Here is a 56,187-nt window from a genome sequence, read left to right as displayed (position 1 = left end):
ACTCTGATGGAAACTCCCCAAGACTTTACAGAAATGTATTGTTCTCCAACAATCCCCATGTTCCGCACTCCCCAGGGGTGGGAAGTCCAATGATCTGTGCAACAGAATTCTGCTTCCTCTGTATGTGGAAACCCCCGCAATAGGGCTGGGTGGTGCCTGGTGGAGCTGGCCAGGATTCTTGCAGGGGAGAAGGACCACGACCGCTAAAGTGGTTTCTGAGTGCTTCAAACGTATGGCATGGATATGACCATTGTGTCAGAGCAAGTGTTTCCCCACTTTCTGGTGCATTGTTCCCATCACTTTCTTTTTGGGAAACACAAGAATGTAAGAGCCTGCTGGATTAGACCAAAGATGGCCCCAGTGGCGGAGGAAACCTCTCCGGCATCCGGGGAGGGGTGGGGCAAACCGCTCGGTGACACACACGCAACATGCATACAAAGTGCGCATGGGCAGCAGCCCACCATGCGTGCACACTCCGTACAGGATGCCGCTTGCACAGCAACCATATGGACTGCCATGCAAGTGGCATCCCATATGGAGTGTGCACACGCAGCATCCCATATGGATCCCTCGGCCGCTCTACAGCTGGGGGGGAGGCAGGGGCAATCTTATCACACACACCCCCAGAGTGGCACCCGAGTCAGCCCACTCCCTCCGCCCCCCCACTTTGTACGCCCCTGGATGGCCCCTCTAGTCCAGCATCCTATTCTCACAGTAGCCAACCAGGAGTTCCTTGTGAGAAACCCCCAAGCAGGATTTGAGCCCAAGATTCCTCTCCTCTCCTGTGGTTTCCAGCAGCAGGTAACCAGAAGCATTGCTACCTCGAACTGTTGGGAAAGGGCATAGCCGTGAGGATAGTAGTCATCGATAGCCCTCTGCTCCATGAAAGTGGGTTTGTTGCGCAAGACCTCCCCATCAGCTACAATGGCGAAACCTTAATTTGTGAAAAGGTGACTTGAAAGCACCCACAGACAGCTAAGAAGCAACACTTTTTCTCCACTTGATTTTGACAAAGCTTTATTTATATATAAAAAAATACATTACTTTTGCTACAATGCAGCTGCAAAGCAAAATACAAATAGTAATGTTAATATGTTAATAACTCCTACTACTTTAAAGTGCATGGGTGGGGAGAAAATTCATTGCAATTAAGAGGAATGGAGCTTAAAAGCATTTTTTAAAATTGTAGTGCAATGGAGTGTTGTCTCCTTGGCCTGAAAGCAAAGTTACGGAACCATCCCTTGCTAAGCCAAAAAGGAACACTCTTAAATTTCACAGTTTACGCTTGAGGGGACTCATTCTGGTGACTCAACAGTGGCGCAAAGCAAAGGCAAGCAGGCAGAGGGCACAGATTAGACCTCATCCAGAAACTGGCCTCCTTGCTCCAGGTGACAAGGGAGTCACCAAAAGCCATTTGCTATGCAGAGGGGGCTTTTGGGGGCTTTTGCATTTCTCAGTTTCATTTTTTCCTGCATTCCTAAGTTTTTCAGTCTTAAAGTTCAGTTTGCTACATTTCTACATCACTTTGCAATTATTATTTTTAAGTCTGCATGAAAATTTATCAACCTTTTAGCCTGCATTTCATAGAACTTTCACTGGAAGTGACCCAAATGCTCATCTACGGCAGTCCGGAACATTGCAAACATCTACATTCCTCCACAGATTGACATTTTTTGCAAGCTAATTTCCCTAGCATAACAGAGTTTTTGGGTATGCCATCTTCACCAATCCATGCATTTTTGGCCACACTTTCCCCCCAAAGAGACACTTTCTTTGGTTGGAGAACTTTGCTGCAAAATTTGGAGAAGTGCAAACTTCCAAGGACAGATGTTTGGGGAAGTGTGAATGAGGTAGGTTTGCGTTTAAAGGCAAAGCGAATCAAACGTCCCCCGCTAACGCTCCCCCGGCAAAGTTGCTGCTCTCAAAACTAATCTGGTGGGGAAGGTTTTCCCAACCTGTCAGGATGCTGCCTGCCTGCACCTGTGGCAGAGGCGGCCAGCAGCCTCGCTTGGCAACTGCTGCCCATGCAATAACCTTCCTTGTTTAGCTACAACCCAACTTCAAAACCCTTCAGTAGGTAGCTTTCAAGTCTCATTGGTTATGACATCAAGGAAAGCATACTTGGAATATATATGAAAGGTGTTAGATACAGATTAAATATTTTGGTTTTTTTGCTGATGTAACTGAAGGCACAAAACAGGAATAAGGAATTTGTGCCCCCACATTTTTTGTTTATTCCTTTTATCATTTACACCCCACCTTTCATTTAAGGGGCCGTACACAGTTCCCCTCCAACCTGTTTTATCCTCACAGCAACCCTGTGGGGTAGGTTAGCGACAGAGATACTGTGACTGTCTCAAGATCACACCCAGCGAGAGCTTCATGGCAGAGCAGGGAATTCAAACCCTGGTCTCTCCCAGGTCCTAGTTTGACAGTATAACCACAACACCACACTGGTTCTGGTTTGGAAGAGAGAGAGAATATATGAAGTAGTTTGTATTTAGATACACACATAAATGTGGATTCCCCCTCCCCAAAACTGGCTAGAACAGAGATAAGGGGGACTCACGTGGGGGTTGAAATGAAATAGACTCATTTGCCCATCTCTTGGAGGTGTTGCTGGCAGCTAACCAGCCAGCCAGCCAGCAGAGAAGACCAAGACAGGAAAGAGACGTCTGCCTTACTCTAATCAGCCACCAAACCACGTTGCTCAGCATCATCTCAGCCACCGGCTGCAGCTCTCTAAGGTTTCAGAAGGCAGGAGCCTCTTTTGTTTTTCATGCCAGCAATTGCAGCTTTTGCATGCAGAGCCTCAGCTCCCCCAGCCATGACACTGCTTCCTCACAAGGAAGAAGAAAAACAGACCCACATCCAGATTGCTGGTCTACTCAGAAGCACATGTACACAATATAAGAGGTAGAACTCAGCCTTGTGAACACCCTGGGATCTCCCTCTTTCTTCTCTACATGAACCGACTTCCAGAAATTAAGACACACACAAAAATCACCTTCAAAGGCTTTCCAACATCTTTGCCTACAAGTGGCCCTGAGGCTTGTTAATTTTGTTCCCCACAAAAAGAGGATCTGATTTTTTAGAAAAATATAATAAATAAAAATAAATATCCTTCATCCAGTGAAATCACACAAAGGATTTCCAAACATCTGTGAGTTAACCGGCCAGGAAGCAGGATCAGAAAGGCAGGAAACTGCATCCCACAGTTTGAGGCAGGAAACTGCGTCCCTGACACCCCACAGCCCAGGCAATTGCACCAACCCATTCTCCACCCTTGCCAGATGGACAAGCATAGAAGCAGGCAAATCTGGGACTAGGCAGGACAGACCAGGTGGTGGCCTCTTGACAGGCCAGTGGTCAATTGCCAGTTGACCACCTACTGCTAATGGAGAATCTTCCAAATGCTAGACTAGGTGGCTCTTCATCTGAACCTACAGGATGTTTCTTTGATCTTGGTGCATATTGGGGATGCCTTGATATACATTAATTATGCCTTATAACTGTTCAGAGATCCTGAGCATGTATCGTTGCTTGGAAAATGTCAGAAACATCAAAAGAACATTCAGAACGCCAGTTATTTAAAAAAGATGCAGAAGACCGTCAAGTCTTATAAACCTTGGGCCTGAAAGTTTGCTCTCCAATCTGAGGAAACTTTTATTTAGCACGTGAGCTCTGTGTTGGGTCCTGATGCCTGCCTTTGAAGAAGCCTGACGTGGACCTTCACAAGCCCCCCTGGGCCACCTCAGCCATACCCTCTGCCCCATTAGCTGCCCCATGCATTGTTGTTTGCACTGGTTCTACTTCATCACCCAGATGTTCATATCATCATGTTCATTTTGGCAGGACCCATCCTGCTCAAGATTTCAGGATCTTGGTGCTTCTGCAGACAGAATAGCCACCAACCTCTCCTTCATTCTGCTATCAACTAAGCACCACCAGGTTGCCACTTCTCTAGGCAAGTGGAGAATAGGTGGCTTCTAAGCCCAAGGGAAGAATTATATCTATTGAGGGACCCACTTCTGAGATGGAACAAGACAGACTAGAAAGAGGTACAGTTTGGTCACTTGTGCTGGTAGGCAGTCAGGAGGTCAAGTCCTCAATGGGTGAGCAAGACAACTGCCGCCATATGCAACAGTCCTAGCCAGAGGGACAAAGATGTTTGGGTGGCCCAGTCCTTTGCCATCTTATTCCTGGGCTCCTCAAGCAGCATCTTCACATTGGAGGGCTTTGTCAGGCATTCTGTCACAAGGGTCTGGTTAAACCAATCCTCCTGGGAAACGCAGGAATAAGTGCCATAGAGCTCGTCCGTCATATTGTCTATGAAGTGGATGCAGTGGCGATGGCCAGATCCACAGTGCGCAACCGTTTGGTTGTCACGGAGCCAAGTGTAAGTGGCATGGTGGGATTTGATAGAGCAGTTGAGGTAATAGCGGGTGCCGGGTGCCACGGTCACAATCTGACAGTGATGGTTGTCATCACCTGGACAGGAAGGAAGAGAAGATGGTAAGAGAGTGAGTGAGAGAGAGAGAGGTCACCCTTTGCACACCTCGGTGTGGAACAGCAACCGTCAGGAAGCCTTTGTGGTGCTTGTGGTATCATGATGGGACCAAGTTTGACTGAAAATCCCTAGCTCCTGAATCACAGTGCATTATTCCTGCTCAAGAAATCCATCTCCTTGCTCGCCAGCTGTTGGTGAACGTAAGAGCGCTGCTAGATGTTGTGCTGATGGCCTTTGGGTCCCTAAATCAGCCTCCTGCAACCTGATGGACTACAAATCCCACCAGGCTCAGCCAGCACGCTCAATGGTCAAGATCAGGGACCACCGCTAGCCCAATGGGCAGGTTGCTATTCTTTAGCAAGGCCAATGCTGATCAACAGGGGCATCATCCATACTTGGACTAGCTGGCCAACTGGTTTCCCTCCAAATCTAAAGCAGGACTGGGAGAACCTGTGGCCTTCCAAAAGCTGCTGGACTCCAGCTCCTATCTGCCCCAGCCAGAACGGCCAATGGTCGGGGTGACGGGAGCGGAGGTCCAGCAGCATCTGGAGGGCTGCATGGCGCCACGTTCCTGGTCTTCAGGAAGGGCAAGAAAATGGTTTATTTGCAAACATTACCTTTAGTGTGGCTTGGAGATGAACAAATATCCGTAACAGGATTGTGTGTTAGAGCTTGTAGCAGTGTGCTAGAAGAGAAAGAGAGAGAGAATTAGAATGTAAGGAGAGCCCAAGAACTCACAAGGTGTCAGTGTTGACACTTTATTCAAAGCAACAAAGAGAGTTCAGGTTTAGTGAACACAGCAACTTTTCCCCGTAGGTTTTGATCCATGCAGGCGCTTGCATAAAGTGGGGAGGAAGAGAGTCATGGACACCACCTTGAGCTTTTTGGAGGAAAAGGTGGTACATAAATGTATTTAAGTAACAAATACATTTTTAATGCTTCGCCAAGGGTTCCCTGCAAGCAGAAAGCTAGCTCAGCAGCAACAAGGTGGGGCTAGAACGTCTCATCCTGAGATGATCACTTTCTGCATGCAGGAAGGTGTCACCCAGAAGTGCACTCAAATGGGATGGCGCAAGTCTGCTTTGTCACCTTGCTCTGCCGCATGTCTGTATGCGCCGGAGAACATGCAGATATAGAACGTGCAACTGTCAACAATAGAAATGAAGGGGGAGGAGGGTTGAAAATCAGAGGGACCTACCCATTTCCATGCTGGTCACGGTCATAAACAGAAGTGCATCTCCCGTTGATCCATCCGCAGTCAGGATCCCTTGCCAGGACGCAGCTCTCACAGCTGCCCTTATACGCCCCACACATAGCCATGGGCAGCTGAACCACCTCACTCTCAGAGGCTACAAACAGCTCCTTCTGCAAGATAAAATAAAGCAACAGCTGCACTGAGCTCCTTCCAAACAGCAGGACTATGAGTCGTGCATATTCTTGAAGGGCATCATGGACTAGCCTATCTGTACCCAGTGAATGAGTAACATCAGTCTAACAGGAAAAGCAACAGCCACTGAGTGACGCACAGGAATTGCTCCTACTTTTGCAGAGGAACAGGGGACTGAAGGGGATCCCTTTTGCATGCCAGTGTATTCAAGGAGCAGAGGGTTGTCAATGGATGGCTCTGCTCTGCCACCACAGTTGGGAGGGGCTCTAGGGCTCAAGTTCTACTTGTCAAGGGCTTGCCATAATGGGCACCTGCTTGGCCACTGCAAGAAGAGAAGGCTGGACTAGGTGGGCCATTGGCCTGATCCAGCAGGACTCCTATTATGTCACCCCTAGAACAGATACTCCCCGTGTTCAGAAAAAAAGAGCACAAGGCAGTCTCAAGGTTGTGGGTTTGAGCCCCACACAGGGCAAAAAGATTCCTGCATTGCAGAGGGTTGGACTAGACCAGCTTTCTTAACCTACAGGTCCCCAGATGTTGTTGAACTACAACTCCCATCACCCCTAGCTAGCAAGGTCAGAGCTCAGGGATGATGGGAGTTGTAGTCCAACATCTGGGGACCCACAGGTTGAGAACTGCTGGACTAGACAATCCCTTCCAACACTAGCAATATATGATATCTGCATGTTCGTTCTGAGATGAGGCCCTTCCAGCCCATACAGAAAAGGCGAGGTGGCACTTTTCAGATCCTTTGCACATTTTTTGATCCAGCCACTGCTGTTCTGCCATGGCCTGGTGGGTCAGCATCATTCCAGCGACCCAGTATGGAACAAGTCAGGGGAGGCCTGCAGTTTACAATCAAACAGTCTAGAACTTTGATGAAATAAAGCATGGAGCAGGCAAAGGGAAAAGAAGGGAGGTTCTTCCTTACTCTCTCACTGTCCAGAGTCATGGTCCGAATGCCAGCAGGAGAGAGGAAAGGCTGGATCTCCAGGACGTTGTTGGCCCCCGTGGGCAAGACAGCAACTTTGTGGACGGTTCCTTTGTCTGCGTAAAAGGGCAGAAGAAAAGGTTGGGAAGCTGGAAGGAGGTAACGGGAATGTGGGAAATGATGCTGGTTGGACAGAGCAGGGATGAAGGCTGTAAGGTAAGACCTGTAGTCCTCCGGATGTGACCCAAGGAGACCTAGGTTCAAATCCTGACCCAGTACTGCTTTGGGCTGGTTGCTCCTCAGCCTGAGCAGAGGGAGACCTGTGGTCCCCAGATGTCACTGGGCCCTAATTCTCATCCGCCGACAGCCAACATGGCCCATACAGCCAGGAGTGATGGGTGTTGTAGTCAACATCTGGAGGGCCGCAGGTTCCCTCCCCCGGCTTCAGAGAAAGGGGCAGTAAGTTGCTCAGCAACGCCAAAGGGCAGCGATGCCAAGCGAGGAGCAGCTATGACCGTACCTGTGGCCAAGTACAGGGTGCTGTAGGTGCCGCCATCAGCTGCTGGGGCTCTGTGGACACCAATCTGCTGGTAGCGGTGCTTGCTGTAAAACAAGATGTCTTCCTGCTTCACCCTGCGTGCCACCTCAGGATGGCTGTCGGCCACTTTGAAGGTCTCGTGGGGGGTCTGCTGTTCTCCTTCTAGACACTGTTGGGAGGGACAGATAAGGCCACCAGATTAGGGGTGACAAGAAGGATCTGCAGCCTGCTTGCACCAGCCCTGGATCCTACCAGGAAGAGATGGAGAACCAGTGGCCTCCTCTGGACCACCAGCCATGGCCAGCACGGGTCCCAGTCAGGGATGGTGAGAGCTGGAGCACCACAGATGGCCCACTCCTGGCTCTAAGGACCTTTCTGGCTTCTGCCCTGGCAACAGGCACTTCTGCAAGCTTCTCTGAGCCTTGAGCACTAGAAACTTGCTTTCCTTAAAAAACAAAAAAGCTTGCACTGTGTGAGATGCCAGTGATATGGAATTTTTGCCCCAGAAAGCTTGCAAGTTTCTCTTCCCAACCTCCCAACCTTTGCTACATAATGCATAACAGGATTGTACAGTTCTTTTCAAAACTCCCCACCTCCAGATTTAAAGGTCATCACTACCCATTGTCAGTTACGGGCAAAACTGCAGCAAAAACGGCACAGTCACCAGCTCTCAGTCTCCTTTCAGTTCTGCACGTCTAGTCACTCTTTGACTAGAGCAGGACTCCCCAAAGTGGCAGGCAGTGATCCCTGCAGGGGAGGGGGGATTCCCTCGTAGGGCACTAAGAGGCAAGGGGGCGGCAGGAGCTGGGGATTCAAGACTCCTGCTAAGTGACTTTAAACCAGACATTGGGAAACCGCATCACATTAAGAACAGTGAAGTTGTGACTAAATGTGGTATCAAAGACTCAATGACTCAATGCTCAATGACTATCAGACTTTGAAAAGTTGGTATACCTGGACCAACGTCATTCATTTCGTTCAATTAATTGTTTTTGTTGGATTTTGAATAAATGTGCAATTAACTGTGACTGTTCTTAACTGGGTTATTATCTTCTTTAGTGGCCCATGCAAACTGCTATGCTGAATAATGCTTTTTAGAGGGGAGAGGGGGAAATGGGGAGGAGTTCGTGGAACCAAGGGGGCAGTGGCCCAAAAAACTTTGAGAACCACTTGGCTAGAGGATAAATCCAACAAGAGAAGCAAATTTGCATCCCTTACCTGCCCAGGCCTCACAGGGGGGAGTTTCTCGTGGTAGTCTTTGAGAGGCGATGTTCGGAAGACCTTACTGATGTCACCAACGGAATAGACACAGACTGCGGAATATTCCCTGGGGATAAGAATGAGAAGCAAGGGATCCGATTTATTTTTTTTATTGCTCTGCTTTTCTGTCAGCACAACTACCAAAGCAGCTTATGGGAAGAAAAATGACAATGTTAAAAACACACTGGTAAAAACACAAGCGTTTCACCAGTGACTATGATAATCTCTTAACACATCAGATCAATTCTTAGAAGCTGGTTGAAATGTTCGCAAGTTTTCAGAAGCAACTTTTTAGAAGGAGGGACGTGGTGCTGTGGTCTAAACCACAGAGCCTAGGGCTTGCCGATCGGAAGGTTGGAGGTTCAAATCCCCGTGATGGGGTGAGCTCCCGTTGCTCGGTCCCTGCTCCTGCCCACCTAGCAGTCTGAAAGCATGAAGTGCAAGTAGATCAATAGGTACCGCTCCGGCTGGAAGGTAAATGGCATTTCCGTGCGCTGCTCTAGTTTGCCAGAAGCGGCTTAGTCATGCTGGCCACATGACCCAGAAAAAGCTCACCCCGTCGCAGGGATTCGAACCGCCGACCTTTTGATCGGCAAGTCCTAGGCTCTGTGGTTTAACCCACAGTGCCACGTGCGTCCCCTGGGCTAAGAGAAACAAACAAACAAAAAACCCTCCACCAAGTGTAGATGTGACCTTAGCGTTCATTTGCCCCTCACCACGGAGCAAGGCACTCACCACTCATTCCAGAAGAGCCCGTAGATTCTCGTTTCCGACCAGTTGGCAGACTCCAGGATGAAGACGTCCTGCAGCTGGTTAAAGTGCCGGTCGTTGTCAGAGTCAACGCAGAGCAAGGTGGCTTTCAGGAAGGTGGTCCACTTGGCAGCCGAGAGGGAGCCGGTGCCTCCTCTGTCTCCCTGTAGAGACAGGAATGGTGGTCAGGGATTGGCAGCTGGCCAAATGCATGGCAGCACAGTTTCACAGAATCATAGAATAGTGGAGTCGGAAGGGACCTCAAGGGTCATCTAGCCCAACCCCCTGCTCTGCAGGAATGTCAACTAAAGCAGCCAGGACAGCTGACTGTCCAACCTCTGCTTAAAATCCTCCTAGGAAGGAGAGCCCACCACCTCCCGAGGGAGACCGTTCTACTGTCAAATGGCCCTTGCTATCAGATAGTTCTTCCTGATGTTTCATCGGAATTTCCTTTCCTATACAGTGGTACCTCTGGTTAAGAACTTAATTTGTTCCGGAGCTCCGTTCTTAACCTGAAATCTGTCTTAACCTGAGGTACCACTTTAGCTAATGGGGCCTCCTGCTGCTGCCAAGCCGCCGCTGCCGCACGATTTCTGTTCTTATCCTGAAGTAAAGTTCTTAACCCGAAGTGCTACTTCCGGGTTAACGGAGTCTGTAACCTGAAGCATTTGTAACCTGAGGTACCACTGTAATTTGAAGCCACTGGTTTCCCCTCCAGAGCGGGGAAAAACCATCTTTCATGTGAAAACCCTTCAGATATTTGAAGATAGCTCTCAGGTCTTCTGTTCTCCAACCCCCTCAACTGTTCCTCATAGGGCTTGGCTTCCACATCACATTTGTGTGTGTAGACACGTACTTGCACATTTTGCCTCATATCTTAGGTTCTACAAATGCTAGAAACACTTTTTGAAAAAGATGGAAGCTGGGAATCTGGGGGTTATGGTTCAAGGGGAAGAAAATATTCCCTTTGCCACCCACCATGGGCAACTGTGTGTGTGTGATCTCAGCTGGATGTGTGCGAATGGCTGAATATAGCCTACCATGAAAAGGTAAGCATTGCATTCCCCCCTCCAGTTGCTGCTCACCCCCACCCCTGCCTCTGGCACACAGAAACACAGAATGTTGCCCATGAGAGGATTGGGCCCTCAGGCTAAAAACGGCCCTAAAGTAACCGCAGCTACTTCTTCCCAAACCACTAGTATTTAGTGTGAGAGCCAATGACATGACTTAGCCCAAGGGAGTCCTGCTCATTAACACCAATGAGTCTACTCTGAGTAAGTGGCCCCTGGGGCTGATCTTCAGCTGATCCCGCGGCTTCTCCTGCAGCACCCAGAGACCCCGGCACAGCCTCCCAGACACCCCCCCCCCCACACACACACACCTTACACAGCTGAGCCACCCTGGAGACATTCCTTGGGGCGGCTGCGTTCTTCGGCCAGTCGGGGTTTTCTTCTCGGAAGAAGTAGTAGATCTTTTCATTGTAAGCCTCCTCTTGTTTTATGATGGCAGCCTTCACAAACTTTGGATCTGCAGGCGGAAAAGACAGAGACCGTGAGGCAGGAAGGAACTAAGGAGGACATTCAGCTAGGGCAGTCTGGGCAGAGGAGACATCTTAAGAGCATAGGAGTCGCCTGCTGGATCAGGCCCATGGCTCATTCAATTTCCGTACATTTCCGAGCACAATTCAAAGTGTTGGTGCTGACCTTTAAAGCCCTAAGCGGCCTCGGTCCAGTATACCTGAAGGAGCGTCTCCACCTCCATCGTTCTGCCTGGACACTGAGGTCCAGCACCGAGGGGCTTCTGGCGGTTCCCTCATTGTGAGAAGCCAAGCTACAGGGAACCAGGCAGAGGGCCTTCTTGGTAGTGGCACCCGCCCTGTGGAACGCCCTCCCACCAGATGTCAAAGAGAAGAACAATTACCAGACTTTTAGAAGACATCTGAAGGCAGCTTTTAATGTTTAATAGACTACTGGATTTTAATACTTTGTTGGAAGCTGCCCAGAATGGCTGGGGAAACCCAGCCCGATGGGCGGGGTATAAATAAATTAATAATAATAATACTATTATAGCATCGCTGCCTCCAATTGTGGAAGCAGGGAAGAGCCATTGTGGATGGTAGCCATGGACAGCCTTCTCCTCCTGCTCCATAAAGCTGTCCAGTCCTCTTTCAAAGCCATCCAAGCTGGTGGTCATTGCTGCCTCCTGTGTAAGGGAGTTCCATAGTTTAACTCTGTGCTGTGGGAAGAAGCCCTTTCTGAATCTCTAAACATCCGGCTTCACTGGATGCCCGTGAGTTCTAGTGTTACGAAGAGAGGGATGAAAGCTTTTCTGTGCCCACTTTCACCATGACAGACATAACGTTACAAACTTCTATCGCGTCGCCTCTCCCTCTCCTTTTCTCCAACCTAAAAAGTCCTAAACGCTGCAACTTTTCTTCATGGGGAGTCGCTCCACCATTTTGGCTGCCCTTTTCTGAACGTTTCGTTTCATGGCTCCCCCCGAAGAGTCCTGGGAGCTGTAGTTTGCTAAAGGTGCTGAGAGGGTTGTTAGGAGACCCCTCACAGAGCTCAGCACCGATGAACACATGCAGTTCTCAGATAAGCAAGGGCACCCACCTTAACAATGAACAGAGTATGTGGGGAAACGGCAATTTCTCACTACAGTGAGACTGAGGCGACTATTTCTCACAAGTTAATGATCAAAGCCAGTGTGGCCTAGTGGTTAGAGTGTCTGGGAGACTGGGACCTAGGAGACCAGGGTTCAAATCCCTACTTGGCCATGAAGCTCAATGGGTGTCACCTTCGGCCAGTCACTCACTCTCAGCCTAACCTACCTCACAGGGCTGTTGTGAGGATAAAATGGGAAGGAGGAAAACAGTGTAAGCCACCTGGAGCTCCTTAGAGGAGAGGTGAAATACAAATGTGAGAGAGGAGGCGAAGGAGGCGGCATACACAACCCAAACAGGTGGAGCCAGTGGAAGCTGCAACAAAATGTTGCCGCATGGAGTGTCTATGGGGTGCCGTTCCATGCTGTCTCCCACACATGCAGGGCTGTCTTAAGCATATCCGGCGCCGTGGTACAAAGATCCCTCCGGCGCGCCCCCCCCGGCAACTCCAAAACAAGGGAGGGGACTGTGGAAAATGTCCTTCCTCTGCCTCCCCCACTGCCCTGATCCCTGGCATGGTGGTGGCGATTAAGCAGGAAAATGTGCTGGTGGGCATGCTCTCTGGCGTTGGGGCGCCCGAGAAGGCAGACCAGGAAGGCTGCACGCCGCCTTTCGCTAGGAAGCAGGAGAACAAAGACCCTGTCGTTAGCAGATGCAGAAACTTGGGAAGAAAGCTGCACGCCCGCCAGCCATATAGTTGGTGGGGCGCAGCTGGCGGGCAGGCAGGGAAAGGGGAGCCTGCCGGCAAAGCCGCGCAGCTCCCCGACTCGCTAGGGCGCCCCTGAGAGGCCAGCGCCCTGGCGCAACGAACCACTAAGACCAATGCTCTGCTCCTACCCAACCTAGCTAGCCAATCAGCACTCTTTGCCTCTGAGCATGCTCAGTCCTCATCAGGCTCGTTTTGGGGGAGAAGGGTGTTTCCCTCTCCCTCAGATTTGCCCCCCTCCCAATATATGTTGTGCTTCTTCAACTCCCAGAATTCCCCAGGCCTGCAAACTTCTCCCTGTCATGGGCGGATGTGGCTACATAACAACCCACCTGGGAGAACTGAGATCACTCTTCTTGCTGCCATGACACAGGTGTCCCCGCAGAGGAGAAAGCCTCACCTGTGTTGTGTACTGGAAATGCCCCTGGCAACCCCCTCGCTCCCTACGTGATCTCAGAGGGGAAAGGTCCTCCACAGGGATCCGCTGAGCGGAACACTAACGTCACCAGAGGCTCACTGTGGCGGATCCTCCTGGCACTGGGGGAACACTGCCTCCGTGACGCTCCTGGCACAAGAGGCACCCACTGTGCTGTTACCACCTGCTCTGAGCCGCTCCCTCTGGGGCAAGGGTTGTGTTGGTTTTAACGCGGCAACTTCCTCCTCTCCCTTGGCCGTGATGCTCAGTTTCCAAGTGGGGAAGTCCTGAAAATCTCCAGGTTCTCCTCCTCCCTCCCATGAGCAAGTTTGTTGTGTTAATACCTCGTAAGGCTTGTTCATTACGCCCCACGCAGGTGTAACTTCAAGGTGTCTCTACACGGGTGCAAATGCTTGTGTAAAAGAGCACGCACTGTTGATTTGCACAGCTGACTCTTGCATATGCAGACTTGCTGCAGGGTACCTGCAAATCACCGTACAGCTCAACTATTGGGGTACACAGAAGGGCACAGGAAGTACCCTTGTTGGATCAGTGTAATGTGTGAATGCCCCCTATGGGAAGGGACTCCAGTTCTAGACCTCCTGGCAGCCGGTTCATAGACTCACAGGACTCAGAGTCAGAAGGGATCCCAAGGGCCATCTAGCCCAACCCCGTTATGCTGAAATCACAGCTAAGAACTAAAACCAGCTCCAGGTTTGAGGAGGATTCTCAATGAAATCTCCTCGCAGGGGACCCCGTCAGAGTTCCTCTGGCCCAAATGGCAGGCAGTGGCAACACTCCGAATGAGTCTGGGTGGCTGGGAGCTGTCATTTTAACACCCTACAATGCCCCTGGGGTGGCGTCACTGGGAAAGGTTTCAGGGGCAGCCACCAGGCACTTTCGGAAAAGTTAAGGGGCAGCAGTTGGCCAAGAATACGGCATGCCCGTGCCAACCCTGACCCGCTCTTTACCAACTGGGCTGAACCCAGAGGGCTGAACTCCCACCATCCCCAATGAATTCGGCCAATGGTCAAAGGGGGGAGTGGCAACTGGAGTCCAGCCACACCTGGAAGGCCAAAAGACGCACATCCTGAATTTCAACTAGAGAAGGCAGGTTAAATGCTCTGAAGCCTTGACAGCACCATGCTATTGCTGAGTGGCCGTATTAAGTCAAGTGTCCCTCAACTATCTCGTGGGTGTGCTGCTGGAAGACAAGGGAGAGGCTAAGCAATCTGGGGAGCCCCCTCTGTCGGGGAGACTGGGGACCCCCCCCCCATTCCTTCAAGACCTGCCACACTCACTATTCATGACGGTGTCGCTGGTATAGAGTTCCGTAGATCCTCGAATCCGACGGAAGCGAGGTGTCCGCCCATTGTACTGGTGCTTTCTGATGGTAGAGTAGATGTCCTTGCCTGCGAGAAAAGGAAGAGAGACCAGTGGTGAAGAGGAACGCAGGTGCTAAGCCACCTCAGAAAGAAATGAGAATGTCAGGCCATTGGCCTGAGATGCAGTGAACTGGAGCAGAAAACCTCAAGTCACCGCTTTTCAAATGTGGAAAACTGCGCTTCCCACGATTTATGCAACAAGACTGATAGGGGGGAATAATATATATAAATATGAATGTATTTATTTTAAATTAATAAAGATATATATTTTTAAAAATGACTGATGGGGGGGGGGGACAAACAAACAAGAGATGTGGACCCACAGCTGCCAATTTCTTGAAATTCTCCAAGTTTGCTTGTGATCAAGTGTGAAATGGGATGCAATCCAGCAGATCTTGTTTAACCTTTGAAAGGGCTGTGGGAAGTATACCTGTATGTGTATCCACACACACAAAACACAAATTCATTCTTATGCAGCCTTAAACTGCTTGTAAATCACTTTTTATACATTTTCATTGCTTTTGAGAGTTCCTGAAAAAACCGCACGTGCCCCCTAATTGGCTGTGGCTGCCCATAATGTAAATTTAATTTGTGGTTTATTTTATTGTTACAGTGGTACCTCGGGTTAAGTACTTAATTCGTTCCGGAGGTCCGTACTTAACCTGAAACTGTTCTTAACCTGAAGCACCACTTTAGCTAATGGGGCCTCCCGCTGCTGCTGCGCTGCTGGAGCACGATTTCTGTTCTCATCCTGAAGCAAAGTTCTTAACCTGAAGCACTATTTCTGGGTTAGCGGAGTCTGTAACCTGAAGCGTATGTAACCTGAAGCGTATGTAACCCGAGGTACCACTGTATTATTATTGGAGAGGCCTGCCAGCTGGGGAGGGCACTTCAAGACCCCTTGCAATGCTATAGAGAATGTAGGGCCCGAACTCTGGGTTTGCACAGCACAGCAGCTCGGAAGGAGGAGAATGGTGCTCCAGCGAGAGGCCTGGCTGCGTGTCCCTGCTGGGCCAGAAATTCATTCCGCATTAATGCAGGAAAGCTTACCATCGATGAGGACAAGAGCGTTTTGATCAGGGGCAAAAGGAGCCAGACCCTGGGCACTGATCCCTGGCTCTACGTTCCCATCTACCTGCAGGAGGAGGGAAAAGAGAAGTTGAGCAGATATTTCCCACCTTTCCAGGGTCTCACCAATACAGGGAGAGTGAGAGAGACACGACTTTCAAACTCCCCTTTTCTCACACCCATGACTTTGGTGGCAGTGGTGAAAGTGTCACCTGTATACCCTGGGGGTGGACAAAGGGCGGATCCTGGCCCCCAAGGGATATGCAATCCAGAAGAACAGCACAAGGGAGCAAACATAGCAAGGGAAGAGGAAAGCAGGAGGAAGAAGATGCAATCATTGCCAACATCGCCCAGCTAGAGCAAAGGAGCCTTCCCACAGACACATCTCCCATCAGCCCCAGCCGAGCCAGTGGTCAAGGATCAGGACATAAGAAGAGGCTTGCTGGATCAGGCCCACAGGGAAGGCTCAGGTAGGGTGACCGGCAGCGATGTCTCAGGATTAAAGAGCAGAGGGGCAAGGAGAAGCTGCGTACCAAATTCCAGCAGGTGGGGCTGCAGGCGTTTGTGCCACAGATCAGCAATTGGTCCTCATATTTTTCCAGGAGTGTGAGATAGTTCTTGGCATTTTCCTGGAAGAGAAGTGAAGGCGGTTAAGGTGAAGAATCATAGAATTGTAGAGTTGGAAGGGACCCCAAAGGGTCATTTGGTCCACCCACCCCACCCCCACCCCACCCCCCCGCTATGACGAAGAGGACCAGAAAACGACCCCCAACCACCCACTCCCATCCTGGAGATCCCACCAACAAGACAGACTCTGTCTCCCCAAGGCCTGCACAGAAGGACCTCCTAATTTGAAGGTAGGGATGGGGAACCGAGGGCCCGAGGGCCAAATGTGACTCTTGAAACTCTCCCCCAGGCCGCCCCCTCACAGGGCCTGCTTCACACTCTCCTTGTGTGGTTTTGCCCACCCGGACTCTGTCCTTGAACTCTTCTCTTTTTTGCCACTTGCTTGTCAGGTTAGAGGTCAGAGTTAGAGTTTGTGTGTACAAACTAGCTTACTACACAAGGGCAAAATCTGCACTCTGCTCACTTTAGCCTGCCACTGGCATCTGGCCCCTGGAACATCATCCAGAAGGGAATGTGGCCCTTGGGCTGAGAAAGACCTAGAATCATAGAATCATAGAATCATAGAGTTGGAAGAGACCACAAGGGCCATCGAGTCCAACCCCCTGCCAAGCAGGAAACACCATCAGAGCACTCCTGACATATGGTTGTCAAGCCTCTGCTTAAAGACCTCCAAAGAAGGAGACTCCACCACACTCCTTGGCAGCAAATTCCACTGTCGAACAGCTCTTACTGTCCGGAAGTTCTTCCTCATGTTTAGGTGGAATCTTCTTTCTTGTAGTTTGGATCCATTGCTCCGTGTCCGCTTCTCTGGAGCAGCAGAAAACAACCTTTCTCCCTCCTCTATGTGACATCCTTTTATATATTTGAACATGGCTATCATATCACCTCTCTCTTATGACTGCCAAATCCACATTTAGTCCAAGCATCCGCAGATCTAGCAGAGTCACAGAAACTCTTTGCGAGTTTCTGAGCTGCAAAGTATCAGGCCAAGGAGAAGAGAGGAAGGGGAACCTCCCATGGTGGGGGAATGAAGAACGTCACAGCAACTGGCGCCTTCTGCATGCAAAGCACCGGCTCCATCACTGAGCTCTGGGCCCAATCCACCTGCTGAATCATTCAGCGCAGGAGAACACCTTTCTACAGATGGTGGGAGATTAGCTGCAGCAATTCCTCCAAACATCTATATTTTATACTGTTGTAAACCTCTTCGATATATTTCTATGATACTGTGGGGGGAAATACTATAATAAACAAACAAGCAAACTTACCTGTTTCCTGCAGTTGGACAGCGTCCTGTTGGTTTCAATAAGCACCTGAATGAAAGGGGAGACAAGATGCCCACGTCATTTTTAGGTCAGCTTGTCTAGGTGCCTTAAAGCTCATGGCCTCCGACAACAGAGAAACGGCGGGAGGAAATGCAGAGTGGATTTTAGGCAGCACCTGTAACAGGTGCCACAGTTCCACAGATCAAAGTGACGGAGGGGGCACAAACAAACTTCTTCTAATAATAATAACACCCAAAACCTGGCCCAGTAACAAATCGGCAACCCGTACAGATCTCTGAGCAGAGGAGCAATATGCTGGCGGGGTCTCACCTGTGTCAGCACCCAGGCTGAAGCATTCTGAACTCACTATAGCTTCCGGATCAAACGTGAGGGAAGTCCCACAAAGACTGCACTGCCATCATCCAGTTTTGAAAAACATGACATTAGGAAGTATTTTCTGAGGGTAAGAGACGTTCGAACTTCCTCAAAAGGTGGTGGAGATCTTTAAGCAGAGGTCAGATGGCCATCTGCCAGAGATTCTTCGACAAGATTATTAATGTGTTCCCTTCCAACTCTACAATTCTATGATTGCTGCTGGGACTGGGGTTGGGTTCAAGGTCCAGGCTGTTCCCCTGGATAGGGAACCTGACAGTCTAGGGGAGGAGAACAGAACAGTGTATCCCCAAAGAGGGCCTGGCTGGCAGCCTGAACTCTGCACTGCCACAGTAGTCCCACTTGTCCTGATGTTTACCATGAGAGCTGGGAAATTATGAGTGCTGGAAAGTTAACAGCTTCTCCATTCCCTGAGGCTACACCAAAGCAATTAATTTGTCATTGAGACTTTGACATTTTTCCAGACCAGCTAGCTCCCTGAGGGAACTGATTCTTCCAAGTCTGCAAGAAGAACATTCGTTTGACATGAAACTGACAGGAGAGACCCTTTTCCAAATTTAGGCAGACTTCCAAACGGCTGGATTATTCTGAATTAAAATGGAAACTACAACTCCAAGATCTAATCTGTGCTTAGATGGTGAAGGAGTCTTCTCTGAATAAAATGTAACTGGAAACAGAGCAGGATTTGAAAAGCTGTTGCCATCTGTCTTCTCTGGAGGTGAAGTCAAACCACTGTGTGAGCAACACCAAAGTGACCTCCTCGGGGCACAGGCCTGGTCAGTGTGCTTGGAGGTCCTGGGCTGCCCAGACAAGACCCCCTCTTGGCCTCACTGATGGGGCCCAAAGGAAAGCAGAGCAAGACCTTTGGCACCAGCTTGGCTGCAGGTATTGCCGGAAGGAGGCGTACAAGGTGCCACCCAACTGTTTTAGGGACTCTGGATTTGTGTAGGCTTTACTCCTTAGCCTTTTCTTCTCCCAAAGATATCCCACAAGGCAGTAGAAGCTTAGGATCAAAATTTCTTTCTCCTAGATGGGCTACCTTCTCAGGTTGATGAGCCCCATCTGATCCTCACTTCCCTCTACAGCACATGCAGAAACTGCCTTCTTGACCGCTTGACCCACAATTGGTCTCATCTGCTCAGTCTGCCGGAGTCTGTCTTCGCATGCAGCGCAGCTCCCTAGCTCACTGAAGGTTTGAGGCTCACTGGCTGCCCTCACCTGGTTTAGCTGGCCAGTCAAAGCCATTTCCTGGGAATGTGGCCGCTGTCGCCTGCTGACAGCTTCTAGGAACCACAGGGGAGAGCTGAGTGCAGGGTGGGGACCAAAGGTGGACAATTACCCTAGAAGGAGCACAATGTGTCCCCCACCAGAAGTACTACCCCTCCCCTAACACTCCATTTGAAAAGTAAGCAACCTTTTTCTCATCTCTCAACAGCACCCCAGGCTGCGTTTCCTGGGAAACCAGTTGGATGGCTGGTATTCAAGGTTTGGCAAATTGCCCTTCTTGAAAAGGTATCTCATAAACTAAAAGGGCAGAGCTCAAATGACTGGTTTTTTTATATATGACATGATTTTATTCCGTATACAAATATTGAGGCATGTAGTGACTCAGTGCTACCAGTTTACGTGAATATCTGGGAAACCGAAGCCTTTACAGAACCTTTATTGTCAATGATGATGGAACTCACTGGTGGAAGATGCTTCTGTTTTTATACTTATTATTTGTAAAGTGAATCTTTGTAGGAGTTAATACTTTTCCTTTGGAGCTGTATCTTTGTACTTTGTATATTTCATGGCTTAAATTTCGGATTCTTTCTTTTCCCTTCCCTTTTGTTACATTTGCACTTTTTGTGAATTAAATAAATGAAAAGTTAAAAACAAAAAAGAAATTTGTGAAGTGTTGTCCTCCATCTCCCTACCGTAAAGCTGGTGGAGTTCTCAAAGTTGTAGTAATGAAGCGTGCCGACTGTCCCCACAAAGACCGAGGGGGCCCCTTGTTCATGGTAGAGCACAATGTGGCCCTCCCTGGGATCAAACCGGAATCTCTTCTCACCTACAAAAATACAAAAAGGAAACAGGATTCGACACCGCATTGCCAATTCCGGAGAGGCAGGTTCTGCAGACATTCCACAGAGGAATTGTGCAGCAGGGAGGCATACCTAACCGACTGGTTTTTCCCACCCTTAAGAATATAGGAAGCTGAGAACAGAGGAAGCTGGCTCATCCTGAGTCAGACCATTAGCCTAGGGTTACCAGATGTCCCGGGTTCCCGGGGACAGTCCCCGGATTTGCCAATCTGTCCCCAGGAAATATGGCAGCGGCAGCCTCAGCTCTGGCAAGCTGGCTTCAGGAGCTGCTCGCTGCCCGCTGACGTGGCGCCCGCCATTTTTCCTTACCGGAACTTCCAGCGAGGAAAAATGGCAGGTGCCACGGCAGCGGGCAGCTCCTGAAGCCAGCCAGAGCCAACTGCGCTACCAGGCTGGCTCCGGGCTGCTGACTGCCACTGCTGCCGCAACTGCCGAAGGAGAACCAGGGACGTCCGGTGGTACAGATCTCCTTCCCCCTTTGTTTTGACTGATCTGGGGACGCTCGGGAGTTGCAGGCGGCTGGCCGTTGCCCAGTTTTTTTAAAATTCTGTGCATTTATGTTTCACAGGGTGTGAAAGAAGGGCTTTGCACCTTTATACAATATGCATGTGTGCCTGGGCCCAGGGTCTTTTGCCTCACCATCCTCACTACTGACTCCCTGTTGCTACTCAGCTTCATTGAAAAAAAATCTGCTAAGCATACATTAGCCACCTAAGTTCACAGCTGTCTGCACTGACTGCCAACAATGGCACTCCCGGGTTTCAGGCAGGGGTCTCCTCCAGCCAGGGAGGAGAGACCCATGGCCCTCCCTGCGTGGAGCTCCCTTCAGTCCCCATTGACACAGCCAGCAGTCAGGGATGGTGACAGATTGAATCCTCCAACACTGGAAGATCATGGGTTTTTTACACCTTTGGCTGTAACCACTGGTCCTACACTCCCCAAACCGCTCCACCCCCCAAGCAGCTATATTCCTTGGAAATAGTTTTATTTCCAAGGAGCAGGGGCATTCCAAGGGAGCTCGCTTACTTATTAAACTTGCTCTTATTTATTTATTTATTTATTTATTTGTGGGGATGCGGGTGGCGCTGTGGTCTAAACCACAGAGCCTAGGGCCTGCCGATCAGAAGGCCACGGTTTGAATCCCCGCGACGGGGTGAGCTCCCGTTGCTCGGTCCCTGCTCCTGCCAACCTAGCAGTTCGAAAGCACATCAAAGTGCAAGTAGATAAATAGGTACCACTCCGGCGGGAAGGTAAACAACGTTTCGGTGCGCTGCTCTGGTTTCGCCAGAAGCGGCTTAGTTCTGCTGGTCACATGACCCGGAAGCTGTACGCTGGCTCCCTCGGCCAGTAAAGCGAGATGAGAGACGCAACCCCAGAGTCGGCCACGACTGGACCTAATGGTCAGGGGTCCCTTTACCTTTTATTTATTTGAAGCATGGTAGTAAGAGCTGTTTGACAGTGGAACAGCCTCCCTTGGAAGGTGAGGGGCTCCTCCTCTTTTGAGATTTTGAGAGAGAGGTCGAATGCCCACCTGCAGGGGATTCTTGTGCTGCAATTCCTGCTTTGCAGAGTGCTGGACTAGATGAAACTCTGAAGTTCAATGATTCTAGGACTCAAACACTCCCCACACCTGTTCCACTCCAAAATCACTGGCCCAAAAAAAATTAAAAATAAAATAAAAGCCAAATGCAGGAGGGGACGTGATTTTGAGATGTTATTATATAGAAACATAGAATCATAGAATCAAAGAGTTGGAAGGGAACCCCAGGAGTCATCTAGTCCAACCCCCTGGAATGCATGAATCCTTTTATTTATTTAGAGGTATGTGTGTGCGTCTTTGCTTTGGCCTGCGGAGAAATTCAATACGTTCGATTTTATTAGTCTGCAGACAGAGTCAATACATTAGACTTTGCTCTACAGCATCCATTTCTCATGAATCCATTCAGAAGGCATTCTGTCCTGTGACAGCATCCCGTTTCCAATTTACTGAGGTTGAAAACAGCACAAACATCTACAATTATTTTGGCATGTACTTTTTTAAAAAATCCTAAATATGCAGTTAGATACTTTGAGCCAAGAGCCAAATTGCAAAATTCAGAAAAGTGACCCCACCCAAAAAGATGCCCTGCTCCATCTGATTGTCCAAGAAGAGAGAACCTGGTTGGTTCACTTAAAACAACAACATGGGATGGGTCGAAAATCCCAGGAACCCTATTAGGCTTGCACATCACATTTCCTTAGGTTCTTATTCTGCTGAGATGATCAGATACTACTCTTTATCCTCTAGGTTCTAGAAACCAGCGCCTCCTTTGAAGGCAGCTTTCCCATCAGCACCCATAGAATCATAGAATAGAATCATAGAATCATAGAGTTGGAAGAGACCACAAGGGCCATCGAGTCCAACCCCCTGCCAAGCAGGAAACACCATCAGAGCACTCCTGACATATGGCTGTCAAGCCTCTGCTTAAAGACCTCCAAAGAAGAAGACTCCACCACACTCCTTGGCAGCAAATTCCACTGTCGAACAGCTCTTACTGTCAGGAAGTTCTTCCTAATGTTTAGGTGGAATCTTCTTTCTTGTAGTTTGGATCCAATGCCATTTCCAAAGTCTGGAAGGAATGTTCTGCACTGGGCTGTTTGCAGGCACACACCCAACTGGAACTTGTGATGCATCTAAGTTATCAGGCCACCCACATGCCCTGCTTGTCTCTCGTTCAGCCTCATGGGGAGGGACCTGCAGGATGGCACCTTCTCAGTGGTGGCTCCCAGTTTGTGGAATGGTCTCCCCCCCCCCCAGCAAACTGCACCTGTCTCCTCCATTAACTTATTTGAAGAAGATTCAAACAACATTCCCATTTCCCCAGGCCTCTGTTAGTGGAAAAATCTGTTCCTGCCAAACCATAAATTATTAGTTGTGAGGTGACTGGCTTGGGGTTTATTTAAAGCATTTAAACTTTTTTTTAGAAGGTTGTTTTTAAGCTATTGGTTAGAAGTTTCCATTGCATTCCGGTTTTGACGTATTTGCCACCCTGCACTCCTTCAGGAGGAGGGGTGGAGCTACACACCTAGTATTTGATTACTTAATTCACAATCTGGCAATGTCCTTTGTGAGGCACACAGTCCTGTATGCAGCTTTCAGCTGCAATCTATACCTATACTGAGGACTTGGCTACAACGGACGTCTGTTTGTGTACAGCGATTTTCCTCTTTGAAACACAACCAGTTCCCTCCAGAATGTTCCCGCCGGGCACTCCCAGCCTCCTCTGATCCTGGGAAGTAGGTCAGAACAATTAGCCACAAAAGACAGAGAGCAGAGGCATAACAGCAGCTTGCCCCGGGGCAAAACAAAACAATGCCAATATCAAAAAGCCCACTTGCCAACTCTTCCTCCTCCTACTTGACCCAGCTCCTAGATGGGTGGGTGGAGAAATAATAACACCACGCAGTTCTACTCTGGAAGCTGCAACTCTGGAAGCTGGAAGCAGAGCTCACAGGACACGGCCACAATGGGTGCGTTCTAACTCCACTGTACGACCAGTGCAACCACACTGGGCGCTGTGATGGAGGGGGCGGCACAATAATGTTGTATAACAGAGCGGGGAGGACACCACTGAAAGTTGAGCGCCCACAGTCTGTCACTGCCCTGGGAGGCAGTATGCCCTCGAGTACCAGCTTGGGGGGACGACGGACAGAAGTGGGCAGAGTGCCCTTGAGCTCAGGCAGTAGCATAGCATGGGTTGCCAGTGCCCGGGGAGCAGCAAGTATTGCAAATTCATTGAGGGTCCTTCTCCTTGATGCAGTTGTGCCGCCTTTGCATACAGAAGTCTTTGGGATGAGAACAGTGACAGAGAATGAGTGAACTTCTGCTACCAGATGAGCTGAAACGGTTTATGCTGTATCTTTATAAGTGTTTTGCATTGCCTGATGGGTTATTAAAGTGTTGTTTCTTATCTGTGTCTGTCGTCTGATTGCACCCCAGTTCTCAACAGCTCCAGCCAGCATGGCCAGTGGATCAGGGTGACCATAACTGGGAGCCCAGCAACATTTGGTGGGCCCACAGGATCCCGTCTCCTGTGCTAGAAGTGTGACAACTACCGCTGGAACCAGGCACGATCTTCTGGGAGACGGAGGGAGTTTCCCAAATTGCATCAAGCTGCAGTTGCACTTTCTGGAACTTGTCTGCCGCACCACTAGGGCTCGGGGATCCTTGCATATCCAGCAGAAGGGGGGTCATCACTACTGGAGGCCCCATCCCTGCCCATCAGGACCTGTTAAATCCTGACCTCTGGGCCTGCTGCTCCCCAGCGTGGACAAAGTTTCACAGAATCATACAACTGTTAGAATTCCTGCTCCATGATTGCAGTCATGGGATTTTTGTACATGACGGTGTATGTTTTGACTCCACAGAGTGGGAAGTGACGGAGACAGGAATTCTTTGTTATTGTGTTCTGTGAAGTGGGACTATTGTCCTTCGTTTTTTTCTCTTTGCTGTCTGATGCTAGAGAGAAGGGGAGCCATGTTGCAGTGCTCTGTGTGTGTTTATATGTAAATAAAGTAGATTAGCCAAAATGCTGAGTTGCTGAGGTCTGTCACACGAACTGCACAGACTCTGCAGATCCCTAAGTGTGCCGGTGTCTGCTGGCATCAGTCACTGTGATGTTCGGGCAGAAGAAAGCTTTGGAAGCTCCCGAACGATCGACCAGGAGGGAGAGAACATGTCAGTTGGGCATGTGTCTCTGCCAGGGTCCTACTCGAGTGTAGGACGAGCTCCTGACAAGAACTGCATGGCTGAAAGGGATCCCCAGTGGTCATCGAGTCCAACCCGCTGCAGTGTGTGAGGACAGCACAGACCGCGCAACTGATCTCACCGCTCGCCTGATTTTGATCACACTGGGAACAGAAGCAGGGTCACATTTCAAGCACTGCACCATGAAAAGCTTCATGGGCCAATTTCCACTATTCACCTTTGTTTTTTAAATAGTACGCCAGGGATCTTCCTTCTCTCCCTCGCCCCCTCCTGTCGGCAAACCTTTTGGCTAATGACTTGTCTTCCAAAACAAGGCTCACCCCATCCTGCCCACTGCCTAGGGACTGAGAAAGGCCAAACAGCTCTATGGAAACCAAAGTTTGATTCGAACACACACCCTTCGGAATCAGAGGAGCCTCGCGTCAGGCTCCTGTCTACCCAGGGAATATTACCTCATTCTGGCAAGAGGCAGCAAAGCTTTCTTCTCTTGAGGTCTCTGAGTCACTGCTTATAATTGGAGGGGAAGGAAACCCTCATTATCATAGCAGATATGACAGCCTGCAAAGGATGCGCCTTATTGCCAATCCCTTGAGAGGTGGGAGAAATTCGATTCTGTTCCCCATAGAACTGCAGAGTCTTTCTTTCTTTCTTTCTTTCTCTCTCTCTCTCTCTCTCTCTCTCTCTCTCTCTCTTTCTTTCTCCTGTCCTCTCCTCCTCCCAAACACAACCATCCTTAGAAATTCTCTGGAATTTGTAATGTGGTTTCTCCAGCCAAATACTAAGATAAAGAGTGCATATGTATTAGTGAAAATAATCTATTACAGTGGTACCTTGGTTCCCAAACAGCTTGCCTCCCGAACAAATCGGCTCCCAAACGCCACAAACCCAGAAGTAAGTGTTCCGGTTTGCGCACATTTTTTGGAAGCCAAATGTCCGTTTTGGCTGTTGGCATTGTTTCCAGTGCCAATCAGAAGCCACGCCTTGGTTTGCAAACGTTTTGGAGGTCAAATGGACTTCCAGAACGGACTGAGTTTGAGAACCAAGGTACCACTGTATATTGCTATTTATGGATTTTTATTTTCATTTTTTGCATTTTGATCTCACCTTTTTTGCAAGGACCTCAAGATGGTGTATGTGGTTCTCTCCCCATCATTACTCCCCATCATGGCAAACCAGTAGCAAGGCTGGCAGAGTGCAAACCCATGGGCAGGAGCACCAGATTGGCTCTGCCGGTGTGTCTGCACTGGGCTGACCATGCCACTGCCTTGCCCCTCTCAGGAGGTGAACTAAGCCTCCCCCGCCCCACCAGCTGCTACCCATCTGGAGGGGCCCATCGCCAAGGTTCATGGTCTTTTCTGTTCCACCAGCTATAAGCCTCGAACAAGGCGCTTAGTGGTGCCTCACTAAGTGTGTGTCTGCAAAAATAAAATGATGGCCTTTGTTCTCCTGGCATTTTGGCAATTCAGTCAGGAGCGCCGAACAAGTGACACTGGTGGCTGGGGGAGGGAATGTGGCTGCTCACACACAGCAGAACACAGAAAAGCCGCCACGTGCCCCTGATGGATGTCATAGCTGCACAAAGGCTAGGGGGCAGGCAGCACACGACGACATGGCTCAGAACAGCCTGATTCAGTGGGGGAAAGAGCAACCAGCGTCTCCCACAAAGCAGGCAAAGTGCTTGCAATTTTCTCTCTCTGTCACTGCAGAGCGCAGACGTTTTTATTGCTTCCTTCCTTAAAGCTGCCAAGTCCTGCCAAGCCAGCTGAACAACACTTCCCCATACAAACCACCCTGCAGTCATTGCTTCTTAAAATGTCATTGCCAGCCTGGTGGTTGACGTTGCCAGCTGGGATCTAAGAGCCCCTTGTCGGATACTCGTGGCCCTCTGACCTGTGTAAATCTAGTAAAAGCTGCGGGTTGTTTCTTTTTTTTTTAAGGAGTGCATTCCTAGAAGCAAACAAGTTAAATGCTTGGCAAGTGAAGAGGGTCTAAATCTACAGGCAGAAAAGTTGCAAAGGCAAATTTTAATCCTAACAGAGGGCCAAAGGCAGCTGCACTGCATAGACAGCTTGTGGCGACTTCAGAAGGAGACCCCTGTTCCCCCTCACAGAGATACAATTCCCGGGGGAGGTTGACCATCAATCTCCCTCCCCAGTGATTTCTGAAAACTCTGCATAAAAACCTCCAGCAAAGGGAGAGTCACCACCTTTCAAATGAGTCCTTTCCACTGCCAGCTTTCTGACCATCAGAAAGTTCTTCCTGAAGTTTAGTTGGAATCTACTTTCTTCTCCTTTGAATCTGTTGCATTAGATCAGGGGTCGGCAACCTAAGGCCCATGGGTCACAAGCGGCCCACAGGGGTCGTTTAACTGGCCCACGAGCCACTCCCGAACGGAGCTGCCCACTCGGCGAGTCCCTGTGTGCTGTGCTAAACCAGCGAAGAAGAAGAAGAAGAAGAAGAAGAAGAAGAAGAAGAAGAAGAAGAAGAAGAAGAGTTTGGATTTGATATCCCGCTTTATCACTACCCAAAGGAGTCTCAAAGCGGCTAACCAGATTACGAGTCTACCGCTCTTAACCACCACACCACACTGGCGCAGCACGGGGACTCGCTTCCGCAGCGCTAGAAATTGCCTCTGCGCAGATGCAGACACCGGAAATCGCGTCTGCACAGATGCCAGAAATCATGGGCACGCGCACTCACACGCACACACAATCCAGTCCACAGGGGGATCTCCACTGGAGTGAACCAGCCCAGGCAAGGTAAACCTTTCTGTCCCCCGCTTTAGATCCTGACCTCCACGCCAGCAGAAAACAAGCTCCGAACCACACCAGGTGGGTGCAGATGCCGAGAGACCCCAGAGGGCAGCTCTGGCCATTTCCTCCCTGGGAATGGGTGTTAAGTTGTGGGTGAACATATCAGACGACACAGAAATTCTTCAGAAAGCTCTTGTTTATTCACAGGCCAGAACAGAACTGAACTGATGGGTTCAGCCAGCCTGCTTATATAGAGCTCCACTACAACGCAACAGTAACAACTTTCTGTAACTATCCAATCACTGAACGTCACTTTCAATTCCTTATTTGCATATGTGGACCTGAGTGAAAACTATCTACAGTATCCCCCTGCTGGCCCAGGGTGAGAACTTCAGCACATAACAGTGGGAAACCAGCAGCGCCTGTGGAACATCTGCCTGTCCAGTGCGTTTCCTCTGCGCAAAAACTCTGCACGTTTTGTCTGCGCAAGCCTCTGTGGAAAACGTCTGCAAGCAGTAACAGAGGAGCAGCAGCAGCTGCCTCCATGTGAGAAGAAGGAAAGGAAAGTCCAGACACTGTTCTTCTCTCTTTAACAGCGTTTATTTACAAATAAGTCCATCTGAACTTGGACACATGCTGTGCCATGTACTCGCTCTCTCTCGCTTTCGGCGAAAAGTGAAACTAACTTCACACAGACACTGCCTCTGTGGATCCTGCCGCCCAAGGCAGTCATCTCACCCAGCCTCATGGGTGGGCTGGCTGTGATCCATGCTGTAGGGCTCAGAAGGTGAGCACCACAGAGCAGCCTGTTTGGGTGGCCCTCCCAGGAAGAAGGCGACCCAGGAGGTGGGGAGTCAAACGAAGAGGCCTGGCTCCTTCCCTCAAAAGCAGAGTCTTGTGATCCCTCTCTCTGCTGCAAGAGCAGAGGAAACAAGAAGTGTGAGCTGGGGGTTCAGAGCCTCTCCACCTTCCCTGCCCCAGGGGATGTCAGAGGACAGAAGCCTGCAGGATTATGCGCAGAGAGAGCCAGCTGTTTCCTGCCTCAGCAGCCAAAAGCAGCCAAGGTCTGTCTGTAGCAGGAAGAGCATGGCTAAATATGACTGGATCTCCCAGGGTCTTTCCCCTCTGCTTAAAAGCAGCTCAGGAACAGGGCACGGGGTTCAATTTGGCACAGGGCTGTGGCACCAGGGAGAGACAGTGAAAACCTCCCCTTGTAATGGGAAAAAAGGCTTTGTAAAAATGTGGATATTTATGCACTGCTTGATTGTAAACAAAAACAAAAGCCAAAACCTCAAAGCTCTTTCGAAAAAGAGATAAACAATAAGAAATAGACACTCATTGAATTTGAAATATGGAATAGATGGGAAGTTGGGTCTTTAGTGTTAAGACCAATAGATGTTTTATTGTTTGCCAAGAAAATTATGTGTCTATGGTTATTTTTGTAATTTGTGTGTAATTTGGTATTTGTGTTTTTTTGTGTGTGTTTTTTCCTTGTTGAATAAATAAATAAATAAATAAATAGACACTCATTTAAGACTTTCAAAAATTAAAATAACAATAATAATTAAAACTCACACCAGCTTTCTAAATGCCTGCATAGGCTTACCTGGGGAAAGATGCCTTTAGCTGAAAAGAGTGCAGTGAAGGGGCCAGACTGATGTCAACAGGCAGGGAGTTCCAGAGTGGTATCTTACAAATGTGGAATGGGTCATATGTGGCACCTGCAACAGGGCCAGTTCCACAGGCTGAAGTGGCCAGGTGGGAGCATGTGGGGTTAGGCAATCTCGCAGGTAAACTGGTCCCAACTTACTGACGCTCTATTGTGATTTGGGGGCTGGCTATCCCCCAACTGTGAGCCTCACGTAATAGAGACTGATAAAGTGGGTCAAACCAGGTGGGCAAGCTTCGCCTGGCGCACAGTCCCTTTTGCCAGGAGGATGGGCTTGCATGGTCAACCTCGGCCAGAGGTTCCTTCCGGGAAGGGTGCATCTCCTCCCTGCAGGAAATGATCTCATCCAGTTGCTTAAGCAGGAACCAATTGATGCCTGCTAAGATGTTATTTATTTAGGCAAGGCTACCTAAGAAGAGAGATGCTGTGGGTTGAACCACAGAGCCTAGGACTTGCCGATCAGAAGGTCGGCGGTTCGAATCCCCGCGACGGGGTGAGCTCCCGTTGCTTGGTCCCTGCTCCTGCCAACCTAGCAGTTTGAAAGCACATCAAAGTGCAAGTAGATAAATAGGTACTGATCCAGCGGGAAGGTAAACGGCGTTTCCGTGCGCTGCTCTGGTTCGCCAGAAGCGGCTTAGTCATGCTGGACACATGACCCGGAAGCTGTACGCCGGCTCCCTCAGCCAATAAAGCGAGATGAGCGCCACAACCCCAGAGTCGTCTGCGACTGGACCTAACGGTCAGGGGTCCCTTTACCTTTACCTAAGAAGAGCCTGCTGGATCAGGGCCCATCTAGTCCAGCCCCCTCTTCTCACAGGGGCTGATCAGGTGCCCCAACGGGAAACCAGCAAGGAGGGTTCAAGCACAAGAGTCCTGCAGCAACTGGTATTCAGAAGCATCCCTGCCTCTGGCTGTGGAGGCAGAGTATGGACACATGGCCAGTAGCCATCAACAGGCCTCTCTTCCTCCATGAATGTGTCTAATCCTCTTTCAAAACCATCTAGCCTCCTGTGAGAGTGATTTTATTGTGCATATCTGTTCTTAAAACGGTTAACTTTTGTCCGTTTTTTAAAATAATTTCATGGTCTGCTGTTTTTCAACTTTGACCTCTAGTTACACCGTGCGCCCCCAGAGCTGGAACTCTCCACACTGGGGGTGTTCATCATCACATCACATCGCACACTGAGGCACAGGGGCTCTTCTCATCAAAAACAGCAAAGCCACTTGCCCGTCAACCCACTGTCTTCTTCCCAGTTGCGTCTCCTCAAATGCCTGGTCTATCATTACAGTGGCTGCATTCAGGGCAAAGCAAATTAAAATCACATGGTCAGCTCAAGGCCGAACCTGCTCACCCTCCCTTGCATCACATGTAATAACAGCTTGGTCTGTGGCTCCATTTTAAGTAGAGGCTACCATCTGACACACCCTGAGCCGTTTCATCCGGAACATCAGAAGAGCCGGCAGAAGAACATCGAGTCCAGAATCCTCTCCTCGCAGTTGCCTGTGGGAAACCTGCAAGCAGGATCAAAGCCATCCTGCTCAGAAGCTGCTGCTCGCCCTCGCCTCCTCCATGAATTTGTCTAATCCTCTTTTAAAGCCAACTGGGGAGTTAATGGCACATTGGCAAGCAGAGAACCAAGACGCTTCTAACCCACATGTCCAAACAGCCACCTCCTCCTCTTCCCAGTTGATCCCTCAAGTTCAAAACCTCCATGGGAGAGCTGAGCAGGCCAAGCCTGACAGCAGGAAGTCCAGGGTTCAGCCCAATCCCCATCCCAGCAGCGTCTCCAGGCAGCACGGGGAATGTTCCCTGCCTGAAACCCGGGAGAGCTACTTGCAGTCAACATAGATTGATTCATGAACTGGCCAGTATAAGATCAAACTATCCCTGCTATTATGGAAATCACACGTTCAGTGGGAATTTCAAGCGGGCTGACTGCCAAGAAAGTGTGCATAGGATTAAAATGTAAGTCTGTCCGAGTCACAACCCAGATTGCTCCTGTTTTAGAGCCAGCCATGCCCTTTCCAAAGTTACTCCATTTCGACTCTGGGTAAAAATTAGTTGCACAGCCCCCATTGTTTTATTTTTAGCACACCACTTTGATGTTTCATTATAATCAAGTAGTATTAGAATGTCCGTTATCTCATTTGAACTTGAAGTACCAAACAGGTTAGATATTGACTTTCTATTATTCATTACTAATTTTATGGCTGCATTTACAGCCCACACCCTTCTTTCATCTGCTCATCAGCAAGCTTGCTGCATCCAGCGCCTCCAGGACCAGGTGCTGAGGGCTAACAAGTGTGCAAAAGGCCCCAGCAATTATCTTCAGCAAAATGTTGGAGGACATGCAACTCTTCTCCACCATTGTTATGCATCTCAAAAAACCAAAGACGCTGCACAAATGCCCTTTTAGCAGATAATGCACCAGTTTCTTTCCAATCAGGCAGGCAGCCAGGGGTTACTGACCGGGGAAGCTTTCACAGAGCTGGAAGCCTTGTGGTCAATTTGGTATTTAGAGTCATCTTGGGCAGGGGAAAGCATTTTTCCTGACTTGGGAGTGAGTGTATGGAAATTGGACTGCTGTGGGACATGGAACCATTTCAACTGTGAGTTCTCATTTGTAAAAAATGAAACAGCTTTGGAAGCTGCCTTATACTGACTCAGACCTTTGGCCCAGCCAGCTCCATAGGGCCTTCAACCTGGGGTCTCTCAGGTGTGGTTGGACTACTACTCTCACCTTCCCTGACCATTGGTTAAGCTGGCCAAGGATGATGGGAATTGTAGTCCAACCACTTCTGAGGACCCAAGGTTGACCGACACAGGTCCACGCTGACTAGCAATAGTGCCGCTCCCCAAAAAGGCAAAAATGAAAATCCCCAAAAAGGTGGTATTGCTTTAGGACAGTTGGTGCTTATGGAGGAACCTTCTGATATTACTTATTACCCCTCCTTCACCCTAAGGTCCCAAGGCAGGTTACAGAATTAAAAATAACATTAAATACAAATGAAAACAACTTAACAGCCATTAAAAAATATGGTGATTGTGTCAATTCAGCTGTTTAGTTTTTCTCAGAGCTGGGAGGCCTCTGCGCCCACTCCCAGCACCGTAAATAAATATTTATGCCCAAAACCACGTCTAGAAAGTATATTATTCATCTTTCTAGGGTTCACCACATTATTCCTATTTAGATGAAATATGCTGTGGTCTGAGATGTGTCACCACCTCAGGGGAGAACAGCTGGACAGCTCTTGCAGAGGCCTTGGCTGCGCTGAAAAACAGCTCCTGCTTTTACATTAATTGCTAAGTTTTGGATCAGTACTCTGTTTGGAAAGGGGAGGAAATCCATCCTTGAACAATATTTTGGCTTTAAAAATGTATGCAGAATCTCTCTTCCCAAGAAAGGAAGAGGTGCAGCTCAAAAGGCCCCAGGTTTTATTTATTTACTGAATTTATATACCACCCTATACCCAGGGGGGTCTCAGGGCAGTTCAGGGGTCTCCCCGGTATCTCCAAGTAGGGTTGGGCGAGACTCCTGGTCTGAAATCTTGGGGGACACTGCTGAGCTAAGAAGACCGCTGGTCTGGCTGGGATTAAGGTAACTTCCTACGCTCCTGGACTATTCCAGACTGGCTTCAAGGACAGAGGTGTCCCAAAGGCAAGGAGATGATCAGTGGGATTTCCTGCCCTCACCCTCCAGTCTTCCTTGGAGGCAACTTTATGCCTCCTCTACCTACTAGGCACTTATGACCCCCATGGCGGAGGAGCGAGGCTGAGCAGCTGAATCTCATTCAGCCCATGATGGGGAACCTGCAGCCGCCCAGATGTTGCTGCCCTGCAACAGCCATTGGGCCCCAGCCAGCATGTCCAGCACTCAGGCAAACAAACTATGGCCAGCAACATCTGGAAGGACATCTCTGACTGGTTCCACAGAATCCGCACCAGCAGGTCCAACAACACCAGACAGGGTAGGAATTTATTACCAGAAACTAGGCACCAGAAAATAGAACCTTTTAAGATTCAACCTTTTTTTGAGTCAAGACTTTGAACACTGCCTCTAATCCTACCCAAGATTGGCCTCCCTATGACCTGCGTACCCAGGATGGGGGGAGGGAACAAACCTTTAAAATCAAAAGTAAATAAATGTTTTCCAAAAAGGTGTTTCTACACAAGTTTTCAGGTGCCCAAGCAACACTCACTTCACTTGTCTACAAGTCTTGGAATGTGGCTTTGTTTCAGTATGAGCTGAACGAGGGCCAACTCCCAAATTCTAGTCTGCAGGAATGTGGAGCCGAGATAAGAGGAAATGAGCAATAGCAGAAAAAAGCAGAGCCTAGGAAAGAGGAAAATGAGCAGAAGGAAAAAATAATGAGGACAGGAGAAAATGCTCCCTCTTATCTGAAAGTCAAACCGCTTTAAGCCAGTTGTAAGACGCGGGTGGCGCTGTGGTCTAAACCACAGAGCCTAGGGCTTGCCGATCAGAAGGTCGGCGGTTCGAATCCCCACGACGGGGTGAGCTCCCGTTGCTTGGTCCCTGTTCCTACCAACCTAGCAGTTCGAAAGCACACCAGTGCAAGTAGATAAATAGGTACCGCTCCGGCGGGAAGGTAAATGGCGTTTCCGTGCGCTGCTCTGGTTCGCCAGAAGCGGCTTAGTCATGCTGGCCACATGACCCGGAAGCTGTACACCGGCTTCCTCGGCCAGTAAAGTGAGATGAGTGTCGCAACCCCAAAGTCGTCCGCCACTGGTCAGAGGTCCCTTTGCCTTTAAGAACATAAGAAGAGCCTACTGGATCAGGCCAATGGCCCAACTAGTCAAGCACCCTGTTATCACAGTGGCTGAACAGTTGCCTGTGGGAAACCTGCAAACAGGATCGAAACACAACAGCCCCCTCTGCCCTCCTGTAGTTTCCAGCAACTGGCCTTCCAAAGATTTCTGCCTCCAGCTGTGGCGGCAGAGCAGAGCCATAGTGACTAGGAGTCCTCCGCAGCCCAGGAATTTATCTAATCCTCTTCTAAAGCCCTCCAAGTTGGTGCCCATCGCTGGCTGCTGTGGAAGTGAGCTCCATAGTTTAGCCGTGTGCTGTGTGAAGAAGCACTTTTTTCTTCTGTCCTGAATCTTCTAACATTCAGCTTCACTGGATGAGTTCAAATTTTTACTTGTCTCGGAGCACCACTGGGCAGTCAGCCGGGCGCTCTCACTCCCAGCTTGATTTTGGTCATGGAGGGGTCAGCGGTTCCCCCAGTTGACGCGCCAGGTGTCCCCAGTTCCCCCTCAGCAGTAGCAGCGGCAGTCTCAGCAGCCCGGAGCCAGCCTGGTAGCGCAGTTGGCTCTGGCTGGCTTCAGGAGCTGCTTGCTGCCCTGGCGCCCGCCATTTTTCCTCACCGGAAGTCCCCATATGATGTGTCCTGTTGAACCAATCACGCAACATTCATTCCCTATGACTACTACTACTACTACTAATAATAATAATAATAATAATTTATTATTTATACCCCGCCCATCTGGCTGAGTTTCCCCAGCCATTCCGGGCGGCTCCCAATCAACTGTTAAAAACAATACAGCATTAAATATTAAAAACTTCCCTAAACAGGGCTGCCTTCAGATGTCTTTTAAAGATAGCTGCTTATTTCCTTCACATCTGAAGGGAGGGCGTAATAAATCGACAACACTTAAAATATAAATCAGGGGACATTAAATGAAATTCGGGGACGGATTTTGTCCGGGGACATATTTGTAAATCCGGGACTTGCCCCGGACTTGCCCCAGGAAATGGGGGCATCTGGTAACCATACCCCAAAGTCTCTGTTCATTGGTCACCTTGTGTCAAACCTATCACTGTCCGCCAAAGGTCTCCATTCATTGGTAAGAACATGAAAAGAGCCTTCTGGATCAGGTCAATGGCCCATCTGCTCCAGCATCCTCATCTCACAGGCACCGACCAGATGCCCAAATTGGAAACCTGCAAGCAGGACCCGCGCACAGGACCCCTCTCCCCTCCTGGGGTTCCATCAACTGGTTTTCAGAAGCATGCGGACAGAGCAGAGCCACTGTGACTAGCAGCCATTGATCCCCTTGCCCTCCATCCTTCCGCCCAATCCACGTAGGTGGCCATCATCGCCTCCAGTGGAAGCAAGTTCCCCACACGTATGGCATGAGGAAGCGCACCCTGGATAAAGCCTATCAGGGTCCACTGAGGTTCTGCATTCACTGGTCACCTTGGGTCAAACCTATCAGCGAGCCCTGCACCCCCTCTGAACTTTCCCCTGGCCTTTGCACAAAGCCAGCGATAGCCCAGAAGGGTTTGCAGCAGGGGTAAGAATGAACACTTTGTGCTGTGCAAAGGGAGTCATAGGATCCATTTGCTGGGGAACAAAATGCATTCAGAGGGGGAGGGAGGGGGAGGAAGGAAGGGCACAGACTGTGAGCAGAAAGCACTGTGTGGACCAAGAGGAAGCAAAGTATTAAGTAGTGGGTTGACAAAGGAACAGCAATCTCTTGCAAAGCCAAAGTCAGGCTTCTTGTTACATTGGTTGCGATAATTGGTTCTTCCGGACATTTTTGCTCATTGGGATTTTAAATAAACAATTAGGAAGGACTGACCCATTTCGTCCACACAGAAGCCTCTTAAGACCCATTTGTGCTACTGTAGCTTTTAGTCAAGGATACAGAATGCATATCATCCTACACAGGGTATTCTGCTGATACTTTTCTCCCAGTTATGGCCCTTCCATCGTTGCCAGTCAGGCAGGATGTAAAGCAAAGTCTTTTGGCCACTGAAATATGTCTGCATTAAAAGCAAAGACATGAATGCAAAGCACTGCTATTTCCATCTGGACACAGATTTTGTGCTTCATGCTTTGGACACCTCAGAACATCAGAAGAGCCAGCAGGATCAGGCCAAAGGGGTCCAGCATCCTGCTCTCACAGCGGCCAACCTGCAAGCCGGACCAGTACAATTGGCACTGGAAAAAGCAAACAGGCGCCAGGGTCTTGCCACTCTTTAAGAGGGCTTTGAAACTCATATGTACTCCGACATAGTTAAGCCCCTCTGTCTCTACCACAGGTGCCTCCGTCTACCACAGAGAGGGTGACTGCTCACACCACCCACAGCAAAAAGCTGTTTGCCCAGGTAGGCATGCAGAAGTATTCTGAAGCAGCTGCCAAAGGAGATACAGCTGCAAAGTAAGACAGAGAGGTGACACAATAACCATCTTCAAATATCTAAAGGGCTGGAAGATGAAGCCAGCTTATTGTCGGCTGCTCCAGAACGCGAGTGGCGCTGTGGTGTAAACCACTGAGGTTGGTGGTTCAAATCCCCGTGACGGGGTGAGCTCCCGTTGCTCGGTCCCTGCTCCTGCCAACCTAGCAGTTCGAAAGCACATCAAAGTGCAAGTAGATAAATAGGTACCGCTCCAGCGGGAAGGTAAACGGCATTTCCGTGCGCTGCTCCGGTTCGCCAGAAGTGGCTTAGTCATGCTGGCCACATGACTGTACGCCGGCTCCCTCGGCCAATAAAGCGAGATGAGCGCCACAACCCCAGAGTCAGCCATGACTGGACCTAATGGTCAGGGGTCCCTTTACCTTTACCTTTACCAGAAGGGAGGACCCAAACCAAAGGACAAGAAAGGAGACTGCAGCTGAATGTTTAAGGGTCCCTTCCAACTCTAAAGTTCTGTGATTCATTGCAGGTATTCAAACAGAAGTTGGATGGCCATTTGCCAGGTATTCTGAAGCTGTGATTTCTGACTTGCAGGGGGCTGGACTACGTGATTCCTGGGGGGTCCCTCCCAATTCGGCAACTTATGATGCTGTGTTAAAGCATTGTCTTTTTAAAAATACTCCCTTTGCACACAAAAAAGCTCCAAAAAAACAAAAGGATCTCTCAGAAAAGGTTCCCTGGCCTGCCGATCTAAATCTGGGGTGGGAAGTCAGATAGCATCATGTCCGCAGCAGGAGCTAACCTGCGGGGGAGCAAACATCCCAAGGTCAGAGGACCAGAAGCAGACTGCAGACAAAGACTGGCACGGCTTCTGTGGGAACATGGGACACGGAGGATGTAGGTCGGTCCTTTTGTTTCTCACAGCCGCATGTTCTTAGCCCATGGAGAGCTGTGTCCAAACAGCTAATTATTCACAGGGCTCAAGTCACCGCCCTCCATTAGCCAAGAACTCCATTGCTCTTCCAACAGGCAAAAGCAGACAGTAAAAAGAAATTAAGGGTGGAAGACTCTAAATGCAGACCTACTGGGGTATTAAAAGGTAAAGGTAAAGGACCTCTGGGGTTGTGGTGCTCATCTCGCTTTACTGGCTGAGGGAGCCGGCGTTTGTCCGCAGACAGTTTTTCCGGGTCATGTGGCCAGCATGGCTAAGCCGCTTCTGGCGAACCAGAGCAGCGCACGGAAACGCTGTTTACCTTCCCACCGGAGCGGTACCTATTTATCTACTTGCACTTTGACGTGCTTTCGAACTGTTAGGTTGGCAGGAGCTGGGACCGAACAATGGGAGTTCACCCCATTGCAGGGATTCAAACTGTCAACCTTCCGATTGGCAAGCCCAAGAGGCTCAGTGGTTTAGACCACAGCGGAGTATTAATGGGCAAACTGACAACCGGCATCCGAGAGAGTCAAACGGACAAAAAAAACCCACTCCTTTTCAATCCACCTGACATGGCTTTATAACATAGGCAACATCAAGAAAACAGAGCTAGAGGCCTCTGAGGACATGTGGCAACTTGTGGAGTGATACCTTTGTTTAAAAACTGAAATGGCTTACAATTACATGTAATTAAGCTGTTATTTAGTACTTCTGTATGGGTGGTACTGTTGAACCTTAATTGTTGCTTTTGCATATTTCAGAGAAAACAATTTAGGAATACTTTTAGGAATAAGCCTAGGGTCTTGTAGGCAGGCTGAGGTTCCTGGAAATGGGCTGCTGTTTCCTTGGCTGGGGACAGCAATTAGGCCACTATGGTGTGAACCAGCAATCTCTTGGGTCTGTGGCCTGCAGGCCACATCCATGACATGGGATTTTGTGTCTAGCAAGGCTGGAATTGAGCTGGCCGGACCTCAGAGCCCTAGGGAGCAAAAGTGGAAAGAAATGGAAGAGAACTTGGGCAAATTCTCCCAGTTCAGATGTACTGACTTCTAGCCTCCTGTTTGGAGCTGCTTGCTTGCCTTTCCCCCCTGAATGGACAAGACTGTGGCTGCTAGTCCCATCAGAGCTATGAGAGAGTCTCCCCGCTGCTCTGACAACTGTGCAACCATCCCCACCAAAATGGCCCCAATTTCATGGTCTGTGAAGGGGGCTGCAAAACACGTTTGGTATCTATAACTATACATTTAAACAAGGAGTGTGCAACCAAAAAAATGTCACAATGAGAGGATGCTATGAGCTGAACATGCAATATTCATCTTGCTGGCTCAGGGCCTGATGGGAGTTGGAGTCCTTTCACCATGGCTGTAGAGCAGGCATGGCCCTCCAGATGTTTTGGGACTACAACTCCCATTATCCCTAGCTAACAGGACCAGTGGTCAGCGATGCTGGGAATTGTAGTCCCGAAACATCTGGCGGGTCAAGTTTGGCCATGCCTGCGTAGAACAATATTAGTGAGGTGCCATGTTTGCAGTTTAGTTAAGGAGCACACAGCTAAGACATCTTCTGAAACACAGGACTGCAGCTTTAATGGGTAGAAAAGGGACTTTCAACCTAACAAGTAACACCTGATGAAATTCCACCTCCCATACTATTGCCAGAGGTGAGGAAGGCCTCTCTGGCTAGCCTATTTCAGAAGCTGCCTCAAGGATTAGTGTACAAAGGGCACTTCTAGATGGTTACTAATTCCGATGTGGGTTTTAATCACATCCTGACAAAGCCTGGTTGCACAACTAAAGTTGATTGAGTGCTCTGGAACAGCAAACCTTTTGCCACTGCCACTGCCCTACCCCAAATAATTTTTGTGATAAAGTGAGTTGCAAGAGGATCCACTGGAAAGCATGGGGTAATGTGTACTCAGTGGCAATAAATCATTGGCCAAGGCTAAACTCCCCACACAAACAAATCAGGGTGAGTGATCAGTAAGCAAGGTTTCCCTAGGGGAGGAGTTACAGGGCAGAACTCAGAGGCTCTAGGGTCATCTAGTCTAACCAATCTAGTCCAATGCAGGGTGCCAAGAGCTGCGCATGCCTCAATAGGCTATATTATGGCAGGGCCACAGCTCAGTAAGAGAGCCTCTGGCCTCGTGTAGAAAGTCTCAAGCTCAATCCCTGGTGTCTCCGCATCAGGCTGGGAGAGACACCCTACTTGCCACTGCCTGAAACCCTGGAGCCTAAAAACAGTTATAGTCCCTATTACAACAGGGCTTTTAAAACTGTGGCATAATGATAAAAGGACAAAGTCATTACAAAAGTAAGCAGCACGGGACGCAAGAGGAAGTTCAGTCCGTCTGCTGGGAGGCCAAAATAGATAGATCTGCACACATATTTACAGCGGATGAGTCAGCGACTGTCTGTGGGCACATTTATTTTGAATCTCAAAGCCATGATGGAAACAAGAAGGCTGTAAGCAGATCAGCTCACAGCTTTCCTGAACTTTGGGCTACTGGCCCAATCCACAGCTAACCAAACATGCTAGCTACCTCCTCACCCTACGGAGGAGAGAACAGGGAGAAAGAGGGTTGGCCTTCCAGAGGCTACTAGTGTGTTTGGCACCTCCACTGTCAGAGGCAGTCTACCCCTGAACACTGGTTGCTGGGAATCACAAGTGGGGAGAGCTGCTGTCGCACTCAAGTCCTGCTTTTGAGAACAAGATGCTGGGTTGGAGAGACCTTTGGTCTGGTCCAGAAGGGCTCATTTATGCGCTCCATTGCCTAAAGTAGCATGCCTAGGAAGCAGGAACATGGAACCTCAATCAGGAGCATGCTGCAAATCTGGAGTGAGTCTCTCCACCATTTCCCCATCCCAAATCGCCCTCCCCTGGCTGCTATTTGCCCCTGAATTTGTCATTTATTGCAAACAGCAGCTTGGGATTTGGGGTGGGGAGGTAGGACTGGTTACTTTTTATGGGAAAACATTGCAGTGTCTCAATGCAAACTGATTGCATGCTACCGATTTTGTGGGCCTGCTTTACCTTCACAACAAAAGTGGTGTGCCACTGAAAAATGGAGGAAGAGGAGACGACAACCACACTAAACATGGTTTTCCAACTTTAGTCTGTGTGTATTAAACTCTCCTGGAAAATGCTCTTATCTTGGAACAAATCCTGATTTGGCAAAGTTATTAACACAGGGCAAGCTAAAAACCTGAGAGGTGAAGGATCGGAATTTGGAATCAAGCAGATAAGATATAAACAAACAAACAGGATGAAAGAGCATCCTTTGTAATGAGCTGGTCTCTTAGATGCTGCTTTGGAATTGTATGCATAGGCTTACTTCAGAGAAGTAACTGGGGCATTAAAATGAAAATCTCAAATGGGTGGCAGATTGCTCAAGATGGAGCAACGAAGAACGGATCAAGGCCATGCGCTGCATTATGTAAATGTATGTAAGACGCTCCACACTAAGGCCTAGGCTACATACACACCAATGGAGGAAGCCATGGCTAATTTTTAACCGGCTCACTAAATGCAGAAGTTCAGATTATAGTGGGATCTGCCAAGAATAGAATTGCTAAATGTGTGGCAGTTTCAGAAACTGCAGAGGAAGTTACGTTGAAACAGACACTGTTAATCGTCAGGCTGTAGCCATGTGCTTAAAATTTCCTTACTGTCTAATATTTCCGGAAGAAGTTTTGTTATGGCTGCACCGTCTTAATGTTTGGGGCAACTCTTTGTCGGAGTTCAAGGAGGTAAAAATCCTTGAGGAGGGTGCAGATCAGAGCTGGTGTGGTGTGTGCCAGAAGAGGAGAGAACCCCAAGCTGTTTTAGGGGGGCTCCATTTTGGGCCCCTAGGGACGTGGGTGGCGCTGTGGGTTAAACCACAGGGCCTAGGGTTTGCCAATCAGAAGGTTGGTGGTTTGAATCCCCGCAACAGGGTGAGCTCCCATTGTTCGATCCCAGCTCCTGCCCAACTAGCAGTTCGAAAGCACGTCAAAGTGCAAGTAGATAAATAGGTATCGCTCTGGCGGGAAGGTAAACAGCGTTTCCGTGCGCTGCTCTGGCTCACCAGAAGGGGCTTAGTCATGCTGGCCACATGACCGGAAAAACTGTCTGCGGACAAACGCCGGCTCCCTCAGCCAGTAAAGCGAGATGAGCACCGCAACCCCAGAGTCGGTCACGATTGGACCTAATGGTCAGGGGTCCCTTTACCTTTACCTATTGATCAACTACGATTCTATCAATCTTAATGTGGAACATGCCTTATGCAGAGTCAGACACTTGGGCCCATCTAGCTCAGTATTCCCCACACAGACAGGCAACAGCTCTCCAAAGTTTCAAGCCAGGAGAGGCCTATGTGAGGATGCCATGGAGGACTGACCCTGCTCTAGCACTGAGCTACAGCCCTTCCCCAGTCATCCACAACAACAATGGCTGAAGTGTGGCATTTTTCCAGAACGGAGAGGAGAGGTCAGCAATGAGGCAACACCCTGCAAGGCCTCAATGAGGTCAGTCTGTCTCCCAGAAGGGAGGGAGGGCTGCGGTCATCCTGGGAGGACATCCTGCCACACAGGCACACTCCCCATAGCAGCAGAAGGATATGAAATAATTGGTTGAATTGAGGGTCAGAGCTGTGCAGGACTCCAAAGCCAGCAAGGCTCAGGGAAGGGGCCCTAGTTCAGCACCTGCTTTGCACAGAGAAGGTCCTGGGTTCAGCCGCCAACATCCTGCCAGTCAGTGTACACAAGTGGTTCCCAAGCTTTTGGGGGCCATTCCCACCTTGGCTCCATGCGCTCATCATCCCCCCCCCCCCACGTGCTCATCCCCACTCAGGAAATTGGTTTGCCCAACCCACCAAGGAAGATAATAACACAAGAAAATTCAAAACTGTAAGAATCAATGCCACATTGACTCAAAATCCAATTAAAGTGATTTAGTTTAGTTAATTCAACAAAATGGATGAGCTTGATCCATCAATACCTTCTCTGCAAAGTTTAATAGTCATTTACACCTTCAGCAACCCCAAGGGATACTACCACCCACTTCGGGAGCCCCTGGTGTAGACAATACTCAGCTAGATGACCCATTAGCCTTACTCAGGAGAAGGCACCTTCCCTGCTTCTTTACTTCAGAAATGTCGCCAGGCACTTTCAAGCCTGCCTTCACAACTTTTTTTTAAATTGTTTTTGGAAATGCAAAGGATTCTGCACCCATTGCTTCTTTATAATGTGCAGATTGTGATCTTGGCAATTAAACAAGCGCAAGGGGAGCACCCATACACGAAATAAGCCACACCTCCTATCTGGTGACACTGCAGAAACCTGAAGGGCAGTATTGGGCATTAAGTGATAAAGGGCCTGGAGGACCGCCTCTCCCCATATGGACCAATCCAGACCCTGCAATCATCCTCTGAGGCCCTTTTTCATATCCAGAGGGTGGCAACATGAGAACGGGCCTTTTCTGTGGTGGCTCCCCATTTGTGGAATGCTCTTCCTAGGGACCCTCAGCTGGTGCCTTCATTACATATCTTTAAAAAGGTAAAGGGGCCCCTGACCATTAGGTCCAGTCATGGCCGACTCTGGGGTTGCGGCGCTCATCTCGCTTTATTGGCCAAGGGAGCCGGCGTCCAGCTTCCGGGTCATGTGGCCAGCATGACTAAGCCGCTTCTGGCGAACCAGAGCAGCACACGGAAACGCCTTTTACCTTCCCACCAGAGCGGTACCTATTTATCTACTTGCGCTGGCGTGCTTTCGAACTGCTAGGTGGGCAGGAGCTGGGACCGAGCAATGGGAGCTCACCCCATCGTGGGGATTCGAACCGCTGACCTTCTGATCGGCAAGTCCTAGGCTCTGTGGTTTAACCCACAGCGCCACCCACGTCCCTTACATATCTTTAGGCACCAGGCAAAAACATTCCTCTTCTCCCAGGCCTTTTAAATGTGTCTGTGGGAAGGAGTTGATTGGTTTGTTTAATTATGTATTTTGTGTTCTCATTTTGTATGTTTATGTTGTGAATCACCCTGTGATCTTCAGTTGAATGGCAGTATACAAATTTTAACAACAACAACAACAACAACACCTCTCACGTTGAATCTTATTACATCTTAATCCTGACACGTAGGTCCTTCAGAGGCTTCCTAACCCTAGTCGTGAGTCAGGCTCAGCTTCTCAGGGTTATGCAATTCCTGGCATGCCTTGCAGGCTTATCAGGTACTACTTTAACAGCTCTGGCTTTCAAGGCCTGCAGCGCAAAGCATTACAAAACCCATTGTCTTAAGCTTTTCTGGTTTTGCTGTTCAGTATCCTGGCAGATTACAAACCACATTGACTGCCAAATCCTTTCATCATTCTGGAGCAGTGATGCAAGGGATCACCACCTCACTGTGCAGGTTTTAATAAGGGGGGACAACCACTCACTGATCACTGAAAGCCTCGCTGCAATAGTTCATGCACTGGTTACTTCAAAACTGGATTACTGTGGAAGTGCCGTGTTCACCCTCTGCGCCACGCATTCCCGGGCGCAGTGAAAGCCTGCTCTGCCCCTGCTCCAGCCTGGTCAATTGTGAATAAGCAATCAGCATGCTTGAAAGGACCTATCTCCAGTGCCCCACTGATGCCTCCTTGGTAATCCCACTGCCCCCCAGGGGGAACACTGCCTACTCTGGGACCCAATGCGCCACATCCTTGGTCTCAAATGAAAAATGAAAAAGGACCCCTGACAGTTAAGTCCAGTCGCAGACGACTCTGGGGTTGCGGCACTCATCTTGCTCTACAGGCCAAGGGAGCTGGCGTTTGTCCGCAGACAGTTTTTCCGGGTCATGTGGCCAGCATGACTAAGCCGCTTCTGGCGAAACCAGAGCAACGCACAGAAACACCATTTACCTTCCCGCTGGAGCGGTACCTATTTATCTACTTGCACTTTTTGGTGTGCTTTCGAACTGCTAGGTTGGCAGGAGCAGGGACCGAGCAATGGGAGCTCACCCCGTCGTAGGGATTCGAATCAGCCAATCTTCTGATCAGCAAGCCCAAGAGGCTCAGTGGTTTAGACCACAGTGCCACCCGCGTCCCTTTGGTCTCAGATTTCTCCAGTTCCAAAAAGCTTCCTGCTCTTCCGAGAGAGAGAGAGAGAGAGAGAGAGAGAGAGTGAACTGTAGAGTCAGAAGGGACCATCTAGTCCAACCCCCTACAAAGTCATGGCAGGAGAGCTTTCTGCACACAGAAGTAGTTCTGTTTCAAGAGAAATAGAGAGGAAAAGGTGCTTTTCCAGGTCAGCTCTCTGGTCTTTCACTTCTCTTTTCTCAGAAGCAAGAGCCATGAAGCCAAACGCTTCTCTGGGCCTCTCTGTAAAATGCAAATGCTAACATGCAAATGCCAGCCAAAGTGATATCACTGTAAAATGCAAATGCCAACCAAAGTGGTATCACGGCTGATGGAGGCATCCTTTGAGGTTGGGCCGCAACATATATGGCAACAAGTAGGGGGGGCTACATGTGGGTTGGTGGGGGCTCTGTTCCTGCAGCGCCATCAGGCGGGCCCCAAACACAGCAGGGCCGGCTCCCCACGTTTTGAAAGCAAGTGAAGGAATATGCCTGCGCAGCTAAAGAACCCCTCGGCCCACCTCTTCCCAGAAAGAGCTGCTGCTCAGTGGCAGAGCAGCTGCTTGGCATGCAGAAGGCACACCACCTAGCGTCTGCAGGTAGGGCTGGGAAAGCCCCCCTGCCTGAAACCTGGGGAGTCACGAGGAAGAGAGGGCAAGTCATGGCTGCTCTCCACAACAGCTGGAGGCAGCCGGTATCTCCAGCGCCGATCACACGGGGAAGCTTGTGCCCATACGCATGCGCACACGCCATTTCCGGCGCACTTCCGGGTCGGAAATAGCTTGTGTACATGTGCATGGGCCTCCTCCAACCTGGATGTGCACCGGAAATAATGCTTGCGCATGAGCAAATAAAGCTTGTGCATGTGCAAATAATGCTTGCACATGCGCACAAGCTATTTCCGGTGCTCCTCTGACCCGGAAGTGGGCAGCCGCACAGCGCAGCGCCGGTAAAAGCGGGCAGCGGCAGCGGGTGTCACCGCGAGCCGGATAAACGAGTCCCTCGGGCCTTATTCGGCCCGTGGGCCTTAGTTTGGGGACCCCTGCAACCCATTTTCTATGCTATGGATCCCCACATTATAGGTCCCCGACACCTGTCACCCCCTTAAAACAAGGTGGGACACTTCTTTAAAAAAATGAAACAAAACCCCTCATTGATATAGCTCAGAAAGATCAGCTCTCTAAAACCCTGTTAATGTCCTTTGGATATACCAGCCAAAGGGCCAGAGAGTCACCTACTTCTCTATCTCCTCTGATATAGGGCAGGGATCATCATTCCTCCACAGAGCCACCCCCACAATCCAGAGGTTATGTGACATGTATCATTAGCGTGGCAGGGCCTACACTTTGGAACTCCTCGCCTATCAATATGAAGCAGGTGCCTTCCCTGTATAAATTGTGTAACATAAAGAAAACACTGTCTGTCTACTGCAGAGTGGTGCTAAAGAAGAGTCTACGTGCAAACACTGCAAGGAAGCCAACATTCTCCCCCACTTCTCATTCCTAAGCAACCCAACAGTGGAAAAAAACAGTCCTGCTTCTCCATCTTTGAAGCTGACTCCGAAACTACAAATAATCCAGGTTGCAGCAGCTAGACTGGTAACCTGGAGCGGCCGCCAGGACGATATAACACCGCTCCTAAAGGATCTACGTCAGCTCCCAGTATGTTTCCGAGCACAATTCAAAGTGTTGGTACTGACCTTCAGTATACCTGAAGGAGTGTCTCCACTCCCATCGTTCAGCCTGGACACTGAGGTCCTCCTCCTCCTTCTGCCGGTTCCCTCACTGCAAGAAGCGAAGTTACAAGGGAACCAGGCAGAGGGCCTTCTCGGTAGTGGCGCCCTCCCTTCAGACGTCAAGGAGATGAACAATTCTATGACTTTCCATAGACATCTGAAGGCAGCCCTGTTTGGGGAAGTTTTCAGTGTCTGATGTTTTGATGTGTTCTGCTAGATTCTGTTGGAAGCCAACCAGAGTGGCTGGGGCACAAGTAATAAATTTATTCTTATTCTTAATTTATTAGAGGGGAGGGAGAGAGAGGAGCTAAAACCTTCGAGACACCCAGGTTCAAATCCCCACTGATCCATGAAGTCCACTGGGTCTGATCCTGAGCCGCTCTCTGCCTGTCAACCTACCCTGCCTGTCACAGAGTTGCTGTTGAGGATGGGGTCTGCCACCGTGAGCTCCTTGGAGGAAAAAAAGGCAGTATAGAAATGCAATACAGCAGGCATGTCCAACAGGTGGGTTGTGGTCTACCGGTAGATCACTGGACACCTACAGTAGATCACTGGGCGCCTGTGGTAGATCACGGTAGATCTCTTCCCCACCACCACCAGAAAAAGCTTTGGCTCCCCTAAAACAAGCTCAATAACTTTGCCTGTCAATAAATAACCATGGGTAGATCACAGCCAGTATTTTAATAAAGTGAGTAGATCACAGTCTCTTGGGAGCTGGACGTGCCTGCAATACACTAAGGAACAACATCTAGATGGAACCACATTGGTTACCCCCAAATAGTCTCTGGAAGCGTTTGAGGCATTTCACAAGCAATAGGCAGAAGGCAAGAACGGCCAGCTGAATCCTTGCTCAGCTACGAAATCCACAGGGTGGCCATGGCTCAGTCCCCGTCTCCTACCTCACAGGGTTGTCGAGAGAATAACGGGAGAGGAGGGAAATTACATGCCAGGCACCCAGAGCTCCTTGGCAGGAGGAGGGTATAAATATGCCAGAAAGAAAAGTCCTTCCCCGATCTTTATTTAGGCTAGTATTCTCTCCCCAGAGCAGGTAAGGCAGCCAAGGCTGAACCGCACAGGACCACTAAGTGAGTTCTTGGCACAGAAAAGACTCGGGCTGAACACTTTGTGTCCCGCAGTGCGGACTCTCCCTCTTGTGAGGTTAAAGCAGAGGGTGAATCCTCGGCTGGCCCAGGGTTGTCCAGTGGGTCTCACACACGGGACAGAGATTTGAACCCAGCTCTCTTGCTCTTAGGCAAAGACTCCGACTACTAGGCCAAACTGTGCCGTTTGCTCAGATTCAAATTGCACTGCGTTCAGTGGGGATTACTCCCGGGTAAGTGTGGGCACATGGGTCCCATATCAATTAGAACTGCATATTGGTGAAAGTAACTTATGCATGCAGATAATTGCTTTGCAAAGATGTATTAGGCAAAACAACATACTGTACTGTACAAAGAAATGTGCATTTTAGGAGAAACAGACTAAAATGCTGACAAATTTTCAAGAGTACCTCTTCATGAAAAATATATAAAAAGAACAGTAATGTAGAGAACTGAAATTAAGATTGCAAAATCAAGACACCAAAATGGACGGATTCAGTCATCCCTACCAGGGAGTAAATCCACTGAAAGCAGTGCAGTTACTTCTGAGTAAATGCACAGAGACTTTCTTCCCTAATGTACCCATACAATCATATGTGCGCCTGCTCAGAGGCAAGTCCCACTGAATTCAATGAGGCTTACTCCCAGGTAAGCACACAGGGAATTACAGCCTTTGGGTTGGGGAACCTGACTTAAGTTCACAAAGCTCACAAACTTAACTGCAAGAATGTGCTTGGAGCCCTTTACACAAGAGTAAGCACCACTGAACGCTGCAGCGGTCATGTCAAAGCAGGCACGCTTAAGAACTAAAAATTGAACCTTCCTTTTCTCTGTACTGTACAGTAATTCTATTGAAGAAAATGCAGTGAAACACGCTAAGCAATATTTATTGATTGACTGGTTGCACTTCTATCTCACCTTTCCGACCACGAAGCTCAAGGCAAGGTGTATATAGTTCTCCCGCGCCTCATCCAATCCCCACAAAACCACAACCACCCTGCGAGGTAGGCGAGGCTGAACGGCCTCCAAGGTCATTGAGCGCGGGGTGCGGCGGGATCTGAACCCCGGCCTCCCCCCGGTCCGCGTCCAGCGCTCTCCCCACTATACCGCACTGCCGCGCGCCCCTTCCCGAAATCCCCTCTCCCGCAAAGCGAGCCGCCGGCGCCCAAGGGAGGAGCGGGACGAGCAGGATCCTCTCCGGTGCTCCGCTTACCCAGCGCCCGCGTGACGATCCTGGGCCCGGCCGGCCGCGACGCGACGGCGGAGGGAAGCAGCAGCAGCAGCAGCAGGCGGCTGGCCCACCGGGCGAGGCGGGAGGCGACGCGGCGGCGCTGCTCGGATCCCATCTGAGCCCCCGGAAAAAGCCAGAGCAGCCTCCGCGCGGAGCATCGCGACCGGCAGAAGTACCTGCGCGGGGAGGGGCGGGGCTAGCCGAGGGGGCGGGGCTGGGGAGGGAGCGGCTGGCGCGCCCCGCCCGGGATCCCCTCGCTCCCTTCGCCTGCGGAACTCGCGGCTGCGGGGTTTGCATCCCGCAACAGCCCTGGGAGGGGGGCGAGGCGGAGATGATGGTGGTGATGATGATGATGATGATGATGATGATTTTGACCAAACTGCGGGAGGCAGTGGAAGACAGGCGTGCCTGGCGTGCTCTGGTCCAGGGGGTCAGGAAGAGTTGGACACGACTAAACAACAACAACAACAATAATTTATTATTTATACCCCACCCATCTGGCTGGGCTTCCCTGGCCACTCTGGGCGGCTTCCCAAAAAATATTAAAATACTGTAATAATAATAATAATAATAATAATAATAATAATAATAATATATTTATTGTCATTGCCCCCTTCGGGGACAACGAAATTACTTGACTGCTCCATAAAAACACTAATTAAACAATACAGTATAATACAGCAAGGGAGATTAGATGACTTTCAAAGTCCGGGCTTCCCATTCAGGGCCGAGATCGCTCTGGAGAAGAAGCTGTTCTTAAGACGGCTCGTTCTTGTCTTCATCGTCCTGTATCTCCGTCCCGACGGCAAGAGCTCGAAGAGACAGTGACCAGGATGCGATGGATACATCAAACATTAAAAGCTTCCCTAAACAGGGCTGCCTTCAGATGTCTTCTAAAAGTCTGGTAGTTGTTTTTCTCTTTGACATCTGGTGGGAGGGTGTTCTACAGGGTGGGTGCCACTACCAAGAAGGCCCTCTGCCTGGTTCCCTGTAACTTGGCTTCTCGCAGGGAGGGAGGCACCAGAAGGCCCTCGGCGCTGGACTTCAGTGTCCAGGAAGAACGATTGGGGTGGAGACGCTCCTTCAGATAGGTGCCCACCTCAGCCCACAGAGGATATGGGCTCAGATGCAGTGTGGCCTAAGGGGCTAGAGTGTCGGGCGAGCCCGGACTTCATTAAATTGTCAAAGAATTTTCTTGTGAAAAGTATCCTTGGGGCCTCGTGTGGGTCGGGCCCAGGATCGTCACGCCGGTGCTGGCTAATCACAGTTCTTACAAAAACCGTCCTGAGACCTCCCGGTATAGGGCGGTATAGAAATTAAGTAAGTAAATAAGTAAGTAGGTGCCAGTTTGGTGTGCTGGTTAGTGTCAGACTAGGACCAGGCTTCGAATCCTCGCATGTTCACGAAGCATATTGGATGACCCTAACCCAGTCACTACTACTTTCAGCCTAGCCTACCTCACAGGGCTGTTGTGTGCATTTAATGAGAAGGAGAACCACATACTCCACCTTGAGCTCCTTGGAAGAAAGGCACGATAGAAATGTAATAAATAAGGAACATGAGACTTTGCGGGTGATTCTAGTCTAGGAGAAATAATTTTACGGCCATCAGGGGGCGGTCATGGGACCTCTGTGTCCTTGCAACGCTATTTAAAGCCAAGAACTATCAAAGGTGCAAAATCCTTTGAGGGCAGTGGAGAGACTCCATCAGGCAAGGCCTTTTTCCACCTGCCTTGCCCCACCCTCTAATCTCTGCGTCTCAATTTGTATTGTATTATTTTATGCTTGCCGTTGTTTTATTGATTATAGTTTAGAAATTATTTATTGTAACTGTTGAGTGGATTTCTGCTTAACTTTTATATGTTATTATTATTTAATACTATTCTAATGATTATTGAATGTTACTTTTTTGATGTAGGTTGCCTATTTTAAAGCTTTATTATCACGTTTTTGTATTGCATTAGATCGTTATAAGATGTACATTTTTTGTTTCTTCAGCTTGTAAACCGCCTTGACTATTGTAAGATAGAAAGACGGTATACAAATTTAAAAATGATGATGAAATGATGAATCCACCTTTGGACAGAAATCCACCGGACAGGCATTTCTTTGGCTGTGGACACATGGTACCTTTAAGATGCTATTGAAACACATTTCCCCCTCAAAGAATTATGGGCACTGCAGTTTGTTCAGGGTTGCTGGGACTTGCAACTCTGTTGGGGCAGGAGGCGTGGGGAAAACTGCAGTGCACAGAATTCTTTGAGGGGCTGAATGTGCTTTCCAGGTATCGTGTGTAGGCAGCTGTGGTGCAACAGGCACTTCACTGTTTGCTCCTGGTGGGTGTGATAGGAATTTTATGGTCTTAGATATATGATAATGTTCATAACCGCACGTACATAGATCAGCACAGGAAGACCAACCTGGAACCATTTTGATTCCTAAACTGACCAAATGGTTTCTCTGCAAGGTCAGACTGGAAAAGTCTCCCCATTGTCTCTTTCCTCACAAATCCTGTCTTAAGGACACATTTAAGATATGAATAGGGTGTGAGCCTGTGACCTGGCCCAGGAAATAAGTATTTTACCACTACAAAAGAATGGCCAGGCTCCCAAGGCAATCCAATCAAGTAACTTGCCAGACAGGAGATAAACTGCTACAGGAGAAAAACAACATGCAAATGTTCTGTTTTAGACAGTTTGTTTTTGTGAAGGTGTGATGTATCTGAGGGGTGGTCTTAGGTTACACCCCTTCTGTGATGTATGCATGATGTTTCTGGGGGGTGGTCTTGATCTACAGGATGGGAATTTCAAAAGTCTTTATAAGCCCTTGCGCAGCATTTTTGTGGGTCCTCCTCTTTTCCTGCATGTAAGGGGAGCACCCTGTTGCAACAGATCAATAAAGATCAAGCTTACTAGCTGCTTTGCTTCTCAATATTCTCTGGTTGGCCTCTGTTATTTTCTCCTACCAATAGGGAACCAATGTAAGGACTCTATATGGGCTTTTTGGATACCCCATAAGGGAAAAGGGCATATTTTTATTTACAACATGGGTGCTTTAAAAAGTCCCTTACTTTTTTGGCATGAGCTTTCCCAATACATGGAGACCAGCTTTTAAGTGACCTCTCAAATGTGGACATGTGATTGTGCAGTTTGCTCTGCTACCTTTATCGTAAACCACTTTGAGATTCTGAATAAGAAGCGGCCTATATTTTTGAATGAATGAATAATTGCTGCAGTAGGGGCAAGCCTCTTGGAGACTACAGCTGGGGAGGATTGTCCCTCACACACCCCTAGCAGCAATTTCCTGGACCAGTGGTTCCTCAAGTGGGCAGTGGGATTACCTGGGGGAGGCACTAAGAGGCAAAGCAGGGGGAAGCTGGGGGTGTAAATGAATCTGAAAACCTGGTATCACTGGATGAAGTTAATCAATGTTGTTGGAATTAATTAAATACAGTGGTACCTCTGGTTGCGAACGGGATCCATTCCGGAGCCCCATTCGCAACCTGAGCAGAACGCAACCCGTGACTGCGTGGGTCACGATTCGCCACTTCTGCACATGCGTGTGATGTCCTTTTGAGCGTCTGTGCATGCGCGAGCGGCGAAACCCGGAAGTAACGCCGCGGGATGCAACCTGAAAAGATTTAACCTGAAGCAAACGTAACAAGAGGTATGACTGTAGTTTTAATTGGATTTTGAATAAATGTGCAATTAATTGTTACCCTGAGCTTATGCAACCAAGGGAGTGGGCCCCCCAAAAGCTTAGGAACCACTGCCCTAGAAGGTTCACACACAGAGAGAGAGAGAGAGAGAAAGAGAGAGAGAGAGAGAGAGAGAGAGCAGGTACACACACAGGTGGTGGCTGGTTGCCCTGGCCCTCATCAGTTTCTGCCCAAGGCTTTGATGCATCAGTCAAGGCAGTGCTTGGGTTTCACAGAAGAGCAGGTGCAAGAGAGGCAAAGATGCCTGGCTAAGTACCAGCTAAGATGTTGATCCAACAGACCACCAGGCCCCTGCAGCTTCCTTTTGAAGAGCTGGACTGAGTGCCTCAAGTGGCCAGAATCCCAGGACTGGGCAAGCAAATAGGCACTTTGGGCTGCACTTTTATGATCCCTGTGTGCTCCCTACTTTCCGTATTTTAAAATGTTTTCAGCACATGACTGGGAAAGTTCCTCTTAGATACCATTCACAGCCCTGCCAGAAGGAAAAGGCCAGAAACTATAGGTAGGATTTCAGGGGAGGGGTGTTTTGTTGTGTGTGGTTTAACTTGTTTTTGCCATCCCTCTCCACAATATATCCTTTTAGGAAAGAACTCAGAAGGTTGAACAGGAGAGAAAACCTCTCCCAGCAAAATAATATTTCCCATTTCCCATTCTGTGTTCCTGTCTCAAACTGCTGTTGTGTGATACAACAGGGCATCAGTAATTCACAAAAAATGTTAAACTTTGAGCTCAGAATCGGAGGAAACTCGACCCATGAGAATGCTTTGGCAGACCAAGAGATTAAGGGGGAACGGAGCAGACAAAACAAAGCCCACCCTTTCACGCGTTGGATTGCAACTGGAAAAGAATTAATGGCATCAAGCAATTAAATGGTTTGAAACTGTGGGAACAGGAAGCCTTGACCTGGGGTCTTTATGACCCTCCCCATACACACACGGTCTTGCAGCCTACAGCATATTACAGGACTGGAGTGTTCCCAGAAGGTCACAATTTTCAGCTGGGATGTAATCACCTACTAGCAAATTCAAGGCCCTACCAGACTTCTGTTTTATTGCAGGAAGGTCTGTCGATGTTGGGCTGTTTCAGTTTCTCATTTCCACATACCCCCCAAACTTAAATTCGTTCATTTTGCAGCAACTTGTTATTTTTAAAATCCATTTGAAAATTCATCAGCATTTTAGTGCAGATTTCTCCTAATCAATACATTTGTATAGGCCAGTTTGATTAATGTACACATTTTTGTAAGCAATCTTCATAGAATAATGGAATCATAGAATTGTAAAGTTGGAAGGGACCCCCAAGGACCATCTAGTCTAACCCCCTGCACTTCGGGAATCTCAACTAAAGCATCCACTATTGAATGTTCTTCCTAATGTTTATTCGGAATCTCCTTTCTTATAACTTGAAGCCATTGGTTTGGGTCGTATCCTCCAGAGCAGAAGAAAACATCTTCCATGTGACAGCCCTTTAGATATTTGAAGATGGCTACCATATCTTAGAATCATAGAATCATAGAGTTGGAAGAGACCACAAGGGCCATCGAGTCCAACCCCCAATTATCTCCTCTAATTCTCTTCTTTTCCAGGCTAAACATGTTCAAGTCGCGCTCCCTGCAACTGTTGCCTGCTCGTTTATACTCTTATTTTGTGATTTCCCCTTTCTTCCATTTCTTATTTCCATTTCTTTTATTTCAAGAGAATTCTCTGTGTGTGCGTGTTTTGCTTGCAGTTGCACTGCAACATGCAACATGCAATGCTTTTGCAAAGTTTTTTGCAGATGAAGTCGCTCAGATTCGGAAGGAGGTAGACTCCACCTGGGAGCAGGGCCGGGGCGGGAGAGTGCTAGAGTCCTGTCTAGTCAAGCTGCATGGGATCAATTTCAATCTGTTACCTCCGAGGATGTGGACAGGCTGCCTGGACGAGTGAAACCAACCACCTTTCTTCTTGATCCTTGCCCATCCTGGCTAATAAAAGCGAACTGGGGAGTGCTGGGCGATGGGCTCAGTGGGGTGGTGAATGCTTCCCTCTGTGAGGGAGCTTTCTCAGGCCCACTGAAAGAGGCGGTCATTAAACCACTTCTTAAAAAAACATCTTTAGACCCGGCCAATATGGCCAACGATCGCCCAGTCTCAAAGCAGATTGAGGTTGCATCCTGACAAGACAGAAATACTGTTCTTGGGAGACAGGGGGCAAGCTGGTGTGGAGGACTCCTTGGTCCTGAATGGGGTAACTGTGCCCCTGAAGGACCAAGTACTCAGCCTGGGAGTCATTCTGGACTCACAGCTGTCCATGGAGCACAGGTCAATTCTGTGTCCAGGGCAGCTGTCTACCAGCTCCATCTGGTACGCAGGATGAGACTCTCCCTGCCTGTGGACTGTCTGGCCAGAGTGGCACATGCTCTGGTTATCTCCCGCTTGGACTACTACAATGCGCTCTATGTGGGACTACCTTTGAAGGTGACTTGGAAACTGCAATTAATCCAGAATGCGGCAGCTAGACTGTTGACTGGGAGTGGCCACCGAGACCATATAACACCGGTCCTGAAAGATCTTCATTGGCTCCCAGTACATTTCCAAGCTCAATTCAAAGAGTCAGTGTTGACCTTTAAAGCCCTAAACGGCCTTGGTCCTGTATACCTGAAGGAGCGTCTCCACCCCCATCATCCAGCCCGGACACTGAGATCCAGCGCCGAGGGCCTTCTGGTGGTTCCCTCGCTGCAAGAAATGAGGTTACAGGGAACCAGGCAGAGAGCCTTCTGGATAGTGGCGCCTGCCCTGTGGATCACCCTCCCAGCAATAAGCAACTATTTTACTTTTAAAAGACAACTGTTTAGGGAAGTTTTTAATGTTTGATGCTGTATTGTTTTTAATATTTGGTTGGAAGCCGCCCAGAGTGGCCGGGGAAACCCAGCCAGATGGGCGGGGTATAAATAATAAATTATTATTATTATTATTATTATAACATGAGTTTTGTTGTTTTTAAGGCTGCATAAATGATCGTTCTTGTGTGACCTGCTTTGCTCATTGAAGATAAAGAGGGTGCAGTGCTCAATGACCAACACTTAACACAGACAGATGTTTTCCTCTGGGAGGAGACGGCTTATTTTGAGAGCTGATGCCACAACATTTTGTTGGCACTGGCACAGCTGACAATCCCTGAGCCTTCAACAGAAAGCATTTATTTCCATTTCCACCCTTCCAGCGTGGACTCCTTGACCCTCTGTTGAGTGATGATCACCTGTTGTGGTTAATGGAAGAATGGATCATGCTTAATTTCTAAGAACTCCGCAGTGACCCATGGCGTTGGGGGTGAATCCAGGAAGGAGGGGGCACAGGTCTCTCATCAGGTGGCAGGAAGGGACCTCCTGCTACCAGAATCTGTCCTCGTGCTTCCCATACAGTGACAGATCACGGCTCAGGAGGCAGTTTGCCTAATCCTCTTCCTGAATTTCCACCCAAACTTGCTGAAACTGTAACACCCTTCATGGCTAGATCTCGCTAGAAGGACAGCAGGCCAAGGGGCTCATTTTTTCCACTTAGAGCAACTAAACCAGCGCTGGAAATAATAAACATGTACAGCTTGGGCAGGGATCGGGGGGGCAGGGGGTGGAATCTGCAACCCAGGAACGACATCTTATGTATTTATTTCATAAAATGTATATGAATGTAAGAAACCTCAAAGCGGTCTAAAGGTAAAGGTAAAGGGACCCCTGACCATTAGGTCCAGTCGTGGCCGACTCTGGGGTTGCGGCGCTCATCTCGCTTTACTGGCCGAGGGAGCCAGCGTACAGCGTCTGGGTCATGTGGCCAGCATGACTAAGCCGCTTCTGGAGAACCAAAGCAGCGCACGGAAACACCGTTTACCTTCCCGCCAGAGCGGGACCTATTTATCTACTTGCACTTTGACGTGCTTTCGAACTGCTAGGTTGGCAGGAGCAGGGACCGAGCAACGGGAGCTCACCCCATTGCGGGGGTTCAAACCGCTGACCTTCTGATCGGCAAGCCCTAGGCTCTGTGGTTTAACCCACAGCGCCACCCACGTCCCTACTCAAAGCAGTCTACA

General features: G+C 49.2%; 1 protein-coding gene across 1 annotated transcript; it reads right to left on the bottom strand.

Annotated features, from left to right (window-relative positions):
• Nucleotides 1-1,000: 1,000 nt before the first annotated feature.
• Nucleotides 1,001-48,542, bottom strand: SEMA7A (semaphorin 7A (JohnMiltonHagen blood group)). The gene is made up of 14 exons (XM_081019991.1): nucleotides 48,392-48,542; nucleotides 19,820-19,953; nucleotides 17,511-17,555; nucleotides 16,149-16,244; nucleotides 15,598-15,682; nucleotides 14,464-14,574; nucleotides 10,758-10,903; nucleotides 9,362-9,540; nucleotides 8,585-8,693; nucleotides 7,349-7,535; nucleotides 6,829-6,944; nucleotides 5,709-5,875; nucleotides 5,128-5,195; nucleotides 1,001-4,491 (listed from the first exon to the last, which is right to left on the bottom strand). The coding sequence occupies exons 1-14, from the start codon at nucleotides 48,522-48,524 to the stop codon at nucleotides 4,109-4,111; spliced, it is 1,959 nt and encodes a 652-aa protein (XP_080876117.1). The 5' UTR covers nucleotides 48,525-48,542; the 3' UTR covers nucleotides 1,001-4,108.
• Nucleotides 48,543-56,187: the final 7,645 nt, after the last annotated feature.

The sequence above is a fragment of the Podarcis pityusensis genome (assembly GCF_964106645.2).
Source record: "Podarcis pityusensis genome assembly, chromosome: 9".
Lineage (NCBI taxonomy): Eukaryota > Metazoa > Chordata > Lepidosauria > Squamata > Lacertidae > Podarcis > Podarcis pityusensis.
Note: the sequence above shows the minus strand (reverse complement) of the source record. Positions and strands in the feature narration are given on the sequence as shown.

Excerpts from the sequence above, each read along its gene's own strand:
- SEMA7A (XM_081019991.1), bottom strand. The coding sequence starts at position 48,524 with ATGGGATCCGAGCAGCGCCGCCGCGTCGCCTCCCGCCTCGCCCGGTGG. Across the intron at positions 19,954-48,391 it reads GATCGTCACGCGGGCGCTGG|GTGAGAAGAGATTCCGGTTT; the intron begins GTAAGCGGAGCA and ends GTATTTTTGTAG. Across the intron at positions 4,492-5,127 it reads ATCTCCAAGCCACACTAAAG|GTGATGACAACCATCACTGT; the intron begins GTAATGTTTGCA and ends CTTCCTGTCCAG.